Consider the following 72,089-nt stretch of genomic DNA (forward strand, 5'->3'; position numbering starts at 1 on the left):
GCACACTCCATGTGAGTGTCAACTCTTCTATTGGCATGATAGGTTTTTGACCATACATCAATTCAACAGGTATATATCATGTAACGGCACTATTTGTTGTTCTATTAGTCCACAATGCATAAGGGAGCAGATGTGGTGGCCACTCTTTTACCTTCTCTCCACATGCTTTTGCCAATGCATTCACAATATGTGGATGACCTCTTTCACTTTTATCATTTCCTTTGGGTTATAAATGGAAGTTAAAGCAAGATTTATCCCCAACCGTGCAAAGAAATCATGAGCTTCATCTGCATCTAGTTTACTCCTATCTACAGTAAATTTTTCCATATTGCCATACCGACAAAAGATCTCTTCTAAGAGAAAAGTACACACGACATTTGTTGTCTTAGTACGTAGAGCTCTCCCTTCCACTTGATTAGTCAAGTATTCATGGGCAAGTACAAGATATCTCATTTTCCAAAGACCTGTAGGTATCGTGACTAAATCCACCACCCACTTAAAATGAAGAGACAATGGATATGTGGGATGCAATCCATCCTGATGTCTCATAGGTGAATACATTTGATATGTTGTATATATTTCCACAAAGTGAGTAGCATCCTTATACATACCCTGCCACCAATATATTTCTTTGATCTTTGAAAAATCTCCCTAAATACCTCTATGGCCAACCTAAAAGATTTCATAAAATTATTGCATAACATCTACTTGTGAAGATCTGTCACCCAAAACTTGCAATGGCATACCTTGTTTCTTTTTAGCATGTTTCCATAAGTATCCATCTTTTAAGAAAAACCCATAGGATTTTCTCTTGATCTTCTTAAACTCATCATCTGACCATTCATCTCTCTTTGTTAATGTACTCAGGTATTGACCAATTCTCAGCCACTCTCATGCATATTTGTCTTCCAAAAACACTTCCACACAAGATACAAAACATCTAAAGTGTCTTCTCTTTTTTTTCCAAGCTTCTGTTAATGTTGTAGCAACTCCTTGCATTACTAAATTCACTCTTACAACATCATTTTCAGCGACAAGAAAGTCATATTCTTCCCCCTCATCCATCATCCCATCTTCATTCTCATAGCATGCCCGAGATAACATGTCTGCCAGTGGGTTATCTCTTCCTGCAATATGTTGAAATTCAGGGTTTAAAGATTGGATGTATGAAATCCACTGGAGCATAGCAATGTCCAGGGTAGCAGAACTAGATATCATATTCAATACTGGCAAACAATCGGTCTCATTTACTACACGAGCACCCATAAAATACTCCTTATTACATTTCAGTGCTGTCAGAATTCCCCATAATTCTCTTTCTACCTATGGATACCTTGTCTATCGTTCAATCAATACTTTAGCACCAAACTGAATTGCATATATTTTTCCTTCCTCATCATCTTCCCCAATTTCCCATCCAATCTTGATTGGTGGGCTTGTATCAATAGTAATAATGATAGGCTTTCCATGTGCATAATCAGCCTTTCTCAATGTAGGAGCAGATTTCAAGAGGTGCTTCAATTTCTTCATTGCTTTCTGATGCTTCCTTTCCCAATGAAACCTTTGACCTTTCCTCAAGAGCTGATATAGAGTATCAGCTACATGTGCAAACTGAGGAATCCATATCAAATAGAACACACATGAACCCAATAATATACACACCTCTGATATATTCATGCATACATCTTGCATTCTATCAATCCCATCTATTTTTGTTGGTGATGGTCTTAGCCCATAGGGCCCACACATATGCCAAACAATCAAAATCTCTTCAACCCCAAAGACAGACTTTGTCCCAGAAAGGTTTAAATACACCTCTTCTAGATGCATCAAAATCCTCTCACAATCCACAATATGGTATGCAACAAACTGTTTGCACCCATGAGCATCCACCTCTTCATTCTTTTCATCCACTGCACACCCTTTGATTGGAACATCATCCAAGAAGGGCATTTTCAATTGTGGTATAAAATCCCTGATTACCCTATTCATAGCATTTATCATGTGTGCCATTGAGTTTTTTGCACCCTGTGGGAGAGTATACATTTGTACTAACCCCAAGGGAGTCTTCATGGTTGTGATATCCCTACTTTCAACTGCAAGCTGAAATTGATCATACCCCGAGTAAAGATCACCCAAAGAATAGATCGCTCTACCTGCAAAAGCCTTTGCAAATTCATCAACCACAAGACTTGCACCCACATTTCTTATTGTCACTTTATTGAGTGGTTGCATATCTTGAATAAATCTCAAAGCCCCATTTTTTTTGGGCATAGTAAACCAACAATTTGAGTACAAGGATGAAGAGGGCTCCAAGATCTTCATGCAAAACTTTCCATTTGGCAAATCCATTAGCTTTGGCAAGTAAGCTTTAGGTACTAGAATAGGCCTCAAGTTCCATGGTACTTGTGGCACAGTAAATATTACCATAGGAGAGACAACATTTGTATCCACACAACCTATTTTAGTTGGCTGAAATGGAAATGCCTTTCCATGCCTAGCAAGCATCTGTATAAAATAGTCTCTTTGAGCAGGCAAAAGAAACCCTTCTACACCAACTTCTAGTTCCTATAATGTTTCAGATGTAAACTGATGATCTATATCTTTAGGATCTTGTAACCTTGGTTGCCTTAACACTTTTTCATACACACTCTCACTTTCTAGTAGAAGCAGCAAAACAATTGGTTTCACCTTTTTTTCAACTGTCTTATACTTTCTGTCCACAAGTGCTTCATCCCATTCTAATCCTTCGTGCTAAGCAAGCAAACAATGCTATAACATCATACATGTCCAAAGAACATATTGACAACACTATGTTTTCAATCTAATTTTCTACATGTATAGTCCAAAGAACATATTGACAACACTATGTTTTCAATCTAATTTTCTACACGTATAGTTGCTGAAATTTCAATCATATTGTCTTTAATATACAGCCCATAAAAAATGTGTGAAATGCCTTTAGTTTCAGCTAACAGTCCCAATGCTTTCAGTTCCTTATTAGTCTACTTCATAGATATACGTTCAATCTTGCACACATAGCTTCCATAGGCTTAAACCAACATGAATTATTTGATGCAAGCTAAGGATAACTAATAGCAAATACATGCTTCATTCCATTAAGAGGTGAGTACATCCTCTAAATAGCACTATTGCAGCCTGGTATTACAACAATACTTAATGAGAATCCAGGTCTTTGAATTCCCTTGCATTTGGAGGCAAAGGTAACTCTTGCGATTCCTAGGATGATTACTTTCCTCCCATCCTTTCTTCTGACTCTTGCATAAGTAGAATCATCATCAAACACAGTTGTTTCCATACACACTCCTGTAATATAGGGCTATCCCAAAATCACTGCATATAAGGAATTATCTTGCACCAAGAAGTGTTGCTCTTCTTGTACATCACCAATCGTCACTTTTACATTAGGACATGCATCATAGATCTCCCCTAAAGAATTATTTGCAGCCCTCATATGCCAACCATGATTATGCCAACCATGATCACTGTCCACAAGCCATGCACCATTTTCATACAATCCACGCTCAATGACATTAATCTCAAACCTATGGTCAAGCAAAGAAACACAAGGAGTTTCACACTCCCCTATTTTCACTATTGTTTAGTGGTAGTCCTAGCCCAATAATTTTTTGTGTAATGACTTCGAGGAATAAATCCTAGAGTCTCTTTCCCATATTGTTGCATCTGCCTTACTCCACCATGCATATTGCTACAAGACAATGCATTTTTAACCACTTTCTTCTCTTTTCCACATGCTGTCCACTGATTAGTAGCATCTTGCATAGATAATCTAGCCCTTACTTCATGCTCATATTTAGCGTGAATATCCAACAAACTAGTTTCCTTTTCAAATTGCACTAATGCACTAGTGGTATCACCAAGAAATTGATAGTTCCTCTTAATTATGTCAATGATCTCATCATGAAATTCTCGCTTGCAAATGCCAAGCACCTCTCCCAAGGTGAATTCCACCCGACTGTTTAAGATCCATTCTTCAAGTACCTTCTTATGATCTGTGGTTGTCTCAGTTCCAGACTGCAACTTATATCCTAGCTGTTTGCCCTTCTTTTTTCCCTCTTGTTTGCTATCCTATTTTTTCTCCTGATGAGATTGACCTTTTCCATAACATGCTCGGGAGGTGGTTGATTTGTAGCTTTAGGCTGATCCACACTTCTTCTTGTCACTCTTTTAGATGTCCTTGCATTATCTTTATCTCTCTTTCATTTCTCTTCCACAAGTACATCCATGTTTTGTATCTTTGCTAAATATGCATACACTAAATATGCATGTACCAGTGATTCCTAACCAGTTAGGTCACGATTGTCTTGCCTTGCATGAGTCATTTCACTATCAATAACTTTTTACTTTTCAGCTGTATGCAAAGCAAGTGTCTATATTACAGCCTTTGGACCAACCATCACTTGGTCATGCATTCTATTCAACAGTAGACCAAAAGTAGAAACATGTACAACCGCATAAGCATTTTAAACATCCAAGTCTTTCAACAACTTATGCATACCTCCCTTTCCAAAATTCAAAGAAAGAGGCAATCCCGTTTCTTGTGCATGGATCTTGCTATCTTTCCAAAAGATGAGCTTTCCTGCCAAGGCCTCGTGATAGGCAGGAGAATCCTCTCTCATGCTACAAACTATCACACCACATACATCTTTTTCCTAGCTTAGGGGTTCCTCTTGTCCTTTTTCATCTAATTTTGTGACCTTCAATTGAAGATCCCGCATGCCTAATACATCCTCCCTAACACTGGGAAAAATAGTAGGTACAAACATAGGGTTAGCCACAGAAGTGTGTGGCTTACTAGATACATCAACTATTTTGCCTGTAACAGTGGGCATATAAGTAGATTACAATGAATGTTTAAAGGTTCAAGAGTTACTTCACAGTCAATCATAAGGGTTTGAGAGAAAAGAATGTATTGGGTTAAAGAGCTTAGACTCTGGAGATGATAGAGATAAGAGAAGGGTTGAAGGTTTCAAGCCAAGTTCTTGAAGATATTAATAGAGCTTCCAACTGCATGTTCTTAGCAAAGATCACAAGAGTATTATCCCAAATCAAGCTTGTTTTCTTGACTGTAAGAGCAATCGCAAATTATAAAATCAAGTACAGTATGCTATCATGTATCATAAACAACTCTGCATCCCATCAGTCATACATGATGCCATAACATGAATCAACTTTGCATGATTACATTCAATGTAGACTATTAGGGACAAAATCTTATGAGTCAATTACGAGGCTTGTAGGGCAAAGAGACTTGCTTCAAGAGAGCTTCAAATTAAGTTCCTGATAAGGATAAGTTACCATAGCCAAGAAATAAGAGAAAAAAGCTCCTCTTAATTCAACTCAAAGCATCTATGAATTATCTACAAACATTGCTTTGCCATAGGGGCACATAATACTTGCATATTTTGACAAGATGTCTTCTGTAGAGTAAGAAATGAATTAAAAGAACAATGTTATAGCTCATTCTCTGAATATCGCTAAATATATAAGCCCAAATCAGCCCAAATATCTTCCGAAATTCACCTCTCATGATAGCATAAACTTCCCCTAACACGGTGTCGATGCGTTTGGTGTCGAAAGTCCACCACACGGGTAAGAGACAACATGGTGAAGGTAGATTCAGGGAGAGGAGTAGACAAAAAAGAAGGGGTTTAAATAAATAGAAGATGTAGAAGAATACTCCTAGAAAGAAATAGAAAATGAAGGAGAATACTAATAGAGATGAAACCTGTCAGTTTATTTCAGCATTATGAAAAGATAAAACTCTAATAGACAAAAACGTGTATAAAATAATACCTTCCTCTATGCTGCTCAGATTGCCAATCTGTTGCTTCCAATAGCTCCCAAAGGGGGTAAAATACTAGGACAACTGGCCAGAATTCAACTAGATCACTCCTTCTTTATTGCCCACTTTGGAGTGTTGTTCACTGCCTGAGAACAGCGATCGCGCATTGCACGATTTTTCCAATCTCTCTTTTTACATAAAATCCTCTCAAATTAGCTGAAAGCTACATGCTTTCTTTTACATGTTATCATAATCTAGAAGTTGTCTATAGTTTTATGGATTTTTATAAGAGATAATATCTAAAATATCATAAATTGACTAAACTTGTCCAAAAATCTAATATTTTAAACCATGGACACTAACACTAATGTCTAAAATGGCATTGACTCTCTAAATCAATAAGAAAGTCACACTATATTTTTTTAACATGATGTGCGCGTAGCGGCACGAAAACACTTTCAATTCATGTACAATGATCCAAACAAAATACTAGCTCCATGCAAGTTGAGCCACCCCAAAGAATTTAATCTTTTGAGTATAGGTATATACATATGCAGATACATTCCTGCCATTGGACAACTTCATCTCACGCTCAACTACTTCTAGAGCATTCATCACAATACTTTCTATTTGAGTAGAAGCCTGCATGGGATCAAAGATAGAAGGAAGTAGAGATAGGAGATGAAAGAGAAAAAAAAGAATAGACAAGAAGTAAATACAATAAAGACAAAGCACAAAGAATCAAATCAATATCCTTGACAGAACCTGAAATCCCTTGTCTAGCACTACTCAGAAGCAATCTCCAAGAATTAGATCTCCTGGAGCTCCCTCATAGACCAAAAACATACATCAAACAATAGCTTTCTCTTTGCTCCTCAGAACCCAAATCTGATGGCTCTGTTGGCTCCAAAAGGGGGGGTAAAACTTCAACACACCTGCCTAGAATCTTTCAATTCACTCCTTTTTCTTCAAAGTGTTGTTTTCTACCTATCCACTGTGATTGCGACGGGTGCGATTTCATCCATCTTTCTTTTCTATGAAAAATCCAAAATTGGCTGAAAAAGTAACTTGTTTTTTGCATGCCATCCTAATCTAGAAGCTTTCCTAAAATTTTAGGATTTTTAAAATAAATAATATAAGAATAGGCTAAAATTATCCAAAAATCTAGTATTTTTGGACTATCCCTACCACAGACACTAGCATTAATGACTCAAATCACATTGACTCTCTACATCAATAAGAAAGTTGGATGATGATGCACTCCAAATTTTTTGACATTGTGCCCGCTTTGTGGCACAACAACATTGAGGTGGACTTTTGTAAAAGGGAAACTAACACTAATCAAGCCACCAAAAGGATTGTGAGGCTAATTACTGATGTTGCCACTTGGAATAAACTCTCTGAGTCTAATACTCAAGTCTAGAAGCCCTAGCTCAGCAACACACTATCTCCTAGAAGTATTCTCCATACACACATTCTATTTCAATCTCTGAAGCCATTACTATTTTGGTTTTAGTCCCAAGGTATATTTGACCAAGCTATAATACAAATGCACTTACCTTCCAACTCAATCACTATGCCTCTACACAACCATGGCAATTGTATCTTATGTTTAATCCCCTACTCTTTTAGGTATAGATAATCTCTTTTTACCTAGTACCTAAGTTCATTGATCTCTCTTCCAATTTCATTTTATATTCATTACCATGCCCTTGAGTAGATTATTCACAATCTTCCTCATTCTCATTGATTCTTCAAATATATTTTAAATCTTAATGTCATTAGTCTTAGAGCCACCCATTCAAATTTCACTTTAGTATTAATTTTCTACAAGAATCCGCTAAACTAAAATACTATTGCTTGTTGAAAGTAATCATAAGGTATTTTGAATATTTTTACACTAATAAAAATTGCCTTGGGACATTATATATATAGTTAATCTCATCACTTTATTGGCATTAGCCTTATTTAGTTCTAGACTAATAGCTTATGCAAATTATGAACCATATCTTAGACTTCCATTTGCTTTGATACACAAGTTTCTTGCCTCTCAAGATGCTTCTTTGCTTCAAGTTGTTGCTTCAATCCCACTTTTTGTAATCTTACTTTAGAATTCTAAGTCATTCCTTAATTCATCTTACAAACTAATGGATAGTTTATCACCCTATCTCCATGCATGGATCATTGTGAATTGCTACTAATGTCTCTAAGAAGTTGAGAATGTTGATCTCTTCCACTACTGATTCCCCCCTTATGCATCTGAAGAACCAATAAATGCTCTTATTTGGAGTAATAGACCTACTCCATTTATTACGCTAGCTATTTTTTTAGACCCACCACCCTACTTTTAGCCAACCAAACTTCTCCTTAGATCTTCTGCTAACCATGTATTGATTATTTCCCAATATGGTTTATGCACTCTCAATCCTTTGATATCTCATGGCCTCTCATAGTGCAAGCATTCATGCCATGTCTATTTTTATTGGCTAAACTATCCACAGAGGTTTTCTATGGATGTTCTAATTGCATTGCTTGCCTAGTCTATCATTTCGATGATTCATACGAGCTTGTAAGATTTATTGATGTCATTGGATGATAACTCCATAATCCCACCTTTAGAAGCTCCTGCATGAATAGTTAACTCCTTAGTTTACATTCTCCAACCTCAAAAGTAAGCATCTCTCTCTCTCTCTCTCTCTCTCTCTCTCTCTCTCTCTCTCTCTCTCTCTCTCTCTCTCTCTCTCTCTCTCTCTCTCTCTCTCTCTCTCTCTCTCTCTCCATATTTTCAAAACTTATTTTATTTTTTCTCCATCTCTGTCTTTTATTCTCTTTGTCTACCTCTATTGATAAAAATTTATTAATTTCCTCCCACTTTTATTCCATCTTTCTCTTCTTATCTCTCTTTCCCTCTCCCTTCCCCTCTTTTACTTCTTCGAAAGCCCTCTCCTCTCATAAAATTTCTCTTCATCTCTATTTTCTTTTCCTTTATTCACACACACACACACACACACACACACATACTCTCTCTCTCTCTCTCTCTCTCTCTCTCTCTCTCTCTCCTTTTTCAATTAACAAAACTTAATTATTTTCTCTCTACATCTCCATCTTCTTTTTCCTTTATATTTCTCTACCTCCATTCATCTCATTTATTATCCCTATCTTGGTTTCTCTTATACTCTCTTTCCCTCTTCTCCACCTTTCATTCTCTCCCTATCTCTTTATAATGCCCAAAAATATAATATTTTTCTCTCCATATCCATCTAATTTTTCATCTCTATATTTTTCTCTCCTCATTTTATTTTGTTTTTATATTCAATTTTTTATATATTTATATATTTATGTTTTTAAATTAAAAAATCAATAATTTTCTCTCTCCGTCTCCATTTTCTCTCTCTCTCTCTCTCTCTTTCTCTTTTTTAATCTCTTCTTTGTCTTTCAGATCTTCCTCTCTTCTTTAAGTGGCATTCTATTTTTATTTTCTCTTTTTTAATTCAAAAATATAATAGTTTTTCCTCCTCCTCAATCTTCATGACTGTCTTTTTCTCTCTCCTATGCCTTTCATTATATTCCCATCTCCCCTTTTATGTCCCTCTCCTTCTCTCTCTCTACCCCTCTCCCTCCCTCTTTTTAAATTCCCAATTTCAAAACTCTATTTCTCTCTCTCTATCTTTATTTCTCTCTCCAGCTCCATTTCCTTGCCCCTTATTTCTTTCTCTATATCTTTGACATGTACGATGCACAAAGAAAACAAAGAAAACAAAGAAAGAAGAAAAAAATAGTGTAGCTCTTCTTTACCCTTTTCATGACTTCCATAGCTCTCTTTCTTTGTCCATCTCTATATTGTTTTCTCTCTTTCACTACACAGGTATATGAGAATAACAATGGCCATTTTTGACACAAATAGCGATGGTACTCAGATGAAAAAAGGGGACCAAAACCCGAGCACGGCATTTTGCGTGAAATAACGAAAGAGGGAGTGAAAGAGAGAGCAAACTGCATCGTGTGTTTGAGAGGGAGAGGGAGAGAAAGAGAAAAAGAGGGAGAAGGAGAGCTTCTCGCCGCCACCGCCGCCGTTTGTGAAGAAAAGGAGGAAGTGCAAAAAGGGCAAAGAGGAACCGTCATCACGAAGAGGAGCTGCCGAATCCATCCTCGAACCTTTGCGGTGAGTGCATTGCTCCCTCTTGGTTTGTTTTTGCTTTTTCTCGTTTTCTTTCGCTTGTTTTTGTTAACAATGATGTATACTAAGAGAAAAAAAGAAGAAATGAGAGAGGGAGAGGAAGAGAGAAAAAAAATGAATGAATGAGAGAGAGATGGAATAAACATGAAACATAATAAAGAAAGAGAGAAAGAGAGAAAGAGTGAAAGAGGGAGGAAGAGAGGAGAGTGAATGGATAAAAACAGAGGGTAATATCTTGTTCTTTAATTTTTTCTTTTCTTGTTTGTAGTAGTAGTAGTAGTAGTAGTAGTAGTAGTTCTTTATTTTCTTCTTTTCTTGTTTGTAGTGGTAGTAGTAGTGGTGGTAGTGCTGGTGGTGGCGGTGGTGGTGGTGGTGGTACTGGTGGTGGTGGTGGTGGTGGTGGTAGTAGTAGTAGTAGTAGTTCTTTAATTTCTTATTTTCTTGTTTGCAGTAGTAGCAGTTGTTGTTGTTGTTTAATTTCTTTTTTTCTGGTTTTCCTTTTTTTTTTGTAGTAGTAGAAGAGAGAGAGAGAGAGAGAGGTGGTTGTAGTATTAGTAGTAGAGAGAGCTATATATATAAATATATATAGTTAAGGGTGTATCTTACGTGTGTTTGATGCTTCGAAAAGGTACGAAAGGCTTGTGTATCCCGGCCTGATAAAGCAAAAGAGAGATTGGACTTGGAGGTGAACGAATAGTTTTATTGACATGCTTTGCATTACCTCTTCCTACGCTCTACAAATCGAGTTGTACACAAATGAAAAAAGGTGGCAAGGTCCGGTGCAATACCATGGGACAGGAAACACTCTGGACATAGGGTAGCTACTCCGTCGTCCCCATGCATAGCATATTAGACTTTACATATTGTAGACTCGGTCCATAGGTAGGTGGAGACTTTACATATATTAATTCTATTGAGTTACAAGAGAAGAAATCCCTTCTCAAACAATTTAAGAGAAAAAAAGAATGATAATAAAAACAAATTGTTTGTCATAACATAGACAAAATGAAAAACAATGAAGGCCGTGATGTTCAAGATCGCGAGGCATATCTTAATCAGTGTATCCCATGTCCTTAGTCTCAATGTAAGTTGGCAATTAGACAAAAACAACGATTGCCTATGGAACACGTACGACTCTTCGGCGAGTTTTAATCATAGATCATTGATCATGCGATCTCAGATTTTGAGAAAATGGTAAGAAGAGTGTATATCAATCGTACATTGTATTTGCAAACTAATTGAATATCATATGCAAAAAAATTGGATGTGGTTGTAAAATTTATTACAAGGAGATGACGTCTCATCCCAAGGAGGAGAGCACCCTTTGCGGCCAATTAGAAGAGTTTGTGGGCATGCAATGGATGGAGTGCTAGAGCCAATCCACCACTTGGAAGGTACTACTACCCAATCTATACCATCAATACCGGAGGAGATAGGCAGCCTTCCATACTTTCCTATAATCTTGGAGCTTGAGATGGAGGCAATGATTGATGCATTGATGCCCATGGATGTTGAGACATCTGATTCGCTTAGAGAGGAAGCATCCATACCATTATATGATGGGTGCCGAGAACCTTGCCTGAAGACGCTTCTTGGACTCCTAACTGTGCAAGCAAAATAGGGGTGGAGCAATACGAATGTGACCGAGTTAGGTACCTTCTATGTACTCTTCGTTGATTTCTTGCACCATCATAAAAAACAATTGTGTTTTTTCAAGGTGTTTTATGATTTTTTTTAAGGTTACTAAAGTATCATATATTACCACATACAAATACCATGCCTAAGTCTCGTGATGATGCGCAACATGTTTTATGAAAGCTTGGCATGGACTACAATAGCATCCATGCATGTATCAACGATTGCGTACTGTTTTGAGGAGAATACGAGACTATGGAGACATATCCAAAGTGTGATGCTCACAGGTATCGACAAGACTTGCAAGGGCAAACCATCCCTCAAAAGGTTCTTAGACACTTTCCACTTATTGCCTGTATACATCATATGTTTCGTACATCCAAGCGAGCTTGACAACCAGGCATGCGCAGAATAGATCCACAGATGGAGTCCAACGAATATCAGCAGATTTACACATATGGAGCCACATTGACTCTACCTTTGTAGGCTTTATGTGAGAGCCAAGGAAACTTTGACTCAGTCTTGCTATGGATAGTGTGAACCCATTCGATTGCACTCAACTTCTTACAATGTGCCGCCTGTAGTCCTTGTTGACTACAACATCCCTCCATGGCTTTCTATGAAGAAATGATACCTCATCCTTAGCTTGCTCTCATTCCTAGATGCTACAAAGTCAAGAATATGGACGTCTATCTTCATCCATTAGTTGATCATCTTAAGATTTTGTGGGAGGAGGGGGTCACCGTGGAAGATATGAGCAAGTGCGATAGTCGATGGTCAGCCAATATTCGAGCCATTCTCATGTGGATCATGCATGACTTTCCAGGATTCATGGAGTGTTCAGGTAAGTAGGCTTCCATTCTTGTAGGTAATATCTATCAGAGCTCGTTCGAGTTTGTATTTACTGGATAGAGGTGTTAGGACATGTCTAGTTACCTCAGGTTATCATGCATGTTCATTGTGTGGGCCACAGTTAGACTCCCAAAGGTCACGAACCATGAAGAAGATGGTATATCAACAAGGACACGTCGCTTTCTTTCCGGAGGGTCATGAAATGAGGAAAGTTTTTCTTGGACAACCTCTAGCACGAACGAACACCCAAATGTGGTATGAGCAAAAAATGATCCACACGAAGTCACATCCAAATGAAATATAATGGTTCTTAGTTTTCTACAAGTTGCCATATTGGACCCACTTATAGATCAAACTTGTTGGATCCCATGCATATTTTTAAGAATGTGGACAACTTACTATGGGACCACATCACAAGAAAGAGAGACACTGCAAGGGCACAAATGGATTTGAAGGAGGTAGGCAAGATGGAGGCGCTTTCGTCATAGTCTCGTGCTGATGGTCGCTTGCAGCTACCTCACACTCATTGGGTTTTGTCCACTAAAGAAGAGTGCCTTGTGAAGCAAATTATCAAGTCTATTGGCGCTCCGATGGATATGATGCGTTCTCTCAGGTCCGTGTTTTCTAAAGATGATGAATTATCAAGGCTAAAATCCCATGATTGGCATAAGATATGTCAATTTTGTACTCCGAATGGATTGTAAGTGTCCTGCATATTTTGCTATTTGGAGTGTAGTCCTTTGTAATGCTTCTTCATTTGTGGTAGTTTATACTACCAATCGCAATCGTAGGATTACTTACTCCAGAAATACGCGGGACGATTTACACGTTAAATTTAGTGCAATGGATCTCACATAAGGAGATCAAAACATCCTCTATTGAATCTACAAGATGGAAAGCAATGTATATGGTCTATCTCTTTGAGAAATACCTATCCACTAGCATGCTCACAATACAAACCCACCTTCTGATGCATCTTGTAGATGAAATTAAGATTGCTTGACATGTCCATATGCAATCCATGTTCTTCTAGGAGCGCTTAATGAAAACTCTAAAAGGATTCATGCAACAACAAACTCGGCAAGAAGGTAGCATGGCTAAAGGTTGGTTGGTGTCTGAGGCATCAGTGCATAGTTCACAGTTGCTACCAGCGGTAGATTCACACAACAGTATGATATGGGCTCAAGGTGAATGATAGACTGACTAGAGATGTGGTGGTTGGAAATGGGGTGGAAAAAAGAATGGATGCTGCAATGGATGAGAAAGTGAATCGTTTTTTTATGTTGTAGCATGCCTCCATGGAGACGTGGCTCACTATGTACGCAGCAAGCCACCAGGAAAGATCAGGAAGAAGCATGATCTAAATTTTGATGTAGTATGCTGTCGAAGGGTTTGTGAAAGCAATGTCGCAACCACAGAGGACCTTGATTAATTTCAAGATGGAAGATCAATCAAGTGAATGAATACAAATCTGCAACAGCAACTTCAACATAATGTGCATTGAGCAAAAGAATATTTTCATCAATCATGCCCAGCAACACTTAGTTTCAGTTCAGGCCTGATATGACTGCAATTCCCTCCTGTGATATTGATCAGTTGTAAAGATACAACTCTTAGAAACCATCTGTTTTGTGACAGGTATTGAAGAACAATATAGTGACAATGAACGTGATTTCATAGATTGTTTAAAGGATACCCAATGTTGTGTGTATGGAATCACATGAACCTGGTTGTTTCACATCTTACTTGCTTGCTTTTGTAAGCATGTATTAAACCTCTTGTACTTGGAGTTGGAGTATATTGTTGGTGAAGAACCCCCTCTAAAAAAAATGACTTCAATTTAGCCTCAATAGGCCTATGTTAGCCTCAATAGACCTTTGTTGTGTGTACAATAAGCTTCAGCAAAACATCAAACCGCTTCTTCTCATAAGGCTTGCAAGGCTTTTTGAAGGTCTTTCCATGGTGCATGTATATTGAAACTGATCCAACCATATTTCCCATCTCTGTTCCTCCACTACAGTTTGTTGGTCGTTCTTGAGCTCAACCATTTGCTACAATGCTTCTGCATTTCAAGATTTGCTTCTGGCAGCAGACTTTTGGTCAAAAGTCACTTTACTCTGTGGTCATCCAGATTGGGTACTCGAAAAATGCATCAAGGTTCACCCAACTCACTGTCTTCCAATCGCTGGCATGGAACCAGCACAAGTCTGAGTGGAGAGGAAAACTCAGTTCGCACAGGCTCTCTGAACATGCATCCGTTGTGAAACTCAATAGCCGCATCAGAATTCTATGATCATCTATGGTGCGAAAATGTTCAGAAGCAAGAAGAACAAGAAGGGTTCCACAATGAAGGTTATGAGGCGAGAGATCACACAGCCATCAATGTGCCTTGTAATGTTGCTTAAGTCCTGTACGAGGATGGCAAGGGAAACGACACTGCAGTTCCTGATTCTCCCCTTCCGCAGAGAAGGCTGATAAAAGTTTCAAGCTTAACATGTTTCTTCCCTCGCGCAACAGAGAAGGCCAAATTGGATTGGCTCTCTCAGCCACGAATTAGGTTTCCCTAGCTTGGTTGATGGTGGTTTCAATCTGCCTTACTTCCTCTTCTCCGAACAACCAGGTTTATCTCTGTCGTCGCAAGAGTTGTCAAGTCAATGGCCCCTCATCACAGTGTTGAGGAAATTTCCTGTTCTCGTAAAAGCTCCTCCCTTCAAAATTGAATCGTTCTTTGTCCTCCTTGAAAGGATTTGAATGTAACGCCTAATCTCATCATCTCTGCCCAATTACAGGATCTAGATGACCTCCTCGCTGCTGATTTTAAGATCACGCCACAGGGAAACGGATGACTTGAACAACTTTGACGGTTTGCAATCCACTACGAAGTTTGATGCTGAAAGTAATGGCGTTTTTTAGAAGAGCACCCATCACAGTAGCTTCCGCGTTATCATTTCTGATGTGGTCATTTCAACTCCCCTGTTCTCCTCTCTGATTTCCCCCAGCATCCTTTCGTTCCTTCTTGCTCCCCAAAAGCCCAGTTTTTCTGGTCTAGTCCTTTTCTTCTTGATCGCTCTCCTCCCAATATGGCTCTTCTGCATCAACATGCCATTTCCATACAGAAAAGTGGCCTCTCACAATAGCAGCCGATTTCTGACTCCCACGCGGCATGTCATCAAAATACTAATTTGCGTGCTTGAAATCCTCCACACTGGCGTAGCCTGCCATTGCACTCCAAGCAATCACTGAATATTCGACTTGCTTTCCCCATAATTCATCGAAAAAAAACTCTCCCTTTTCCAACTTTAGCCCCCTTTTCCCTCTATAAACAGGACTTCCCGTATTATCTCTGCTTTTCCCTCCTTCTTCTCTGATCACCATGTTCTCTCTCTCCTCCTAAAAAAAAACTTCACCTTTTCAAAAAGAACAACGACCTTCCCTCCGCTATGTTTTTCTGCACTCCTCTCCATTAAGCCCTTTCAAAAATAGTCCTCTTCATTTCTAGTGTAAGTAATGCTTTCCATCATTGTTGCATCAATTATCACAAAAACCATCTTAAACAATCAACTTTCTTTTCTACGAGAAGACCCTTATATAAACCAAACCCTTTCCAAATTCCTTGCTGTTGACGATATTGATTACACGCTTATTATTTGTGAAAACATTGTAGTATTTGCTATTCACAGCAATAGGATTGACCGTGTACAGATGTCCAGGCACCATGATATTCTTTCCAATGACTCCACTGATTGGCATGTGAAACCGATGGTAATCCTGTGTGAGCATCTACATGTAATGCTGGGAAAATTCCCCAAGAAACTTTTCTTAGCTCCCCATCCTTGCTCATAACATCTTCCTTCTCAATGAGGGCACCGCTTGCATGAAATGTGATCTTAAATGTCTACTAATTTGAGAAAATGCCTTCCTCTTGCATCTGTTTGTATAGTTGTAATGTCTTCTCTCCTTGACCCTGTTCAACATAGACTGAAAGCAACCCTTCATGCTCGCCACTATACTCATACGCAGAAAATAAATGTAAACACAACAACTAAGTATGTACAAAGTATCAAATCACACACACAACTTTCGGGTGGTTTTCACACCTCGAATGCGTAGCAATACGACAACGCACCATCAACGGATTCAATATCCCAAGTGCATGGAGGAAATGCAATGGTTTATGTCTATGCAATGGGTGCATGCAGCTTTGACCGCAGCGTCTTGTAAAGGGGCGGAGGTCTTAACTGAGAAGTATGAATTCTCAAGGGGATATAGTCCAAAGGTGATGATGTGTTTAGGGTTTGTCATATCTAGATTTTATATGCGACAACTAATTGACTGTTTCAAATGTATATTACAAAATATACAGTGCGGCATGGTCACGCAGATGGCATTTTTGCATAGGGCATATCAACAAAATGCGCTCCACAACATATTGTAGTATCATGGCAAAGTTCAAGTAAGAGAACCAACAATTTGCAATGGATCCAAACACCTTCATAGATGAGATGGAGTATTTTGGAAACTTGCAAAGTATTATCACGGTGGATTACCATAGCTTCTCCATGATCCTATTCTATGTGCATGGGTTCAAAGTGGTACTTGAAGAAGCTCGGGCAATAGTTCGACAAGGTCCATCTAGATTTGTTAAAATAGATTCCAAAAAAAGATAGATGGATTTGCACGACACATTTGTATTGCCTGCCCATTCTAAACAGGTGCATGAACTCATGTTTTTTTTAATATGTCACAAAAGTTAAATCTCTGTTGTACTTGATTTTGAATAGGTAATTCTGTATCCAAACCCTCGACAACCTCGATGGTGGTATGTTGTACCTTCAGCTCCCCGAAGTGCAATAGTATCCGATCAAAGAAATGTTCTGAGGCATAGATGAGGACAGTATGCAAATAGAGGGGTCGATATTGCAAGGGGTGGAGGCCGTTGAAAGCTTGGATCATTTAGAGGAGCCAAAATCGGGTAGCAATGATGGAAATACAAGAGTCCAAGAACTCTTTGAGAATGAGGTCGACTCATCCTTTTGTTGTGGTGACCTTTCTATTGACCTTCCAATGTATGCGGAGTTGTGTCAAGAGATTGACATGGGACCATAGGGTACTTTATACTTGGAGCATCCACCTACTCAATTTGTTGATGAATTGATTATAAGAGTACATAAGATATGTGTTTTATGTAAGATCATTTTTTGTGTATTATCCTGCTTTGCTTGATATATATTGATTATGCTAATATCAATTTTGGTATGTGCATGTGACCTTTTTGGATATTTGGATTTGCACGATGAGTCGAGGGATGAGCAAGGAGGAGCTATAGGAGATCTTCACACATATTTCTCTAGACCAAATGACTTGATTCAGATATATGGCGAATGAGGAGCTGTCTCGAACAACATCAGGCCGTTCTGTTAGATCTTCTTTGGTGTGCTATGATGCTTCAGTTTCTAGTATACGAGGTCAATGCTCCAGACTTAGGCGGACGGAGGGAGTGGTTCTAGGGGATCCTGCGGAGACATGGATGCAATGAGCCTGTAGTTGGCTTGGGATACAAGTGCTACTCCTCGCTCTCATGCAGGTTTGAGAGAGCATGGCTCAGGGGTTGTTGTGAAGGTACCGTCAAAGTGTCTCCGTGTCATCATTCTGCTAGAGTTGCATCACCTATGGGATTTTTCACACATGTGGGGACGTCTACTCCAGCCACTCCAACTTTTGCTCCCAGATTTTTCTCAGTCATCCGCAAGTGATATCCCTATAGCACCCATAGGGGTGCCACCTGGTGATTGCTCTCAGCTCTTGCTCAGTGGTCCGCAAGTGGCACCCCTATAGTGCCCATAGGGGTGCCATCTGCAAACGACTAAGAAAAAGCTGAAGTGGCTGGAGTAGATATCCCCATAGGTGTGACAAATCCCATAGGTAACAGAGCACTATGAGATGGAGACACTGCATTTGTACCCCCACAACAACCACTTGAGTCACGCTGTCTTGAACATTCATGAGAGTGAGAAGTAGCACATGTATCGCAAGCCGACCCTGGGCTCACTGCATTCACGTTTCTGGAGCATCCCCCAGAACCACTCCCTCCGCTCCACCCAAGTCTAGAGTGTTAACCTCGTCTACTGGAAACTGAAACATCATAGCACACCAAAGTAGATCTAACAGAATGACCTAATGGTGTCCGAGACACAGCTCTTCATCCGCCATATCTCTGAAATGATCCATCTGATCTAGAGACATACGTGTAAAGATCTCATGTAGCTCCTTGTCACTCATCCCTCAACTCATTGTACGGATCCAAATATCTACAAAGGTCACTTTCACAGACAAAAATTGATGTTAGCATAATCAATATAAATCAAGCAAAGAATGATAATATAAATCTTCAAAAAATGATCTTACTTAAAACACATATCTTATCTATCCTTATAAGAAATTTTTTAATGAATTAAGTAGGTGGATAGTCCAAGTATGAAGTACCATATGGTCCCATGTCAATCTCCTGACACAACTTCGCATACACTAGAAACTCAATAGACAAGTCATCACAAAAGGATGAGTCGACCTTGTTTTCAAATATTTCTTCGACTCCTGTATTTTCATGATTGCTACCTAATTTTGGCTCCTCTACATGCTCCAAAATTTTGACGGCCTTTACCCCTTGCAATATCAACCCCTCTATTTGCATATTGTTCTCATCTAAACTAGGAACATTGCTTTGATTATATACTCTCACACTTCGGGAAGCTGAAGGTATAGCATATCACCATCAAGGTTTTCGGGGGGTTTGGATAGAAAACTACATATTCAAAATCAAGTGCAAGAGAGATTTAACTTTTGTGATATATACCATGTCGTAATAAAATTTAAAAAAACATGAGTTCATGCACATGTTCACAATTGGCCGACAATACAAACATATCGCACAAATCTGTCTATCTTTCTTTGGAATCTATTTTGAGAAATCTAGATGGACCTCGTTGAACTGTTGCCCTAGCTCCTTCAAATACCACTTTGAACCACTGCACATTGAATAGGATCATGGACAAGCTATAGTAATCCACCGTGATAATACTTTGCAAGTTTCCAAAATACTCCATCTCATCTATAATGGTATTTGGATACGTTGCTCGTCCTCGGATCTCTTTCTTAAACTTTGCCATGATACCACAATCTATTGTGGAGTGCATTTTGTCGATACGCTCCACGCAAAAATGCCATCCACGTGACCACGCCGTACTATATATTTTGTACAATACATTGAAATAGTCAATTAGTTGTTACATATAAAATCTAGATACGAAAAACCCTAAACACATTGTCACCTTTAGACTACATTCCCTTGACAATTCCCACTTCTCAGTAGTTGAGACCTTTGCCTCTTCATGAAATGTTGTGCTCAAAGCTCCATGCAACCATCGAGTTGACATAAACTGTGGCATCTCCTCCATGCCCTCGGGATATCAAATTGGTTGATGGTGCATACTATATCTAAATTCAGATTATGATTCTTCCCAATCTTTCATGGCTTGCTCCTACCTAGCGAGCCACGTCTCCATGGGAGGCATGGTGCAACATACAAAAACGATTCACTTTCTCCTCCATTGCAGTATCCATTCTTTTTCCACCACATCTCCGGTCACTCTATTGTCATCCTTCAGCAAGCATAACATACTATTGTCTGAATCCACCATTGATAGCCACTATGAGATATACACTAACGCCTCAAACACCAACCAACCTTCAGCCATGCTACTTCTAGCGGAGCTCGTTGTTACACAAAGCATTTCAGGGTTTTCATGAAGCGCTCCAAGAAAAACATCCATCGCGTATGGATAGGTTGAGCAATCTCCACTTCATCCACAAGATGCACCAGAAGGTGGGTTTGTATCGTGAGCATGCTAGTGGGTAGGTACTTCTCAAAGAGACAAATTTTCTCCACTTCTCCCCGCAGGTCGAATCCACAGGGGATCAGAGGTAGAAGGAAGTAGAGATAGGAGATGAAAAAATAAAAAGAGAATAGACAAGAGGTAAACATGACAAAGAAAAAGCACAATGAATTGAATCAGTATATATTGAAAGAACTTGGAATCCTTGCATTACTCAGAAGTAATCTCTAGGCATTACATCTCCTAGAGCTTCTTTGTAGAACAAAACGTACATCAAAATTACAGCTCATTCTCTATTTCTCAGATCCCAAATCTAATGGTTCCATTGGCTCCGAAAGGGGGGTAAAACCTCAAGAAACCTGGTCACGGATCTCCCTGATCACTTCCTCTTCCTCTTCCAATTCAAACTACAGTTTTCAGCCTATTTACAATGATCGCGTTGCTTTTTTATGAAAATCCCATAGCTAGCTCAAAAAGAAACTTGCTTTTTGCATGTCGTCCTAATATAGAAGTTTTCCTAACTTTTTCAAATTTTTACAATAAATAATATCAAAAATCGGCTAAAATTATCCAAAAATCTAGTATTCTTGGATAATCCATGCAACTCACACTAGTTTTAGTGACTCAGATCCCATTGACTCTCTAGATCAATAAAGAAGTTGGATGATAATGCATTTCACGCTTTTTCACACTCTGTCCGCATAACATCCTGACATCCACCCCCTCTGAACCTGCACATCCTTCGATATGTGCCCAAATCCTAGTTGTCACTGGATTCTAAGACCTCGTCATCCTCTGCAACCATATCCTTTGCTTCTTCATCTTTCATATCTTCCTAGCTAGCCCCTGTATCATGGCCACTATTTTCTTCCAATTCTGGCAACTCATAGGCAGTAGATTCCCGCCTCTTCAATAATTTGATTTTTCTCCCTGCTACCGGAAGTTTTATGGTTGTCCCATCCAGCTCATTAAATGCATAAGTAGCATTATCAAATACCTCTCTTACCACATAGGTTCCAAACCATCTTTTGGAAACCAATACCCAATCCCCATCTTGTATGGTTCTTGGTCTCAATCTATGTCTTTTGTAAAATTGTTTCTTGTTCTGTATCCTTACAGCCCTTAACTTTGCAATTGTTGTCTCTATGTCTTCTGACTTTCTTTCCAACTATCTAATGCGTAAGGCCAATAACTCCTCTCGATTCAACTCCTCCTCTAGCACACTCCATATGACTGTCATATCTTCTATTGGCATGATAGGTTTTTGACCATATATAAATTCTACAAGCATATATCCTCTAACGGCACTATGAGTTGTTCTGTCAGTCCACAAAGCATAAGGGAGCAATCGTGGCACTCTTTTACCTTCTCTCCATATGCTTTTGCCAATGCCTTCACAATAGGTGGATGAGCTCTTTCACTATTACCATTTCCTTCAGGGTAATAGGGTGAAGTTAAAGCACCCTTTATCCCCAACCATGCAAAGAAATCATGAGCTTCTTCTGCATCCATCTCACCTCTATCTGCAGTAATTTTTCCCACACAGCCATACCGATAAAAGATCTCTTCTAAGAGAAAAGTACACACGGAATTTGTTGTATCTTTGCAAAAGTACCCCAAACACCTCTATGACCAGCCCATAAGATTTCATGAAATTCTTGCATAAAATATACTTATGAAGCTTTGTCACCCAAAACTCGCAATGGCATACCCTGTTTCTTTTTAGCATGTTTCCATAAGTATCCATATTTTAAGAAAAACCCATAGGCTTTCCTCTTAGTATTTTTAAACTCCTCATCTAACCATTCATCTCTCTTTGTTAATGTACTGAGGTATTGACCAATTCTCAGCCACTCTCCTGCATATTTGTCTTCTAGAAACACTTCTACACAAGATGCAAAACATCTAAGGTGTCTTCTCTTTGTTGTCCAAGCTTTTGTTAATGCTGTAGAAACACCTTGCATTGGTCAATTCACTCTTGCAACATCATTTTTAGCTGCAAGAGAGCCATCTTTTTCCTCCTCATCCATAATCCCATCTACCTTCTCATAGCATGCTCAAGATAACATGTCTACCACTCGGTTATCTCTTCCTGCAATATGCTAAAATTTAGGGTTCAAAGATTTAATGTATGCAATCCACCGAAGCATAGCAATGTCTGGGGTAGCACAACTAGTAATCATACCCAATACTGGTTAACAATCGGTCTCAATGACTACATGAGCACCCATAAAATATTCCTTAACACATTAAAGGCCAGCACAATTCCCCATAATTCTCTTTTAACTTGTGGATACCTTCTCTATCGTTCAGTCAATACTTTAGCACCAAAGTGTATTGCATATATTTTTCCTTCCTCATCATCTTGCCCAATTTTCCATCCAATCCCGATTGGGCTTGTATCAATAGTAATAATGATAGGATTTCCATGTGAATAGTCAGCCTTTCTCAATGTAAGAGCAGATTTTAAGAGATGCTTCAATTTCTTCATTGCTTTCTGATGCTTCCTTTCCCAATGAAATTTCTGACCTTTCCTCAGAAGGCTGATATCCAAACTTGAACAAGCGATGATAGATATTACCAACGAGAATGGAAGCCTATTTTCTTGAGCACTCCCCAAATCCCACAAAGTCATACATGGTCCACATGAGAATGGCTCAAATATTGGCAGACCGTCGGCCATCGCGCTTGCTCATATCTTCTATGGCAACCCCCTCCTCTCACAAAATCTTAAGCTCATCGACTAATGGACAAAGATACATGTCCATAGACTTTGTAGCGGCCAAGAATGCGCAACCTAAGGATGAGGTGTCCTTTCTTTGTAGAAAGCCGTGGAGGGATGTTGTAGTTAACAAGAACTACATGCCACACACTATAAGAAGTTGAGTGCAGACCGAATGGGTTCACACCATCCATAGCAAAACCAAGCCAAAGATTCCTTAGCTCTCGAACAAAGCCTGGAAGAGTAGAGTCAATGTAACTCCCTGCACGTGAATCCACTGATATTTATTGGACTCCATCTGTGGATCTATTCTACGCATGGCACATTGTCAAGCTCGCCAAGTTGGATGTATGAAACATGTGATATATACAAGGGATAAGCAGAAAGTGTCTAAGAACTTTTTGAGGGATGGTTTTCCCTTGCAAGTCCTATTGATACCTATGAGCACCACACTTTGGACATGTCTCCATAGTCTCGTATTCTTCTCGAAACAGTACGCAATCATTGACACATGCATGGATGATATTGTAGTCCAGGTCAAGCTTTCGTAAAATATGTCGTGTATCATCATGAGATGACTCAGGCATGGTATTTGCAAGTGGTAATATATGATACTTTCGTAACCTGAAAATTTTTTATAAAACACCTTGAAAAAGCCCAATTGTTTTTTATGATGGTTCCAAAAAGAAATCAACGAAGCGTACATAGAAGTTACTTGAACAACTCGGTCACACTCGCATCGCTCCACCCATATTTTGGTTGCACACTTAGGAGTGCAAGCAGTGTCTTTAGGCGAGATACTCGGCATCCATCATATAATGGCATCCATTAAAAAACTACTACTACTACCACCACTACTACTACAAAAAAAACAAGAAAATAAGAAATTAAAGAACAAGATCTTACCATCTCTTTGTTTTTTATCTATTCATTCTTCTCTCTCCCTTCCTCTCTCTCTCTTTCTCTCTTTCTTTATTATGTTTCATGTTTATTCCCTCTCTCTCTCTCGTTCCTTCTTTCTTTCTCTCTCTTCCTCTCCCTCTCCCATTTTCTCTCTTTCTCTCTCAGTACACATCATTTTTAACAAAAATAAGGAAAAGAAAAAGAGAAAAAACAAAAACAAACCAAGAGGGAGTAATGCACTCATCGCAAAGGTCTGAGGATGGATTCGGTGGCTCCTCTTTGCGATGATGGCTCCTCTTCACCCTTCTTCACTTCCTCCTCTTCTTCACAAACAACGACAGTGGTGGTGAGAAGCTCCTCTTCTCCCTCTTTCTCTCTCTCTCCCTCTCCCTCTCAAACGCACGATGCAGTTCGCTCTCTCTTTCACTCCCTCTTTTGCTCTTTTGCGAAAAATGTTGCGCTCGGATTTCAACCTGCTTTTTTTTTGCCTAAGTACCGTCGCAATTTGCGACACAATAGCGACGGGGCTAATTTGTGTCAGAAATGGCCATCACTATTCTCCTATATCCTTGTAGTGTTTTCCTAAAAAATTGTCGACCTTGGCATTCAAGGCCTTTACACTATGTAATTTTACCATTGTTCTTTTATCACTTATGGAAAAATGAAAAGGCAAAAAAACCAATCTCATTCATATTGCTAAACTTATTTATTACATTTATTTGTAGTATTTTCTTTCTTGACTAGAAAAGGCGTGTGGAATGTTTGTATTTCTTATGTGAAAAATGTATGTGTAATGGTATCTACAAATACAAATGTGCAAGTTAAACTAATGGCTCTTTCACATAGATGCATATCATTCTTTATTCTCTGTTTATATATAAAACCATATTCTTCTCTCATTGGGACCTAAGAACATAAACAGAGAGTAACTAGAGATAATATGAGGCAAAGAATTTTTTTGATCATGTGAATATAAAGCAAAGTAAGCAATGTAAATAGTAATACACATTTTTATCATCAAAATAGAAGTTAGATAAAGTAGAAAGTTGGATTTTTTCATTGTGTATGTCCATCCTCAAATCGTCATAATGTGCACATTGACTCTAGCTTTATAATAATCAAAAGATCATCATACAACCAAACATCAATATCTTGTATTGAGTTTTTGGAAAACTCACTCATGTCTTGGTCTAATGACACTAAATTTCCAAAAATATGGTGCTATCATCTATTCAAAAATGTCATGATGAATTTTTGAGTAGTAATCATATACTTGCAAAAAATAGAACCTAATTGTACCTTGCACATGATTCCATCTTGTACCTTTGTATCCAAGCATGCACCCACAAACTCTAAGATACTATTTGAATCTAGGTACTTCACTAGGAACACAGTTTGTGAGGTCCAAACTTTAGTGCTATATAAAGAGCCTATTGTTGTGGGCAAATACTCAATGACAGGACGTTGGATACCCTCTTATTGATTCAAGAGGTTTGAATACAATGCACATTGACTAGATCTCACATAGTCTCATACACATAGAAAGAACACCAAAACCATCATACTGAGCTCCCTTGGCCCTCCCCTTCAAGAATGTAGGTAGCTCTTGTCCTCCTTCTAGTCAAGTATGAGTCACACGACACTCATTGTAGTTACAATAGTATATGGCTTGCAAATTGTGTGGAGATGGTCACTTCAAGAGTCTTGGTGAAGGGGATGGTTGGATGGTAATGTTGGAACTTGGCTAGGGTGGAGACAAGAAGGGAAGTTATTGTTGTAGTTGGAGGAGGTTGGATGGTAATGGTGGAACTTGGTTAGCGTGGAGACAAGAAGGGAAGTTATTGTTGTAGTTGGAGGAGGTTGTAGTAAGAAGAGGTGTGAGCCACTAATTGTTGATGGGTCTTTAATAGCTACAAATGCAACTCAAGAAAAAGGGGATGTGTACATAACATAAATATTTTGTCCACCATATCTTTAATTATCTCAATAAAATAAAGAGTTCTAAAATAAAGCCATATCATTTTCCACTTGATCAACCCCTATAGTCATTTCAAGAAATAATGGCAAAATTCACTTCTCATATGGTGTGATGGTTTGTTAGAGTAATGTAAAATGAGAGGCAAAGATAGTTTCATGTCATGGTAAAAGAAGGATTTGGTCAGTTATTTGTGAATCTTCTAATGAAAAGGGTAAAATATGGGATGAGGTCAAAGGGGGCTAGAATAGGTAGGCTTTTTTTTGTCGTTGGCTCTTACCCATGGAATTTTGAGAAAATTATACCTTTTGTATTCTCCTTCCTTTTATTTAGTGCCATGTTAGTGAGGGTAGGGGTAATGGAATGGGTTTACCTTTGCTATGTTGCTTGAGTAAAAAAAGGCATGTGATGCCATTTTGGCATGTTCTAGGATGGGATATCTCCATTTCAATTTTCATGGCTAGCCTTCCCATAGTTTCATGCTAAGGTATCTTCTTTTCCTACTCATGGCATGCCAAGATTCCTTAAAGGGTTCTATATCAAGTTGCCCTACCCAGTTTTCTACTATGTTTTTGGTAGCTCAAATGATTACTTGCGCTTTGTGTGGGAGTAAATGCTCCTTGAACCTATTCCCTTCATCCACTTTGAAGTAAAAAATTAGTGCATTGCTTGATTCTTCTTATGCCTTATATTTTTGTACTGCCTCTTCAAGGCTTAGTTACTCTTCTTCAACTAGGAGTTCAAATGGGAGGGAAAAATCCACGACCTTCTACTGTTGTGCTCTCAATTTCCCAATCATGGTTTCATAAGGCTTTTTTTCTTATGGGGTGTACTCTTTCAGTTCTTCCATTGATTCTCCAAAATCAAAGTCTGGCATGTTGGGCTGATTCATGAATGTGTCACGATGGCTCATGGATCGAGAACAATGGGAGGCTCTAAGGGACTCATTTTTTGTTGTAAGAGACCTATTCCTTTTGACTCTCTCTTTTCTTACTCTTTCTATTTTAGATGATAGATAAAATCTTCCTTGGTTGTAGCCAATAGGTCCATTCTTTCAATATGCTTGAATCCTTGTAAGGTGCCAATCACCCTGCCTAGTGGGCTTTGAGTTCTTCAATGTTTGCTATTTGTGGAATGTGAGCCAACAAGGTAGCTTCTCTAAATACTTCTTTTTGCTTTGTTATAGCATCCCCCTATTCCTCCACTTTCACTTTATATTGGCTTTTTCTCTACAATGCTATGGCCAAGTTACTAGACATCTTCACGAGGGTTTCTTGATAAAGCCTTTGAGTATGATTTTCCATTGAACCCATAGCTTGAGTTAGTCACGTGGCTATATATTCTTTGAGCATGCACATACAAGCTTTCATTGTCCTTGCATTTGTTGATGTTCATGTTTTTCTCTTTCTCGCAATGTTGTTTTCACTATCTCATATGATAGTTGGAGCATAGGATTTGAGTTAGTAGTTTATCTCATGTAATTGTTGTGGCAATTTCATCATCTCTGTGTTTTTATCCTGAAGCATGGAAATACTCTATTGGAGTTGATTTTGGAGGTGTTGTACTCATTCTTCCAACTGAATGATGAACTTCCTATAAGTTTCCTATATCTCATTTAACTACTTCTAAAGCTAATGATGGCTCGTAACTAGAGCTTCTAGTTTCTCTTTCATGAGCTCCTCCTTGTGGAGTTTTTATGGAGATTCAAGACATCCTTTTGTTCTCACTTCTGCAATCTAGTTGTATTTTTCTTAAAGCTCCTCTTTGTGAGCTTCTCAGGAGTCCCTTCCATGTAATTTATCCTGGCCAAGTATATGATCTCAGTTTGTAGTCCTTCTATGGCTACTATGAGGTTCTGTGGTGTTGTTACTTTGATATTTTGTGAGCCTTTGCCAACCTTCTCCTTGCTCTTTTCTAACCCTATTCCTTATAACTCTTTTTTTATTAGGAGCTCTTTGAATGGATTGCACTATTATCTTCTCCATGGGCTTGAGCATGCTTGAGCTAGCAGCTAGGATCGTGGAGCTACCGGAGTGTGAAAGAGAGGAGGCAACTCATATCGGCATCAAGGTAAGCTCACTACACTCGTAGGATCGATGGCACGTCAGCTATCTGAGGGGTAGCCATTAGAGCTCGCTTGGAATGCTTGAAACAATAAGCAGTCCATGGGTCTTGGCGGTTGAGCGAAAGCTCCCACACCTTAACTCCCTTACATGAACAAGATAGTGCTAGGGATGAGTTGGAGAGCATGTGTAGTATGTGTATAATTATGTGCATGAGAGCATGCCCTATTATGTACTAATTATATGTGGTTGTGTATGTAGTACATATGTACATGTATCCACAATAATTGTTTAATGTTATGTGCATTAATTGTGTGCACGTGTGTGCAAGGGTGTGAGTGTGTGCATGTGTGTGTTGTATTGAGGTACATATTAGGAGTGTGTATGTGCATATATATGTGTATGGTGTGGTGTGCAAGTATTGTGAATTTAATGTGTTGTGCACATGGAGTGCATGTATAGTATATGTGGGTTTAGTGAGTGTGTGTAGGGTGATGTTCATGTGGGATGTGAGTTATATGAATGGTATATGTAGTGCATATCTTACTACTATATTATTCTCGTTGTAGGTTCAAAAAGCCCTAAACCTCTAGAGGGCTTTCCATACCTACCCCCTTTATCAAACCTCCCTTTTTCAATCAAAACCCCCTTCTCTCCCCTCTTTCTCACATGTAATCTCTCATTTTCTCTTCCTCCTACCCTTTTTGATTGAAAGCCCCTTCCCTCCCCCCCCCTCTCTCACTTATAATCTCTCTTTTTCTTTTCCGCCTCCCCTTTTTAATTAATTGCTTGCCCCCTCCCCCCTCCCTCTCTCATGTTTAGGGCTTAGATTCTCTCTCTCTCTCTCTCTCTCTCTCTCTCTCTCTCTCTCATAATGTCTCTTTTTCCCCTTCCATTTTCAATTAAATTCCTATCCCCTCCCCCTCTCTCTCTCATGTATAGGATCCAAGTTCTCTCTCTCTCTCTCTCTCTCTCTCTCTCTCTTCTGATTAAACTTTTTGATTTAAATTTTTCTTTTAATTAAATATTTTAAATATTTGTTAAATTTAAAGTTTTTCGACCAGAGTTTTTCACACCTTTTGAGAGAGAGAGAGAGAGAAGAAGAAGAAGAACAACAACAACAATAACAACAACAACAATAATAATAATAATAATTAAATATAAATAAAAAAATAAAAGGAAAGAGAGAGGAAAAAGAGAAAAGAGAATAGTCTTTTTTAAAATAAATATTTTTTTCTCCCCCTCCCCCCTCTCTTTCTCATGTATAGGGCCTAAGTTTTCTTTGTGTGTGTATGTGTGTATACGTGTGTGTGTGTGTTAGATTAAAATTTTTAATTTAAAATTAATTTTTAATTTAACATTTTAAAAATATTTTTTCCCTGTGTCTCATTTATAATCTCTCTCTCTCTTTTTTCACTCTCCTTTTTAATTAAATTCTACGGCCTCCCCCCTCTCTCTCTCATGTGTAGGGCCTATGTTCTCTCTCTCTCTCTCTCTCTCTCTCTCTCTCTCTCTCTCTCTCTCTCTCTCTTTATTAGATTGAACTTTTCTCTTGATTAAATATTTTTTAAAGCTATTTTTAAACTTACTTTTTTTTAAACATAAGTATTCACACACTTTGAGATTAAACTTTTCTTTTAATTAAATATTTTTAAAAGCTATTTTAAAATCTAAATTTTTTCGAACATAGATTTTCACACACTTTGAGAGAGAGAGAGAAGAAGAAGAAGGAGGAGGAGGAGGAGGACGAGGACGAGGATGATGAAAAAAGATGGAGAAGGGGAGAAAGAGGAAAGAGAATAGTTTTTTTAAATTAAACATTTTTCTTCTCCCCCTCCCCCCTCTCTCTCTCATGTATAGGGCCTAGGTTTCCCCCCTCTCTCTCTCTCTCTCTATCTCTCTCTCTCTCAATTAGATTAAACTTTTTAATTTAATTTTTTAAAAAGTAAATACTTTTAAAAAATTTAATAATTAAAATTTTTTGAACATAGTTTTTCAACACTTTGAGAAGAAGAAGAAGAAGAAAAAGAAGAAAGATTTTAAAAAAAGGAAATAGAAAAAGATAGATAGAGGGGGAAAGAGAAAAGTGAAAAGTATTTTTCAAATAAAACATTTTTTAATATAGTTTTTGAATTAGAGAGAGATAAATAGAGAGAAAATATGTAATTTGAAAGAGAGAGAAAATAGGGGAGAAAAACGGAAAGAGAAAAGAGAAAAATAGAGAGAGAAGAAAAAATATATAGAGAGAAAAGAGAATGAGAGAAAAAAACTTGAAAGAGAGAGAGGAAAGGAAAAATAAGGAGAGAGAGAGAGAGAGAGAGAGAGAGAGAGAGAGATACAAATAGCAAAAAAGAAAGAATATGAAAGGAGGGAGTGAGAGGCGAAATAGAGAGAAAGAGAATTATAGAGAGAGAAAATATAAAATTTAAGAGAGAGAAAAGAAGGAAAAGAGAGAAGAGGGGAGGGAGAATAAAATAGGGGAGAGAGATCTTGGGTAAGTTACTCATGAATATATGTGTGCATCACGTGGGTTTAAAATAAGAAATTTTTAAAATACCATTTTTCTAAATTTTTTACATATAAAAGGGTGTAATCTAAAGGAGTTATTTATACGTTGAATAGAAAGGGTTATGTTTTATTCAAGAAAAAATCCTATATAATGCTATTTATATAAATAGGCCTTGATTGCACGTGATGTAGAGGATATACATATAGTAACTTCCCCGAGAGAGAGAGAGAGAGAGAGAGAGAGAGAGAGAGAGAGAGAGAGAGAAAGCAAGAAGAGAAGAAAATGAGTGAGAAAAGAAAAATAATTTGAACATAGAGAGAGAGAATTATGAAGAGAGGAAAGATAAAATTTAAATGAAAGAGAAAAGAAAAAAATTAAAGAGAGAAGTCTAAAAAAGTGATAGCAAGAGGCATATTCCATGATGGATTCTGTGAGGTTTTGCGGTGGATTCCATAAAATTAAATTTATTTGCCGAGGCTCGTACACAAGGTGGATTTCTTATGCGAGAAGTTAATGGGGACGCTTATCATTTTCGGGCGTCATGTTAAATTAATGTGCATGTGGGTGACTCCACATCGGGTGATTCCGTAAAATACATATTTAAATTAATGGACATTTATGAGTTTAGAGTGCACTCATATTAAAATAAGGTTAGGACAGAGTTCCAACCTATTTATTTATTTTATAGCTAAAGACTGCTAGTTATTCATTATTGTTTGTTTATTTTATTTATAAACAACTATGAATGCTTCTGTTGATGTGTAGAGCAGGCACTAGTGGCTTTGGGTAGCATTGGGCGTTAGCGTAAGTCCAAGCGTAAATTTTATTATTAAAATTATTACTCTATTACGCTTGGACTTAGTTACAAATAGAGTAATAATTTTGTTATTAAAATTATTACTCTATTATGCTTGAACTTAGTTATAACTTACAAATAGAGTAATAATTTTAATAATGAAATTTATGCTTGGACTTACACTAATACTGAGTGCTACCCAAAGCCACTGCTGCCTGCTCTACGGATTTACTGAAGCATTCACAATTGTTTATAAATAAAATAAACAAACAATAGTGAATACCTAGCAGTTTTCAGCTACAAAATAAATAAATAGGTTGAAACTTTGTCTTAACCTTAATTTAATATGAGTGCACTCTAAACTCATAAACATCCATTAATTTAAATATGTATTTTATAGAATCACTAGTTGTGGAGTCACCCACGCCCGGGGTATGATGCTAGGAGGCATATTCCATGGTGGATTCCATGAGGTTTTCCAGTGGATAAAATTATATTTATTTTTGAGGGCTCATACACAAGGTGGATTCCTTGTGCGAGAAGTTAATGGGGATGCCTATCCTTTTCGGGTGTCATGTTAATTTAATGTGCATGTGGGTGACTCCACAACGGGTGATTCCCTAAAATACATATTTAAATTAATGAAAATTTATGAGTTTAGAGTGCATACATATTAAATTATGGTTAGGACAGAGTTCCAATCTATTTATTTATTTTGTAGTTGAAGACTGCTAGGTATACGCTATTGTTTGTTTATTTTATTCATAAACAACTGTAAATGCTTCAGTTGATGTGTAAAGTAGGCAGTAGTAGCTTTGGGTAGCACTGGGCATTAGCGTAAGTCCAAGCATAAATTTCATTATTAAAATTATTACTATATTTGTAAGTTATAATTTTAGACTTCTTTAGTAATAATTAGATCATTATCATTAGTACTAGTAATTTATTTATTTTTAAATGCAGATTGTAAGAGAGGGGGATTTAATAATGGGAAAATACTAGCTACACTGGCTAGTATATAAGGTGTTAGGGACTTGATTTTTCATTATCAGATTTTAATACAATTCTCCTTTCATCTTCATCTCCTTCTCCAAGTTCTCATGGCTTCTTTCTCTCTCTTTCTGTCTTTCTCTCTTTTTCTAGTCTTTCTCTCTCCTCGCCACTCTCTTTCTCTCTCTTTCTACAATATTTCTCTCTCTTCTACACCCACACACTCTCTCTTCTTCTTCTCTCTCTCCTGTCACCTTCATTACAAGTGGTATCAGAGCTTGTTCTAATCCATTTAGTTACTTTACATGCTCAGTTACCATCATTTTCAATTTTAAAATTCAAGAAGCTTTAGGTACACAGTGATAGGCACAAAAATGGAGGAGCACTGAAGAGCCACAGGTCAAGGACCAAGAGGGCAGCAGTCAGGAGCATTAATGGAGTCCTTAGACCAAGATTGGAGGCTAGAACACCACATTTAGTAGGTCGTGGATCATTTTGGGTCAAATTTGAAGGTAAAATTTTAGGAATAGTGGTCACAAGAAGTAGGGAAGAGTTAGTCTTGGTTACTTTTCATATGCAGTCATCTCTTTCTTCATTCTCAAGCTCTTGCCAAGCTTCCATGGATGAGAACAACAGCAGAGATCTTCTTCCTCCCATCCCCAGTGATCAAATGCCTTCTACCACAGCTTCCAGGGGGCCATATGCTTCATTTCAAATACCTATCTGAGTGACTGAGCTGCCTCCTTCCTTCCTGTGCACAGCCCGTAATTTGCGGCACAAATTTCGGGTAGCTACTTGAGAAAAATTAGCAGCATACCAGGTCTCTCCTTTATCTTGGCCTTCTTTCTCAGCATCTGGCAGTTGATTCTTGCAAGATTGAAGCCACCATTTCACCCTCTTAAACATCCTTCAGCCTCTGAAACCCTAGCAGGTGCAGGCCATGGACAGCCATGGATTGTTCTTCAGCATTCACACTGATTCTTGAGGGCTTTTTCCTTCCTTGGTCCCAGGAACTTGTACCTATAGGAATCCTTGAAGAAGCAAGCATCTAGAGGCCCATACTTGAAGATGGAATCAAGATTGCAAGCTGGACATTTGGGGCAGCCGTAGCCATGCACAACGACCTTCCCTTCAAGATTGGGTCCCATAGCTTCAAGATTGGACTCTTTACCGTCAAAGGAGCTTGCTTACTCAATGGGAAGAGCTATGGAGCACGTGAAGGCATTATGGGGTGAGATTTTGGGGCATTTTTCTTCTATGATCTTCAAGGCATGATGAGAACTAGTGGAGTTCAACCTTTCATTTCCCCATTGAAGAATCAAGCTTGAAGACTTAATTCTTGGTTGAAATTGTCATCATGGAGCTAATGGGAGTATTGGAGACCAACCATGGGGACATTGGCTACTGATTCTTAGCCAGCTTCAGCAATTTAAGAGGTAATTGACTCTTGAGTTCTCTTCTAATTTCATCCTCTTGCTGAGCCTAATAAGCCTATTATTGGAAGAGATTCAAGTAGTCAATCATGCATTTCCTTTCAGATTTCAATGCCTACATGTTGTCAACTTAATTTCAGTCATTCTCTTAGGCTTCCTTGCATTTAAGATGATCCATTCCATGATGGAAATTCTTATTACTATTCACTAATTGCCTCACCCTAACCTTTTGACTTGTGATGATTGCTTGAGAAAATATTAATCCCTGAAAATCCATTGTAAATGAGGTGAGTTAGCAGTGAGTCACTGCTTGGTAAGCCCTCTCCTTATTCCCAATTCAATTCCATGCACCTCATGAAAATAATTATTTCCAAGCCACCCTGCATAGCATGCTGATTGCTTAAATAATAAATGTCTGCCATGTATAATCTGGGTGAGGAAAAAGCCTGATCCCAAGCGAGGTGGCAAGACAAAAGAGGGGTGACCCCCCCTTGCCACTAAAGATCCTCAAGGGGTGCACAACCTGGCCCGGGGGGAACTTTGCCCACCTCCCGGTGATCCGGAGCCCAAGTTGCTTGCAGGTGCAGGTACTCACTTGTAGAACTAAGATATTGACTTGGCACTGATGTATGGAAGTATTACTGGCTGCAAATGTATGGAAATTCTATTGAGGATGTATTTGCAGACATGGGAATACATATGCAGTCAATGGCAGTGAATGCAATGCTTTGGATGTATGAGAGATGGCTATGCATGGAAAAATGGTGCTAAGAGATGCTTATGACATGCTCAGTTCTAGAATAAGGCTACAAACAATGAAATTGGATGATTGGGAAATGCATTATGCCATGTGGGATGACCCCTCAGTCATGCATTGACAAGATAATCCATTGTAACCCCTTTTCTTAACCCTCACAGGGTGCTATAAGCAGTTTTTGCATTTATAGGGGTAAACCTACTCTCAAGAACTGAGGTGCAGGTCTTGCAGAGTGCCCACAGGTCCTACTAAGGGCTTGGATCAGTTTTGGAACTCTATTGGGACTTCACAAAATACTTACAAGTCAAAACAGGTCTCCTACAGGTGTAGACAGGCTGTTGGACTGCACAGTACAACAGTACTTTTCCTATTACAGAATTTTCTATATAAAATCAGGGAATGCAGCCTTATGCTCAGTTCAAAGAGGCATCCTTGGCTCCGGTTTGAACAAAAAAGTAGGTCAATTCGAGATTCTAGCTCAAGTTACGACCAAAACAATGATGGGTGGTCTAATGGGACTGCATCTAACAATGGCAGGGAATAAGGAAAAAACTAAGGCAAATGATGACCTGCAACAATAAATAAGGGATGCATGCACCTCGAGGGATGAAACTAACCATGAGGTGGAAGATGAAGATTATTCTCATGGCATGGACAGCCTTAGTGCACTCACTAATACCCTCAGTTCGCATGAGACACGGCATGCCAAGAGACATAGAGAATTGATGGAAGGCATTGGTCAAATCAAGACCACTATGGACACCCTTGCTGCCCAGATTACTAAGTGGATGGAATTTCATAGACAAGAGAGCCCATGAACAATGCAATGAGGGGAAATTTTCAGTCATTACAAGGCCCCATGCCATCTATACAAGCTCAACCATCTTTTGGTAGAAATTTCTCTAACAATGGTTCATTTTTGGGTAGCCACATGGATCAGCCTCAGTTTGGATATGTGGGACAGTCACCTAATCATGAAAGAGAGCTGAGAGACAAGATTGTCTTCTCAAAATTCAATGGTCAATCGTCATCCCCAGCTGAACTTGAAGAGTGGCTCTCCAAGCTTGAGGAATATTTTGACATCCTACCTCGTAATGATGACCAAAAGATCCATTTTGCAACGATCCACTTGGAAGGATTTGCACATACATGGTGGAGGTACATTAAAAGAGAAAATCAGCAAGTAAACTCAGGGGAAGAATTCAGGCTACTCATGGTGCAAGTATTTGTCTCATCGGTGGAGAAAGAAAATCTTGCTCGCCAATGGTATGGCCTTGAACATCGTGGTCTTACTGTTAGACAATATACAAATCAGTTTCTCAACCTTACCATGTAAGTTGAGTCGATTAGTGATGATGCCAAGTTACACAAGTATGTGTATGGGCTGGATCCCCAACTCTCGGATGATGTTTCACCTCAAGACCCATCGAATTTGTTCAAAGCTATTGAATTGGCTGAAAGGTACTCTCGCAAGTATCGTCGGGATGCTTCATTTCAGTATGGACAGCAAAGAGGGGCATCTTAGTCAGTGTTTGGGCAGCAAAGAGGACACATGCAGTCATATTCTAGACAGCAAAGAGGTGCTGTAAGGCCAGGGTAGTTTGGGACCAGTTATGATGGTGGTAACATGTCATTCAACACTCCAAAAATCCCCACATACCCTACTTTTAATGCTTCAAGACCACAAGGCAATTTAAGAACAGCAAACAGCCCAAGAATGGATAATAGGCAAGGGGACAACAGAAATAAAAATGCTTCAACCTTTGGTAGTCCAAGATCCATTCCCATGGATTTGTTTAAAGAAAGAAAAGAAAAGGGGCTTTGTTGTAAGTGTGGCGAGAAGTATACAGCTGATCATGCTTCAAAATGTTCTTTTAGAATTACTAAGGCACGGGTTCACAGCATGTTGGTATTTGAGGACTCACAGGAGGACCCTGAAGATACACATGCTTTCATGATGACTACTGAAACAGATGATGTTGATGAAGAGTTTGTTCAAGAAGAATTCTTTGACCCTGCTGATTCGTTTCCTTTTGACCCCGGTGGCCATTTATCACAAAGTATGGGTAAAAAGATTGAACCACATGCTGAAACACATGCTGCCACTACTTATACCATATCAATGGATGCTTGGACAGGATCCAAAAGCCCTAATACATTGCATATTAAGGGCCAAATTCATGGGAAGGATGTGTTTATACTCATGGACAGTGGTAGCACTCATAATTTCATTAACAGAGCAGTCATGGACAGGAGGCTGAAGTGTTTTTCCACTGATTTATAACAACCATTAAAGGTGCAAGTTGCCAATGGGGATGAAGAAATTAGCACACAAGTATGCCTTGCTGTTCATATTTAGTTTGCTAAAAATTTTGGCCCTATAGACATTGTCTTTGGTTGTGATTGGCTGAAAACTTTGGGCACTATAACCATGGAATTTTACTTGCTGTATATGGTGTTTGTCAGTGCGGGACAACTCATTCACTTGTAGGGAATTCAAAATGATAGTGAATTTCAGCTCATTACCAGCAAACAACTCAAGGAGTTCAAGAAACGGTCCCAAATCTTTGTATTGCAGTTCGAAAAACATCTATGTACTTGTGGACAGACTCACCAAGGTAGCCCATTTCATTCCTACAAAGATTCAATATAGTGCTTCTCAAGTAGCTAGCCAATTCATGGAACATGTTTTCAAATTACATGGCTTACCACAGGTCATTGTGCATGACCGGGACGCTAAATTCATGAGCAATTTTTGGTAGGCAGTTTTCAGCTCTATGGGCACTCAGTTAGCTCCTTCCACTGCTTATCATCCACAAATTGATGGCCAAACAGAGAGGGTTAACAAGTGGCTGGAAACTTACTTGAGGCATTTCTGTTATGATGTGCAAAACACTTGGGACTAGTGGTTGCATCTGGCTGAGTTTGCCTATAACAACTCTATACACTCTAGCATTGACGTTTCACCATTCAAGGCATTGTATGGATATAAGGTACCTCTCCCCACAGTTATCTTCAATGATAAAATAAACCCACAAAGCAAGGAGGAATTGGATAAAATGCAGGCCTTACTTCAGCAGTGCAAAGTCAACTTGAAGAAAGCTCAGGATCAAATGAAGCTTTATGTTCATGACAAAAGAAGGGATGTTGAATTCCAAGAAGGGGATTTGGTGCTCTTGAAGGTGCCCAAGTCGAGATATGCCACCCTTAAGGATGGATCTAGCAATAAGTTGGTACGCAGGTTCTATGGGCCATATCGAATTATCAAAAGAGTGGGAGACTTGGCATATCAGTTGGAACTACCACCATCCACGAAAATTCATTATGTCTTCCATGTGAGCCAATTGAATCCCTTCATTGGATCATCAGTGAATTATGTTGAGGAGCTACCACCGATAAATGAAGAAGGCATCATTCAATACATACCCGAGCAAATCATTGGACAAATGGAAAGGAAGCTTCGCTATCGTTTCATCATGGAATACTTGATTAAGTGGCAAGGTTTACCACTTGAGGAAGCTTCTTGGAGGCGAGCTTCAGTTTTGGAAGAGTTCCCATATCTATTAGAAGCAGATTTGGCTGAATCTAGCTAACTATGGCCCTGTTTTTCTCCCAGAATGATTGTAGACAGCTCTTTGTTTCAAAACAGATTTTACCCTACACTATGCATAGCACCAGACATCATACATGCGCTGAAAGTACTCTTCGAGAGCTCCGTTTTGATTAATGGCCCACCCCAATCGGAGTCTCCTACAAAAAGTTATGACAGATTTACTACAACAGGGTCCTGTTGTAAATAGCTTGCTGTCCACTGTCTGCAATTCAAATTCACTCAAGATACTTGGGTCAATATAATTTCCCAATAAGACCCATGTAACATACACACCCCAGTGACCCGAGATACGTAATAATACCTCGTCATTCATTTGTAAACCCCTTAAATAATGCAACAGAGTAGTACTCTTATCTGCTCCTACCCAGTTAGCATAAGTGCCGAAATTATTTTTGAGGGAAAAAACCTTCGGGTGGGGATGGAATGTAAGAGAGGGGGATTTAATAATGGGGAAATACTAGCTACACTGGCTAGTATATAAGGTGTTAGGGACTTGATTTTTCATTATCAGATTTTAATACAAGTCTCCCTTCATCTTCATCTCCTTCTCCAAGCTCTCATGGCTTCTTTCTCTCTCTTTCTGTCTTTCTCTCTCTTTTTCTAGTCTTTCTCTCTCCTCGTCACTCTCTTTCTCACTCTTCCTGTAGTCTTTCTCTCTCTTTTGCACTCTCTCTCTCTTTCTTCTTCTTCTCTCTCTCTTGTCTCCTTCATTATATAGATTATTTTAGAATATAAGATTTAAGCTATGTTTTTATTGAAATAAGCTTTCCTTATGGAATACTTGTTATTTTCTTAATGTGGTTAAGTTTAGAAGGCTTTTCTAGCTTTCTTTATAAAAGCAACAGGATCATGCGCAAAACAAGAGAACACTGTGAAAACTTAGGTTTTTCGTTTCTCCCTCATCCAAAATTGGAGTTCAGAGCTTCAAGAGTCGTTTTAGGAGTCCTGGCACCCTCCGGATGCGATGGTGATATCAAAACGTCAAGATTCAGGGCACAGAAATAACATGCTGGAGCAACTGCAGCGTGTTACAGGATACCTCTTGACTCTTAAACTCTGTATTTCAATTGATATTTGTACTTTATTTATAATTATATGTAAGATATGTATGCAAATATCCATGTAAAACTATAATATATAATTAAGGATGGCAAACCATGGCTTTTGCCATGGGGGAGGTTGGGCCCCAATCATGTGTTTTTCTCTTGTCTTTCTTAATCTATTGATTCAAATCCTCTTATGTATTATAATGTTGTTTGTATTTAATAGTTGAGATGTTTGATTTATTAGATTTTTTCACTAAATTGTTTGTTTATGATTGAGATTTGATTTGCTAGATTTATCACATGTTCCACTTTGCAGCAAAAAGAAAAAAAAAGAATGGAGAAGGAAGAAAGAGAGAGAAAGAGAGAGAATAATAATAATAATAATAATAAGAGAGAGACGGGAAAAAAGAAAAAATACATTTTTAAATTTAAATATTTTTTGAGAGAGGAAAAAGGGAGAGAGAAGGAGAGACGGGGGAGGAGAAAGAGAGAGAAAAAAAATAAAATTTAAAAGAGAGGAGAGAAGAAAAAATGAAAATTAGGAGAAAGGAGAGGAGAAGAAATGGGGGCATAGAGAGAGAGAGAGAGAATAAAAGGAGAGAGAGAGGAGAAGTGAGAAAATATGAACATAAAGAGAGAGAATTATATATAGAAAAAATATAAAATTTACATACTTTGAGAAAGACTCAAGGGGAAAATAAAGTGAAAGAAGAAGAAGAAAAAGAAAAAGAATGAGAGAGAGAGAACATGGAGAGAGAATTATTGAGTGAGGAAAGATACAATTTAAAAGGGAGAGAGGGAGAGAAGTGAAAAAGGAAAACTAGGAGAAATGGGAGAAGAAGAAAAGGAGAGAGAGAGAGAGACACTGAGAGAGGAGACTGAGAGAGAATATAAACATAAAGAGAGAAATATATATATAGGGAAAAGAAAAAAATTACATACTTTAAGAGAGATTAAGGGGGAGAAAGAAAGTGAAAGGAGGAGAGAGAGAGAGAGAGAAGGGGGAGAGAATATGTAGAGAGAATTATAGGGAGAGAAAAGATAACTTTTAAAAAGAGAGAAAATTGAAAATAGAGAGTGAGTGAGAAGGAAAAGAGAGAAGAGAGAGAGAGAGAGAAGAAAAAGAGAGAGAGAGAGAAAGAAAAGAAAAATTTTAAAAAGAGAATTAAGAGAGAGAGAGAGAGAGAGAGAAGAAAAAGAAGAAGAAAAAGAGAAATGAAAAAAGAGGAGAGGGAGAGAGAAGGAAAAGAGAGGAAAGAGGGGAGAGAGAGAGAGAGAGAGAGGAAAAGCGGGGAGAAAAAAAAGGAAAGATACAAAGAAAACCAAGAGAGGAGAAAAAATAAACTAAAATAGAAGGTAGAGAGACAAAGAGAGAGAATTAGACATAGGGAATTTGGGGGGAGAGAAAGAGAGAGGGTAAAGAAGAAAAATAGAAATAGAGAGGGAAAAGACGAGAGAGAAATATGAGAAATGGATTGTTGAGTGATCGCATAGTGTCGTGGTATTGCATGTCCAAAAATGGAAAAACTGCAGAATCTCTACAGGATTTACAAGAAGTAGGACTGGTTTACTAGAATAGTCTGAAATATCTAATATCATGTTTAGATTACTTCATTTCCACTTTAGATGGATCCAAACATATACTATGACTTCTTTTGAAGGGAATAAGTCGTCCAAGATAAAAGATAGAGAAAAATAATGGTGATTTACAAAAATCTATATTTTCTCCTATTTTTGATGGGTTTTTACCATTCTACCCGCGCTAGCTTGTTAAACAACATTTTGATTGTTTTGAGTACTCGAACAACTATATTCAGAGTTTATATGACGAAGTTATGATCCAAACAAGTTGTAGACAAACATAGGGCAAAAAAAAAACAAAAATATTTAAAAGTAGCAAAAAAGCATAAGCTACAAAGCTAAATGCCTTAAGCTTTTATAAGTGAAAGGGAGTGAAGAAAATCTATAAAAGGGAGGACAGGGAGAGAAGGAGGGGGACTATCATCAAATCAAGGGAGAGAGGCTAGAGGTTGAGCGTGTATCCCTCGCCTACTTCGAATATCGTCATCAAATTTTGGAGAGAAGGCTTGAGGAGGAGCTTTAAGCCCCTTGCCTACATCAAAGTTTTCATCATCACGAGTCACTATGAAGCTTGGTGCTCCTTATCTTCCTCGATTCACCTTCTTCTCTTCTTTCTCAAATTGATTTTGATCATATTTGAAAAGTTTTTTGAACATGTATCTTTCCTATATCTTAGTTCAAGAATTTGTTTTTCTCATTTGACTTGAAACTAAACTCTTCTAGATAATTATTTTATGTTGAGTTCTCCCATCTCAAAGCGTCCCTACAGTGAGTGACTTTCATGAACCACCACTTGCACGAACTCGGTGCGACATCTGGTGAACCTGATGTGAAAGCGTCACTTCTGATTGTCGAGATGGGAGACTTTTCAAATAGTCCACCCACTTCATTCACTGCTTCTTCGTTCTCAACCAATGAGATGAAGAATTTATTGCAAATTCTTTCTTTAGCCATTATGATGCAGAATGAATAGATATAGTTATCTATGCAGTAGTAACAGCAATTACATCAACAACAATTGGATCAACAACGAATGTTGCATCAAGAACAAAAGCATACGCATGGTGCGACCAAGGGGATCGAGGCTGCAATTAGTGAGCACAAATTATTTGATGGCCAGAACGTTTCAGTGCATCTTAAAGCCTTTGAAATCCAAATGTGTTTCTTCAGAGTTCCGTCCAAGTGGAGCAACTATTTCCTATGACTTGTCACGCCTGCTTTGTGGGTTAGAGTGACCGATTTTTTTATGCAAGACTCTAACTGGAATATTTTTATGAAATCACTCGAAAATGAATATTTTCTGGAGGATTATGGTATTGCTACATGGAAAACATTCAAAGAGTGGGTCTATCAGCCCAACAAAGGACTTGCTGCTTCTCCCGAGTTGTTGCGAGAGTTTGAAGAGCGATACAACCAGTTGGATGCATTAGAGCAAAGAGCTCTGAACTCAGAGAACGTGGAGTTATTCTTGCAAGTGACTAATCTTGCACTTCATGAATATTTGGGAGAGCTTCTTGAAGACCGTATGCAACCTATGGGATTGAAGACGAATGGTCAGGATGCTATCGATGCGGTCTCTACAATGATAAAGATGTAGAGATGGAAGGCTCACTTGCAGAATTGCATACAATCACCTCCAGCAATGTTTTCTCCTACCTCGACCTCTCCTACTTCTTTTGTAACTCCATCCACTTCTCCTATTTCTTACTCTATGTATATGCCTACTTCTATGCCTATGTCTATTCCTACTACGCTTGTCAGACCATCTGCAAACCCGATTGTTGAATATATGATAGAGGAGATTTTAAAGAACTTAAAAGACCTACAAAACAAGATGACTAGAAGGGAGCAGCAGCCAACTCCAGTTTCAGTCCCAACTTTATCTACCCCTGCAAATTCTTCCAAGATGGTGAAATCTCAAGGAGTCGAAATGCTTGTTGAGGAGAAGAAAAAAAGAGATGATGAACAGTCTGAAGGTTCAAATAGTATGATTAGAAGGAGTGATCTAGTTTCTTAGCCTTCTTATTCAGAACCAGAGCAGATTATGGCTAAAGTTTAGAAGCCGAAGGTACAAGAAGATCAAAAATCCCCGAAGATAAAGGATCCGAAGCTGGAAAAGCAACTTGATTCAAGCTGCTTTCCGACATTGAGATGACTACAAACTTGAAGAAGAGTGAGGAGATTGATTTTGATGAGGAGGTTACTGATGGTCTCTATGATGGGCTGTTATGCTCGGACACTATGGAGAATCTTTCAACATTGCTGAAAACTGAAAATCAAGAGTTGTCATATGTCTTACAGATCAATCCTTTGGTGAAGAATTGTGAAGTTGCTAATTTCATACTATAAGAAAATTTGGGTGCTCAGAATTCTCAACAAAAAGTGTTATTTGTTAAAATACTTCAGCAAAAGAATTTACAGAGTGCCGATTTACAGTAGGCAAACATGACTTATAGCTGAAGTAAGCTGTGAGCCTCACTGTTAGGCTGTTCATATGTAATCTGAAAAATATATAGCTGATTTTTCTCATTTAAAATAGTTGTGTGCTATTTATATACAACAAATTTTTTGTTTACCAAGGTATTTACAACAAAAGCTAAAATTTGCAGATTGTAACAAAGAAGCTAGAGTATAGAGACAATATAAGTTAGTTGACGAAAAGTGCGATTTACGTTTAGACAGTATTGATGATTTGCCAATGAGGGATATAGATAAGATTGGAGTCATGGGATTTTTTGAAGATCAACCAGCCAAAGAATATCTAGATGTTGTGATGATCTACGACAAGCCAGTGGATGCAGAGATGATCTACGAAAACATATCTACTTTGATTCTTTTATATGATCCAGGAGGATGCTGTGATAACCCATGACAACTTACCTACATGTCATATTACCCATATGATTTTCCATATGATCCTTGTGGGAACAATGTTGTAAGTGGTAACAATTTGGCACATGATGGAGGATGTGCAAGTTTGGAGGGGGTGGATGTCCTAGTATTGCATGTCCACACATGGAAAAACTGTAGAATCTCTACAGGATTTACAAGAAGTAAGATTGGTTTACTAGAATAGTCTGAAATATCTAGTATCATGTTTAGATGACTTAATTTCCACTTTAGATGGATCCAAACATATACTGTGACTTATTTTGAAGGGAATAAGTTATCCAAGACAAAAGATAGAGAAAAATAATGTGATTCACAAAAATCCATATTTTCTCCTATTTTTGATGGATTTTGGCAATTCTGTCCGTGCTAGCTTGTTAAACAAGTGCATTTGAATCGTTTTGAGTACTTGGATAACTATATTCAAGGTTTATATGACAAAGTTATGATGCAAACAAGTTATAGAGGAACATAGGGGGAAAAAAATGAAAATAGTAAAACACAATAAAAAAGCATAAGCTTTAAAGCTAAATGCCTGAAGCTTTTATGAGTGTAAGGGAGTGGAGAAAAACTATAAAAGGGAGGACAAGGAGAGGAGGGGGACCATCATCAAATCAAGGGAGAGAGGCTAGAGGTTGAGCTTGTATCCCTCGCCTTCTTTGAAGACCGTCATTGAATTTTCAAGAGAAGGCTTGAGGACGAGCTTTAAACCCCTCGCCTACATCGAAGTTTCCATCATCACGAGAATCGTTATGAAGCTTGGTGCTCCTTATCTTCCTCGATTCCACCTTCTTCTCTTCTTTCTCAAATTGATTTTGATCATATTCAAAAAGTCTTTTGAACATGTATCTTGCATATATCTTAATTCAAGAAATTATTATTCTCATTCGACTTGAAACTAAAATCCTTTGGATAATTATTTTGTGTTGAGTTCTCCCATCTTAAAGTGTCCCTGTGGTGGCGAGCGACTTTCACGAGATTTCACGCGTGTAGAATGCTAGTATATATATTAATGTGAGTGAGGAAAAGGGATATACATATGGTGTCTTTAATCCGTGTGGAGATGTGTATAGATGAAGTGTTTTTTAAACTTATAATGGATGTGTATGGTGGTTTTGTGATAGTGGTGTTTGAGTGCGTGGTAGTATAGGGAAGTTAAAGGTGATGATAGCCACTTGAGGCAATTTGTAGGTGGTCTAGCATGCAAGTAGGGACAAATCATTTGGTGGCTTGATGGAAGAAGTAGCCGGGATGAGGATGGAAGGCCATGGTAGCCACTTGAGCTAGCTCATAAGCAGTCTAGCCTAGCTACAAGTGATGGATCAAACTAGGGGTGCTAGTGGTAAGAGTTGGGTGAAGACATGGAAGAGAAATGTTGAGAGATTAGAGTAGAAGACAACACTTTGAGGATAGAGGGGAAAAATAGTGGGTCAACAAGCAAAAGGGTGGCTATGGTGTCTGAGCATTTGGGGTCGAAAGTCTATGATGGGGGTAAGAGACAATAAGGTGAAGGGAGATTCATGGAGAGAAGTAGACGGAAGAGAAGGGGTTCAAAGAAATAGAAGATGTAGAAGAATACTTATAGAGGTGAAGCTTGACAATTTATTTTTGCACCCGGAGAAGATAAATCTCTTATAGACCAAAAACGTGCATAAAATAATAGCTTCCTCTCTGTTGCTAGACTACCAATATGATGCTTCTATTTTCTTTGAAAAGGGGGTAAAATACCACGACAGTTCAGAGCGATGTTTGATGTCTGAACTGCGATCACACATTGATCGATTTCACCAATCCTTCTTTTTGCATAAAATCCCCCAAAAATGGCTAAAAGCCACTTGATTTGGTTTTTACATGTCATCCTGTTCTAGAGGTTGTCTACAACTTTTGGATATTTACAAGAAATAATATCTAAAATGTAAAAAATAGGCAAAACTTGTTCAAAGATTTAGTACTTTTGAACCATCCACACTATGAAAACTAACACTAATGACTAATATGGAATTGAATCTCTAGATCAATAAGAAAGCTGAATGACGATGCACTCTAGAGTTTTCCATATTGTGTTTGCATACTGGCACGACATCCACCCCCTCTTAACATACACATCCTCCGACATGTGCCAAAATCATGGATCTGCAGTGTCAGAAGAAGCATCTTCTGCCATATCAATGTCTTCATCTTCTAGCTCTTCTTCTTTCATATTCTCATGTTCATGCTCAATATCCAACTCCTTCGACTCATATGCTGAAGACTCCCTACGTTTAAAGAGCTTGATACATTTTCCAGCCATTGGAATCCTTAGAGCTATCCCATCCATCTCATTTAATGCATAGGTAGCATTGTACAAAACAAACCTTACCACATATGGACCAAAACATCACTTTGCCATCTTCCAACTTGCACTATGCTAATTTTTCAAGCTATTGTCATAAACTACAACCTAGTCCCCTTCTTGTATAGCTCTGGGTCAAAGTTTGTGTCGCTTATCAAACCTCTTCTTGTTCTTGATCCTTGTAGTCTTCAGATTTTTCATGGCTATCTAAATGTCTTCATGCCTTTTTTCTAACTATCCACCAATGCATAGGACCAACAAGTCTTCTCTATTCAAACTCTCTTCCCATGATAGATTACTACAAGTAGAAATAGTCTCCTCAATAGGTATGATTGGTTGTTGTCCATACATTAATTCAGTATGCATACAGCCTGTAACTACACTATGAGTGGTTCTATCAACCCATAAAGAAAAGGGTAATATTCTTGACAACTCTTTTATCCTGTCCTTCCATGACTTTGCTAATGCCTTAATGATAGGCTGATAACCTCTTTCACTTTTTCTATTTGCTTCAGGATTGTAGACTGAAGTTAAAGCCATCTTGATACCCAATCACGAAAATAAGTCAGAGCCGCATCTGCATCCAACTCTCCTTTATCTAGAATCACTTTGCCAACACAACCATACCTGTAAAAGACTTCTTCCAATAAGAATCTGCAAACTGCTTGAGTAGTCTTTGTACTAAGAGCTCAACCTTCCACTTGATTTGTCAAGTCTTCTCGTACAACCACAAGATATCTCATATTTCATAGACTTTTAGGCATAGTAACCAAATCAACTACACATTTGTAATGCATATAAAATGGATAAGTCAATTGCAATTCATCCCTATGCTTTACCGTGAAATACATCTAATAGACAATACTCCTCTATGTCTACTCCATAAACTTGAATGAAACTCTTCCATCACTTGTGGTTGAGAAGCTCTATCTCCAAATACACATACTAGAGCTCCTTTTTTTTTCTTAACATGCTTCCATAAATATCCATCTCTCAAGAAAAAAACCATAAGATTTTCTTTTAATCCTTTTGAATCCAGCTTCAAACCACTCAGCCTTCTTTGTCATGAGGCTAAGATATTGGCCTATTTTTAGTAAATCATCCCATAAAACTCTTCCAAAAATTGTGTTCTCACTAAAGCATAACACTGATGATGCTTTCTCTCTACTACCCATCTCTTCTCCACGGTTGTAAGTTCTTTTCTTATTGTTGAAATCCCTATTACAACATTTGTATCTATAGTAAAAGCAACTGCATACTCATTCCCTACTATCTTAAAGTCATTTTTAGAATCTATCACATCGTCCTCTTCATCTTCCAAACTTGTTCATGAAAGCATGTTAGTCATAGGGTTTTCTCTACCTCTAATATGCTGAAAATTAGGATTCGATGACTTTATATATGCAATCCACCATATCATGGCAATATCAAGATTTGACCAATTTACTATCATGCCCAATAGTGGTAGACAATCAGTTTCTACTACTACATGAGCTCTCATAAAATACTCCCTATTACACTTAAGGGTTGTCACTACACCCCAAAGCTCTCTTTTGACTTCAAAATACCACCATTTCCATTCATTCAGGACATTTGCTTCAAACTAAATGGCATACCTATTCCCATCAGCATCATCCCGAGGACCCACTGCCCAAACAATGCCAATTGGGCTTGTATCCATGGTGAGAATAATAGGGTGCCCATTCTCATAATTTTCTCTCTTTAGTATTGGGGTTGAAATCAATAAGCTCTTTAACTTCTAAACTATCTTCATATGCTATTTACCCCACCAAAAATTTTGCCCTTTTCTCAAGAGCTGATATAAACTTTCAACCACATGAGTAAAATGTGGAATCCACATCAAGTAAAAGACACATGCACCCAAAAATCTTTACTGGTAAGGGCTTTCTTTCCTATGGTCCACAAATGTACCCCAACAATTAATACTTTCTCCACTCCAAAGATGGACTTTTCTCCTAATAGAGTCAAATGCAATTCTTCAAGACGGCTTAAAATCTTGTCACAATAAATAATATGATCAACCACAAACCTTATACATCCTTGCTCATTCAGCTCTTCATTCTTCTCAACACGGACTTCACAGCCTTTTATCGGCACATCATCAAGAAAGAGTAAGTTCAACTGAGGGATATACTCCCTCAAGACTTTTATGCATAGCATTCATCGTATGTGCCATTGCATTGGTTACTCCCTATGGAAGCGTACACATCCTGACTAATCCAAGTGGTGCCTTCATGGTAGTGATTTTTGGGATTTCTAATGCAAGGTGAAATTGATCATATCCTAAATATAAATGTCCCATAGAGTAAATTGCCTTGCATGTAAATGCTTTTACACATTCATCCACTATCAAGCCTAATCCATTATTCCTTATGGTGACCTTATTAACTAGTTGTAAATATTGTATAAACCTCAAAGAACTATTCTTATTTGGAATAGTAAACCACTAATTTGAATATGGAGCTAAAGAGGGCTCCAAAATCTGCATCCTGATCTTCTCGTTTAAAAGCTCTAGCAGCCTAGGCAAATATGCCCAAGGTACTAGAATAGGCTTTAAATTCCATGGTACATGAGGTACTGTAAAGGTCACCATAGGTGTAACTATGGTCAAATCAACACATCTAATTTAATCTGACTAAAATGCAAAGGATTTTCCATGCCTTGCCAGCATCTACAAGAAACAAGCTCTTTTTACAGGAAAAAGAAATATTCTATCACCAATTTTCATCTTTTATAAAGTTTCAATTGTAAGTTTATTTCCTACTCCATGTGGATCCCATAAACTAGACTGTTGAGTCACTTTTTCAACCAACCCATCACTTTCAGGCAGTAAAGGCAAAGCCATAGGCTTGACCTTCTTTGCAATTATTTTGTACTTTATATCCATCCTTGCTTCAACCTTGTTACACAGGCTATATTGTAGCCCATAACATTCATGCTCAACAAACTCTTGAATGACTTCATACATCTCTAAAGTGTCAACATAAATAACCTCTTTTTTTGCCATGTTTTTAGCATAAATTGCTGCAAAAATTTCAGCCACTATATCAACATCAACTAACCCTAAAAACAACCCTGAAATACCTTCATTTACATCCATTAAACCATATACTTCAGCTCTTTTTTAACTCATCCTACAAATTTCTTTTCAATCCTATACATGCTAAAATATTCTTAAAAGTGACAATACCACATGTTGTTCATTTCTCTGATCTAGACACAAAGATAGTTTCCCCCTTTCTTGAAGGCATAATTATCGTCCTAGAGGCACTGCCATAGCCTCCACTTACAATAGTGTTGTCTAAAAACCCTTAAACTCTTGTGCGTTACGTGGCATGGGATTATCCCATAGCCTATCCTAATTGCGGGGATGATTTACACAAACCGTGAGAAATTTAAATGCCTTTGTATTGTCTTTACTCTGAACCCAAGCATATGAAGAACCTTCATCCAAGGCTTTTGTTTCTAGCCTTGATTCTGAAATATAGGGCTTCCCCAAAATCATCGGATAACTATATGAATCTTGCACAAAAAAATGATAATCATCCCTAACATCTCCAATAGTCATGAGTATATTGGGAGAAGCCACATAAAGATCCCTTGATGAATTGTTTGTTGCCCAGATATGCATCTTGGATCTACATCGATCGACCAACCTTCATTCTCATACAAGCTGTGTGCCATAACACTGATTCAAGAACCATGATCCAAGAGAGCTATGCAAGGCATCTCTCTTTCTTCCACTTTAACAATTGTCTCTTGTTGTAGCATGAGCCCAATGTGTTTGTGAATAATGACTGCTCGGAATAAAATGTGTATTTTTTTCTTCATGTACTTGTTGGTGAACATCCCCATTATACATAGCCTTCTCTCTATTCTTACTACTACTCATAAGACCAATTTTAGCCATAGGTTTGTTGTCTATACTCCCATTTAAACCATTTTCAACATCAACCTACTCCAAATAAACATTATATGCATCATTATATTCCCTTTGAAGTTTTTTCTCTATGTCTTTATCAACTTACATCAATGCTTGCAAAACTTCACCATCAAACTATCTTTTTTCGTTTCTGTAATATTCTGATTTTCCAAAAACACGCATGAATTGCCTCTATAAGTCGTGAGGATAATCAAATGATTAATGGAAAATTTTTTTAATCCCTCTCTCCTCCAGCTGACTGTCGTGCTGGAGAAGAAGGGAATAGCAAGGGGTGAGCAAGCTCCTTGCTCGAGCTTGCTGAAGAAAGAAGCATGCGAGATGCCGTGTGGGGAAGGGAGGATCCCCTCCCCTCACCTATTTAAGTTGAGGATGGTGGGAAGATTTTGGTGTGTCGCCACTGCCATAGAGCGAGAGGTAGGAATCCAAAGACTGCTTAATCATGCCGTGGAGGAAGCGTGTGTGAGAGAGAGGGAGTCACCGCCAGCTGCTGCAACAGTGCCCTGCCACCACCAACCATCTGCCAGCTGCTGCAAGAAATGCGCCATCAGCCCAACTGCCATTCGCCATCTGCCGCCCTTTCTATCGCCACGTGGGGCTTCCACATTAGTTCAGAAGTTTTAGAAGCTTCTTAAGAAGCTTCTAAAAGCCTCCTAAGAAGCCCCCCTTCATGTGGCATCCTTAAGCCCATTTTTTCCCCCCACACAAAATTCCTCCTTAGGTCTCTTTCATACCCCTTTTTCCCCGACACAAAATCCACTCTTCAAGGTCTTCTACACCCTTTTCCCCCCTTTCCTGAGGGTCTTTAGAAAGCCTTAGCTAAGTGGTTTGGTACCCCCTTCCCCTCGGATTCAAAAAAAGTCCCGTTCCCGTGACTTTACTAAGCCTTACCCTCAAAAGGTTTTAGAAAAGCCCCCCTTCCTAGGATTTAAACCTTTTCCCATGGGTTTCTTTTCCCACCTCCATAGAGATATCCCTTTTTAAGGACTTTAATACCCTTTGGCCCTTTTTCAATCCATTAAAAGTCCATTTAGTATCCCCTTTCCCATGGGTCCTATCCGAGGCCTTTAAAAAGGCTCATTAAGCTTTTTCCCTTCGATTTTCTTCAATCTCTCAATTAGGCCGAGTGCTAAATCCCTTTCTGTGTATACAATTTGCACCGGAGCTTCTACGAGAAAAATTCATAAAGGATGGTGGAATTACAAACGGAGTTTCACAAAGCCGCATCCAAGACGGAAAGGCTGCATTCGCGATGGCTCCTAAGAAAGCACAAGGCGCAACGCCAGGGGGATCGTCTCCTAACATCCATGTGGAAATTTCACCACAAGTCCAAGTTTTTTCTAATTTTTGATTTACGTCATTATAATCCAATTGTGCATGGATCGTTTTTGGAGATAGGATGCATCTTTCGTTTTAAATAGTTTGACTAATTTAAAAGAAATAGTCACGACAAAAGAATTCAGTCATTAGTATTTTCAATAAAACAAACAAAATAAAGTGAGCAAAAGATTGCTATGCATTTCTAGCAAGTAGTTTTATGCATTGCAATGAATTGAAATTAGATTAATGTCCATTTTTACAAAACGGAATTATGATAGTACACGTCGATTAAGCATGGAAGAAATAAACTGCATATTGCATTATTGAACATCTTTTTCAAAATGATTCCTAAAGAAAGTTGCTAGCAACCGTAGGAAATTGCTAGGGATGCATGAAGAAGATTTAACTCTAGGCAAGTGGCCTAAAAACTTAAAACAACGAAAGGGTGTGTAAGTTCAGCATATGACAAATTCATTTGGAAAAGAAAGTAGAAAAAGGCTGCATGTTTTAAGCATGAATCTTGTTTGCATGATGATCAATTGGAATTAGGCTATAACTAAAACTATGCTTTAACCTTAAACCAAAAAGTTAGGGGTTGTAAATCAACTTACACATAGACAATGAATCATGTGGTGATGGAAATAATAGTGTAATTATCTTCAAACATAGACAAGTTAAATTGGTTTAAACCTAAACACCTAAAACTACGAAGTACTCGTTTAGAAAGGGTTAATTCAATGCAACGTATCCCAAAGAGCTAACTAGGGTTAGCACATTGAAGACATTTACTTAGTCGCTCGTATTGCCAAACCTGAGACTCCTATACCCTAAATACTTGCCCACATTCACCGAATGTAGGGACAGTAGGACATACTTGCGAGAAAAGATCTAGGGTTTTCCTAAGAATCTCTCCCTAAAAAAGATGAAACTCACAACCCTAGGACTGACAATGTAGGCCTAATGCAATCAGAAATGCATTGTCATACCTAATCATGATACCGTGATTAGAAGACACCATTGATGGGTAGAATAGTCCCATAGTTTAATGCGACACTTATGCAACAAGTTGTAGAGTCGCATGATCTTGTGATTGGATCACAAGGGAATGGCCAATTCCTCGAAATGAGGTTGGCATATTCTTACGCAAGTTATCTTGCAAGAGGATGAATAATCGTCCTAATATAGTATCTTTCTTGGGTAAAGTGATCAAGATACGGGGACTAGATTTTTGCTTGGAAGCAAAGGACCAATCAGTAAATTGAAATAACATATTTACTGCTAATAGAACTTAAGATATTGATTAAGTCAAGTTAATAGGGTGCGGCCCTAACCCAGGATATAGGGGATCTTGCCAAGTCGCAATTGATCCTGGATCGAGTGCTGGATGCATTCAGAAAGAAGGATTCACTCCTTAGCAGTTGGCAAAAAATAACAACCAATGGAAATGATTGTGCTTGTAACAGTTTTAAGAGCAATGTTTTGCTTTGTTTGCTCAAAGAATTAAAGGATAAATGGATATCTAATGCTTGAGGTTGAAGGCCTGAAGGGAGAGGCAGCTTCAGTTACCCCCAACTGCCTGCCTGACCCTAACTAAGGGGGTTGTTAACCGCACCGGGAAGGTGGACCAAACCCACCGCGAGAGGTCTCTCCATTGAGTAGTACTTGGAGCAGGAGGACGCTTGGGTGCCAGAGGGGGCTCTGGCCGTAAATCCCTCACCTTTTGGGCCCTGCACAAGAGACCAACATGACTCGGGATTGGATCTCGGGATTGTATTGGTAATCCCTATGGATTGCTGGATAGCCTTCGGGCAAATTATGGATAAGCCTACGGGCTGGACTTATGTATTTCAAATATAAATATGATAATGTGTTGAAAAGGAACTTATTTCACATTGCTTTTCTATGTCAAGTGCTATGATTACGTGAAGAAACCTGTGGCTAATGGACTAATTAGGGAAGTTGATTGATACATGTCCAACTAAATGTGTTAGGTAATTAAATAACTAAAACAACCTGAGGAAAGTGCGGTTGATGTGGCCATAGGTCCGTTCTACGGATGGGTGGTCCCGGTTGGCTCGGAACTTTTCTCAATGATGATGGATAGCGAGAAGATCGTTTCAAAGAACACGAACAACAAGAGCGTTGGCCTGGAGTTATAAATGATCCCAATTTACGTTGTTTTAGGGGAACGGAATGGGACTATGCCTTATGGCAGAGAGGTTGAGCTTCGCATCCCTCTCGTTTCCCATTCTCCTTGAACCAAGTGCAGTGTGAATCCGCTTCGGACTTGGCGTTTCTACGTAAAGTAGTTCACTCGGGTTCGACGCTAGTTGTTGTAAGGAAATGACCAATAGAGAAAACCCTAATTCAAGTCGGTCCTAAGTGGAAACGGTCGGAATACTTTCCCTACGTGACAGACACGGAAAGCCCTAGATCGCAAACTCCGTAACATTCCATGGGAGTGCCGGGCGGAGGTTTCTAGACATCCTTTCCGATGGACTACTAAGACGTGTCCTGAAGATAACAGGTGGACATGTTACAGTTGGTATCAGAGCAAACCAACGAAGGATTTGTTTTTTTAATGAAATCTTAATAAGATGAAGTAAAGCAAATGTTGTTGTTCCAAACATTTCCTTACTTTCAATGTTGTCTTGCACAATTACGAAGCATGGAACAAGTTCATAGTGTTCCGAGTCAATGCATTCCCCGGATTATCAACAAAGGGTTGGGATGATGAATATCCTAGAGCGTATTTATAATCCATCACCTTTGTACATGGAACGAAGATGGACAGGTGCCTCAGGAATGTACTATAGAGCTACCCACCAGTTTGCATACCTTCAGACCAACCTAAAGTGGATCAAGTGGTTGGAAGACCTTAAAGTTGTGAAGCTGTTCATTTTTGTGGAGGCTCACGTAAATTCAACTTTACATATTCGAGGTCGGAGGGTTGAGCTGAACTCATATGTATATGAGAAAGTAACCCGTGTAATCCCTGCCGACAGGATTAAAGTGTTGGGGCACCATGAGAAGAATGGGTTCCAAAGGAAAGGATACCCTGATCTTCCAATGACTTATCGATTCCTGAAGATCCATGACCTGAAACCATACTATTATCCTATTCCTGTAGATAAATGTAATACAACATTATTCTCCCCAAACTAAATGTAAACAATTAGCTTATCATCCCAAGAAATGTTATATTCCGAAAGGGCTATGCCCATATAAATACAATAAGACTTCTTTTTATCAAATTTCTGTTTGTTCATGAGAATTGATAAGAAGTTAAGTGGTTAGATTTCTTGGTTGATAGCTGAAATGGAGACAAAATATAAATCGTAACGATTGACGAGTAATAACATTAAGAAACCTTTATGCAACCACAACCCCAGGTACAAATCCCCAGTTCGCCTCCTACATCAAGTACTACTGTAATCCAAGAGAAGAAGTTTCTTCTCAAGCAGATTAAGCCGCCCGAATTTAACGAGAGAGGTAGGTCCGTCCAAGCAAATGCTGAAATTTGGATTGAATCCATGGAGGATTACTTTGAAGTAGCCAGTACTACACCCGCCAATCATGCTATGCTTGCCAAGCTGAAGCTCACTGGCGAAGCCAGGCTTTGGTGGAAGCAATGGTGCTGAGATCAAGGGACCACGGAAGGATCCGTTACCTGGGAGAAGCTAAAGTAAGCCGTGCAGGGAAGATACTTACCACCTGCACATCGCACGCAAAAAATAAATGAGTTCTACGAGCTAACATAGCTAAGACTCACTCTTGATGCATACTATTCTAAATTCATCTCACTTCTTAAGTATGCGCCACAGATGGACATGACACAGCAGGTGTCAAAATTTTGTGCTGGCTTAAATCCACGAGTGAATACCCATCTTGAATCTATGCGGCCATCAAATCTACAGGACGCACTCATTCGAGCTGTCCCTATAATTCAGGAGGTGCAGGCTAGACCAAGAGGTAACAAAACTTGGTCTTATAATGACCCAAAAAAATGAGCATTTAGGCCTCAAATGAAGAGAGTTCAAGGTCAAAATCAGGGACGAAGAAAGAAAGCAAGGAGTAATAATGTCAACAACTTTGTCCCTACTCAAAGAAATGGCTGAAACCTCTGCTCTTTCCATTGCAACGAGCCTGGTCATTTCAAGAGGCAATGTCCCAAGCTTGGAGGAGGACATCGCCAAGCACCTTTCCAAGGAACTGGCCATGGACAAAGAGCTGCTACCAGAGGCAGAGGAAGAACCGCCTGCGTTGCCAATAGGCAAATGTGCGAAGAAGAAGAAGATCCGACCATGGAAGCAGAGTTTGAAAGGGCGATAGTCCATGCCGCTCTTCACAAGAAAGGTCTAAATTGCCAGTTCTCGGTGATTCAAGCACCATTTGACTATCAAGGTAAAGGTTTCAAGACCTTGATTGATTGTGGCAGTACAAATTCCTTTATCTCACCAACTTGTGCAAAAAGATTAGGAATAGACATAGTAGAAGAACCTATCTTGCTTGTGGAATTGGCAAATGGTCGTGAGGTTACTTGTACCAGGAAAACTGCTAAGGTGGAATTCTTTCTGGGAGGAAAGACAACTTCGGTCAAATTCAGAGTCATGAGCCTAGGTATCCATGAGTGTCTACATGGAATGGATTGGCTTAAACCTAATGACGTCCACATTCATTGTGGAAAGGGCCAAGTTTCCTTTCAAAACTCTGAAAGGGAATTAGTCACAACTCAAGGAGAGGCTGGAAATCCAAAAATTGAATTGGCCAAGGCATCTCGGATTATAAAGGGAGTCAAAAAGGGACTACATGTCTACTTGATTAAGCTCAACAAGTTAGATCAGAAGTAAGAGTCTAATGAAGGACCTTCATGGCTAAAGGAATACACGGATGTATTTCCTGAAGAGTTGAAAAAACTCCCGTCTCAAAGAGAAGTGGATCATGAGATCAAGCTAGTACCAGGAGCTACGCCAATTGCAAAGAGACCTTATAGAATGTCCATACCGAAAGCAATTGAGCTGAAGGAACAACTCAAGCAACTGCTAGATCAGGGCTACATATGTCCTAGCAGTTCACCATGGGGAGCTCCAGTACTGTTCCAGAAAAAGAAAGATGGAACACTTCGACTATGTATTGATTACAGAGGGTTGAATCAATCAACTGTCAAGAACAAGTACCTTATTCCTAGAATAGATGAGCTTCTTGATCATCTTCAGGGTGCGAAGATCTTCTCCAAGATTGATCTCAAGTTTGGTCACTATCAGATAAGAATCAAGGATGAAGATATTCCAAAGACAGCCTTCAACACAAGATATAGACACTTTGAGTTCCTAGTTATGTCATTCGGGCTTACGAATGCGCATGCTATAACATGTTAATGCAGGATATCTTTAGGCCATGTCTTGATGACTTCGTGCTCATCTTCTTTGACGACACTTTAGTCTATTCCAAACAGGAGAAAGATGAAGAAATGCACATTCTTCAAACGTTAGATTGAATATCTAGGATTCATCGTATCAGCGGAAGGAATCTCATTAGACCCAGCCAAAGTCAGAGATGTGCTAGAATGGCCAATACCAGCAAAAATTATTAAAGAAATACGCAGTTTTCTTGGATTGACAGGATGGTATAGGGTCTTCATAAAAAACTATGCTTTAATTGCAACACCTTTGACGAACTTACTAAAGAAGCAAACATCCATTGCATGGTCAACTCCCGAACAAACTAGCTTTGATAGATTGAAGCAAATTTTGGTATCAGCACCTATCCTAAAACTTCCAGACCTCAGCAAGAAGTTTGCGGTAGTAACTGATGCTAGCACACTTACCTTAGGATGTGTGCTAATGCAGGAAGGTCATCCTATAGCATACTCTTCAAGGAAACTGAAGAGTCATGAGAAGAATTATACTATCCATGATCTAGAATTGTTAGCTATCATCCATGCTCTAAAGCTTTGGAGACACTACCTATTGGGTAACAAGTTTACACTAGTAACTCACCATAAGAGTCTCAAGTGGATCTTTACCTAGAAACATGAGGCAATGTCGGTGGATTGAAGTGCTGGAGGAGTATGACTTTCAAATCAAGTACCGACTAGGAAAAGAGAATGTAGTTGCCGATGCACTTAGTCGCAAGGCATTCCTTAACTCATTAATCTTGCAAAATCCATCAACAGCTAGATCTCTAGCTACAAAGGTATCTATGCCAAACAATCCAATACTTGGGTTAGCTAGAGAGGAAGCATGCCATGATCCAGCCTATCAAAGGATGCTAAGGGAGATCTCTATCAAGGATCAGGACCAAAAGCTGCAGATCAATAGTGGACTTGTCTACTATAGAACGAGGCTATGTATACCAACAAGCCAGTCACTTAAGAATAAGATATTGTGGGAAGCTCATGATTCCCCTTTCTCAGGACATCCTGGCTATGCCAAGACTCTCAATGCAGTTAGGAAGAGCTACCATTGGGAGAGGCTTAAAGGTGACATTATCAAATATGTCACCAAGTGTTTGTCTTGTCAACATATCAAAGCCGAACATGTCAAAATGCTAGGGAAGTTCCTGAGAATCTAAAAGTTCACAATTTATTCCATATCAGCCTATTGAAAAAGTATGTACCCAATTCTAACCATGTACTTGATGACCAATGAGTTGTAATGCCAAGTCAAGGAGTCCTTGAACTAAGGCTTGACAGGATCTTAGATGTTAGGGAGAGACAACTCAGATCCAGAACCTTGAGAGAATGCCTCGTCCAGTGGAAAGATTATCCCGAGGAGGATGCCACTTGGATAGATGAAAGATCTCTCAACCATCAATATCCCCAGTTTATTTCGAGATGAGGACATCTCGATTCCTCCAAGGGGGAGAGAATGTAAGATTATGATTTTCCAAAAACACGCATGAACTGCCTCTATAAGTCGTGAGGATAATTAAATGATTAATGGAAAAAAACATTAATCCCTCTCTTCTCCATCTGAGTGTCGTGTTGGAGGAGAAGGGAATAGCAAGGGGTGAGCAAGCTCCTTGTTGGAGCTTGCTGAAGGAAGAAGCATGCGAGATACTGCGTGGGGGAGGGAGGATCCCCTCCCCTCACCTATTTAAGTTGAGGATGGTGGGAGGATTTTGGTGTGTCGCCAGTGCCATAGAGCGAGAGGTAGGAAGCCAAATACTGCTTAATCGCGTCGTGGAGGAAGCGTGTGTGAGAGAGAGGGAGTCGCCGCCAGCTGCTGCAACAGTGCCCTGCCACCAACCATCCGCCAGCTGCTGCAAGAAACACGCCATCAGCCCAACTGCCATTCGCCATCTGCCGCCCTTTTTCTCGCCACGTGGGGCTTCCATGTTAGTTCAAAAGTTTCAGAAGCTTCTTAGGAAGCTTCTAAAAGCCTCCTAAGAAGCCCCCCTTCATGTGGCATCCTTAAGCCCCTTTTTTTCCCCCACACAAAATTCCTCCTAAGGGCTCTTTCATACCCCTTTTTACCCCACACAAAATCCACTCTTAAAGGTCTTCTACACCCTTTTCCCCCCTTTCTTGATGGTCTTTAGAAATCCTTAGCTAAGTGGTTTGGTACCCCCTCCCCCTCGAGATTCAAGAAAATCCCCCTTCTCGTGGCTTTACTAAGCCTTACCCTCGAAAGGTTTTAGAAAAGTCCCCCCTTCCCAGGATTTAAACCTTTTCCCATAGGTTTCTTTTCCCCCCTCCACGGAGATATCCCTTTTTAAGGAATTTTATACCCTTTGGCCATTTTTCAATCCGTTAAAAGTCCATTTAGTACCCCCTTTCCCATGGGTCCTATCCGAGGCCTTTAAAAAGGCTCATTAAGCTTTTTCCCTTGGATTTTCTTCCATCTCCCAATAAGGCCGAGTGCTAAATCCCTTTCTGTATATACAATTTGCATCGGAGCTTCTACGATAAAAATTCATAAAGGATGGTGGAATTACAAAGGGAGTTTCACAAAGCCGCATCCAAGATGGAAAGGCCGCATTCACGATGGCTCCTAAGAAAGCACAAGGCGCAACTGCAGGGGGATCGTTTCCTGACATCCATGTGGAAATTTCACCGCAAGTCCAAGTTTTTTCTAATTTTTGATTTACGTCATTATAATCCAATCGTGCATGGATCGTTTTTGGAGATAGGATGCATCTTTTGTTTTAAATAATTTGACTAATTTAAAAGAAATAGCTCATGACGAAAGAATTCAGTCATTAGTATTTTCAATAAAACGAACAAAATAAAGTGAGCAAAAGATTGCTATGCATTTCTAGCAAGTAGTTTTATGCATTGCAATGAATTGAAATTAGATTAATGTCCATTTTTACAAAACGGAATTATGATAGTACACGTCGATTAAGCATGGAAGAAATAAATCGCATATTGCATTATTGAACATCTTTTTCAAAATGATTCCTAAAGAAAGGTGCTAGCAACCGTAGGAAATTGCTAGGGATGCATGAAGAAGATTTAACTCTAGGCAAGTGGCCTAAAACCTTAAAACAACGAAAGGGTGTGTAAGTTCAACATACGACAAATTCATTCGGAAAGGAAAGTAGAAAAAGGCTGCATGTTTTAAGCATGAAACTTGTTTGCATGATGATCAATTGGAATTAGGCTATAACTAAAACTATGCTTTGACCTTAAACCGAAAAATTAGGGGTTGTAAATCAACTTACACGTAGACAATGAATCATGTGGTGACGGAAATGATAGCGTAATTATCTTCAAACATAGACAAATTAAATTGGTTTAAACCTAAACACCTAAAACCGTGAAGTACTCGTTTAGAAAGGGTTAATTCAATGCAACGTATCCCAAAGAGCTGACTAGGGTTAGCACGTTGAAGACATTTACCTAGTCGCTCGTATTGCCAAAACTGAGACTCCTATACCCTAAATACTTGGCCACATTCACGGAATGTAGGGACAGTAGGACATACTTGAGAGAAAAGGTCTAGGGTTTTCCTAATAATCTCTCCCTAAAAAAGATGAAACTCGGAACCCTAGGACCGACAATGTTGACCTAATGCAATCAGGAACGGATTGTTATATATAATCATGATACCGTGATTAGAAGACACCATTGATGAGTAGAATAGTCCCATAGTTTGATGCGACACTTGTGCAAAAAGTTGTAGAGTCGCATGATCTTGTGATTGGATCACAAGGGAATGGCCAATTCCTCGAAATGATGTTGGCAGATTCTTACGCAAGTTATCTTGCAAGAGGATGAATAATCGTCCTAATATAGTATCTTTCTAGGGTAAAGTGACCAAGATACAGGGACTAGATTTTTTCTTGGAAGCAAAGGACCAATCAGTAAATTGAAATAACATATTTACTGCTAATAGAACTTAAGGTATTGATTAAGTCAAGTTAATAGGGTACGGCCCTAACCCAATATATAGGGGATCTTGCCAAGTTGCAATTGATCCTGGATCGAGTGCTGGATGCATTCGGAAAGAAGGATTCACTCCTTAGCAGTTGGCCAAAAATAACGACCAATGGAAATGATTGTGCTTGTAATAGTTTTAAGAGCACTGTTTTGCTTTGTTTGCTCAAAGAATTAAAGGATAAATGGATATCTAATGCTTCAGGTTGAAGGCCTAAAGGGAGAAGCAGCTTCAGTTACCCTCAACTGCCTGCCTAACCCTAAGCAAGGGGGTTGTTAACCACCAAGGGAAGGTTGACCGAACCCGCCGTGAGAGGTCTCTCCGTTGACCGCTACTTGGAGCAAGAGGACGCTTGGGTGCCAGACGGGGCTCTGGCCATAAATCCCTTGCCTTCCGGGCCCTGCACAAGAGGCCAACGGGACTCGGGATTGGATCTCGAGGCCCGCATACTAGTCTACGGGCGGAATCTTGGATTGATAATCCCTGTGGATTGTTGGATACCCTTCGTGCGAATTATGGATAAGCCTACGAGCTGGACTTATGTATTTCAAAGATAAATATGATAACATGTTGAAAAGGAACTTGTTTCAGATTGCTTTTCTATGTCAAGTGCTATGATTACGTGAAGAAACTAATGCCTAACGGGCTAATTAAGGAAGCTGATTGATACATGTCTAACTAAATGTGTTAGGTAATTAAATAACTAAAACAACTTGAGAAAAGTGTGGTGGATGTGGCTATAGGTCCGTCCTACGGATGGGTGGTCCCGGTTGGCCGGGAACTTTTCTCAATCATGATGGACAGCGATGAGATTGTTTCAAAGAACACGAACAATAAGAGCATTGGCCTAGAGTTATAAATGATCCCGATTTACGCTATTTTAGGGGAACGGAATGGGACTATGCCTTATGGCAAAGAGGTTGAGCTTCGCATCCCTCTCGTTTCCCATTCTCCTTTAACCAAGTGCAGCGTGAATCCACTTCGAACTTGGCGTTTCTGCGTAAAGTAGTTCTCTCGGGTTCGATGCTAGTTGCCGTAAGGAAATGACCAATAGAGAAAACCCTAATTCAGGTCGGTCCTAAGTGGGAATGGCCGGAATACTTGCGCTACGTGGCAGACATAGAAAGTCCTAGATCGCAAACCCTGTAACATTCCATGGGAGTGCTGGGTGGAGCTTTCTAGACATCCTTTTGGATGGACTGCTAAGACATGTCTTGAAGATAACAGGTGGACACGTTACAGTTTCAGCATATCAATGATTGCATCATGAAATTCACACTTCACAATTTCAAGAATTTTGCCAAGTGTGAATTCCACTCTACTTCCAACAAGTTTGCAATCTTCCAAGACCTTTTAGAGGTTTGAGGAAGTCTCAAGATCCAATTGTAACATGTAACGAAGCGACTTGTCCGTTTTTGTCCCTCCTTGTCTTTTCTCTCGAGATTCATCCTCCATAACATGCTCAGGTATGACTTTTTCAGCCTCTTTGTGCTACTCCATTTTACTTCGTGTTATGCATTTAGATGGGCCTAAAGAGGAAGGACTAGGAGTGTCCTCATCTCTTCTTCTCTTTTCTTCCACAAGAGCTTCTTGATTATGAACCTTAGCCAAATAAGTATAGACTGAAAACGAATCCACTAGTGCACTCCATTTTGTTCTCCCTCATATACTCTGACTTGCATCAGCCAATTCAGATTTTGTTGTTTTGCCTTTTTCCATGCAATCTAATGTTTGTATCCAAATGCAAGATTTTGCTTTAGCCATGCCTCCTTTACGATCTTCTTTAGTCCTTTCAACTCTCAAGCCATATGTGGCTACATATATGGTAACAAATGTTATTTTTGTTGCCATATCTTCCAACCTCTTTTGCATGCCACCATTTCCAAATTTTGGCTCTATTGGAAGACAAATTTCTATTGCACGTATTTTTTCATATTTTCAAAATATAACATTTTCACTTCCACTTCACAGTAGGCTATACAGTCTCGCTTTTCATATTATAAACTGTCACACCAAATGTATCTCCTGTTGTATCCTTCTTTGTATAGTCTTTGGCCTATTGCCCGGCCTATTGCCCGACCCTTCTCTTCTACCTTAACATCCAACTTTTCAACCTTTGCATATATTTCTGTCAAATTTAGCCTCAAATCACACACGCCTTTGATTAATTCATCCATGGCATCATCTTTAAGAGCCTAATCAACAAGTATAGTTGGTTGTTCTACCATAGCCACAGGCGCCTTGGCTGGAATTTCAACCCCCTTTTGCGTACTAGCAGGTGTGGTGCATATACCTTATCTTAACTTCATCCTCTCTTTCTTTACCAACATATGCACTACCTCACTTACATTATCCCAATCTTATTTCAGCCCCGTTTCAGAAGAGATATCTTCTAAACGATTAGTCAGCTTCTCTTACAAGACTAGATCTATAGCCTTCAAAAATAAATCAATTTTCGGACTCTCTAATGATTGTTGCTCATCGACATCCAATTTCACATTTAAACTTTCAAATTCATGGAGCAAAGCCATAGTAGCCAACCCTTTATTGGGCTTTTCAAACCAATCTCTAAATTCCTCTAATGACAAGGGCTATGCTCCTACCTTCATTTTACATGGCCATTATGTAAGATATAAATGATAGCCACATCACCAAGTGTGGCCATCCCTTTCTATAAACAACACCTCTAAATGTACATATTAATATAAAAGGCTACTTACAAATTGGACCACTTCTTACCAACTCACTTAGGCCCCCTCCTAATGTAGCCCCTAAAGAGCTTAGGGATGATGCCTAGCATACTTTCTCCCCATGTATTAAGTGTCAAAAAAAAAGAGAAAAAACAAAAGAAAACAAAAGAAAAGAGAAAAAGAAAAGAGAAAAGGAAAATAAAAGATAGAGAAGAAGCATAAGAAAAGGGCAAAATGGAATTCGTATGTACCATTAGAGTGCCACGGACATTGCACCTAGGGACAATCATATCCCTAGCCCCTTCCCCACTTCACAGTTAGGGCACATCAAGGGTAGGACACACCTAAGGAGTTTGTGCTCAACTACATTGGACCTGTCTTCCTAAATCACACCCACAACACCTACCCTCATAGACAAATTGGATGCAAGTATGGGACAACACCATAGGCTTCCCTACAATTCAATCCAACTCCTAGTCTCACTACCACTGGACACCATGCATTGCACAGTGAGGTAGGGCACATCAAGGGTAGGACACACCTAAGGAGTTTGTGCTCAACTGCATTAGACTTGTCTTCCTAAATCACACCCACAACACCTACCCTCATAGACAAATTGGATGCAAGTACAGGACAACACCATAGGCTCCCCTACAATTCAATCCAACTTTTAGTCTCACTACCACTGGACACCATGCATTGCACAGTGAGGTAGACACACCCCCAGGTAGTGCACTTTCTTTTTATTTTTTAGGTACACTCAACAACTACGATCGACCACCGACATTAGAGGCCTTCATTACCAACTCAAATCTATCCTTGACCTCTGTAATCTTTCATCCAATTTTGTGATGCTTCTTCTCCTCGTCCAATCTCTATGAAAACCCATCATTGACTCACATGGCAATCCTTGAACCACCCAAGCCCTCATCAACAATTACCTACAATTGCCATGGGATTCACACTCAGCTAGGAAGGGCGGTAACATTAACCCCAATGCAAAGAAAGAAAAAATAAAATTAAAAAGATATAAGGCAAAGCGAAAAAAGGAGGCCAAGCTAAAGCAATAGGAGAAAAAAAGACCAAAAGTGCAAGGACAACCTTAAAAGTTTAGGGCAAGCATAAATGAGGAAATGCACATTTTTAATATAAAAATGCACTCTAAATCCTTGTAAAGTAGCACTAGGCTCCCTTGTATGTAATTTGTAAATGTAGATGAGCATGGGTAAATACACAATGCAAATAGGAAGGGAATAGAAAAAGAGGACTTAGGCGTTAAAATGGTCGTGCTTCTTCAAAAGGTCCTTGACTTCAACAATCCCACTATCACTATTACCCACAATAATTGAGTCATCCATATAGATGACTATGATTACCAAAAACTTGTCTCTTTCTTTCTCACATAAAGTAAGCAATCAACATCAAAAACCTAAAAGCCAATGTCAACAAGATATTCTCCAATCATGTTATATCATAGTCTAGGTGCTTACTTTAGCCTATAAAGTGCCTTTTTTAATATGCACACATATATGGGATGCTCTAAATCCTCATAACTATTGGTTCCTCCATATACATCTCTTCTTGCAATTCACCATGCAATAAGGCATCCTTTACATCCATTTGCTACAAACTTCAACCTTTGGCTACTGCAATGCAATCATATATCTAACCATTTCCATCCTAGCAACTAGGCTAAATATATCTTTATATAGCCTTTTGCAACCAACCTAGCCTTATACTTACTAAAATAACCATCTTCGTTGTGCTTAATTTTATAGACCTAGTTAAAGCCAATAATTTTCTTACCCTTAGATAACGATACTATGTAACGTGTCCACCTGTTATCTTCAGGATACATCTTAGCAGTCCATCAGAAAGGATGTCTAGAAAGCTTTGCCCAGCACTCCCATGGAATATCATGGGGTTTGCGATCTAGGACTTTCCGCGTCTACCACGTAGCGGAAGTATTCTGGCCGTTCCCACTTAGGACCGACCTGAATCAGGGTTTTTCCTAATGGTCATTTCCTAAACGGCAACTAGCGTCGAGCCCCAAGAGAACTACTTTACGCAGAAATGCCAGGGCCGAAGTGGATTCACGCTGCACTTCGTTCAAGGAGAATGGGAAATGAGAGAGATGCAAAGCTCAACCTCTCTGCCATAAGGCATAGTCCCATTTCGTTCCCCTAAAACATTGTAAATCAGGATTATTATAACTTAGAATCTAGGTCAGCACCCTTTTTGTTGTTCATGTCCTTTGAAACAATCTTATTGCTGTCCTTCAAGATTGAGAAAAGTTCCCAGCCAACCGAGACCACCCATCCGTAGGACGGCACATCCACCGCACTTTCCTCAGGTTGTTTTAGTTATCTAATTACCTACCACATTTAGTTGGACATGCATCAAACAACTTCCTTAATTAGTCAATTAGGCACCGATTCCTTCACGTAATCATAGCACTTGACATAGAAAAACAGTGTCAAGTTCCTTTTCAACAGGTTATCATATTTATCTTTGGAATACATTTATAAAGTCCAGCTCGTAGGCTCATCCATAATCCGCCCAAAGGCTATCCAGCAATCCACAGGGATTACTTATCCAAGATCTTGCCCATAGACTAGTATGCCGGCCTCGAGATCCAATCTCGAGTCACCTTGGCCTCTTGTGCAGGGCTTGGAAGGCAAGGGATTTACATCCAGAGCCCCCCTGGCACCCAACCATCCTCCTGCTCGAAGTAGCGCTCAACGGAGAGACCTCTCATGGCGGGTTCGGTCCACCTTCCTGGTGCGGTTAACAACCCCCTTGGTTAGGGTGAGGTAGGCATTCGGGGGTAACTGAAGCTGCCTCTCCCTTCAGGCCTTCAACCTGAAGCATTAGATATCTTTTCATCCTTTAATTCCTTGAGCAAACAAAGCAAACAGTGCTCTATACAACTGTTACAAGCACAATCATTTCCAGTGGTCGTTATTTTGCCAACTACTAAGGAGTGAATTCTTCTTTTCGAATGCATTCAGCATTCAATCCGGGATCAATTGCGACTTGGAAAGATTCCCAAGGATTTGTTTGTTAACCCCATGTCCTTGGGTTAGGGTTGTACCCTATTAACCCAACTTAACCAATACCTTAGGTTCTATTAAAAACAAGTCTATTGCTCCAAATTATTGCTTCCAATAAAATATCTAATTCCCTTATCTTGGTCACTTTTTCCCAAGAAAGGTGCTATGTCAGGATGACTACTCATCCTCTTGCAAGAAAAACTTGCGCAGGAATCTGCCAATCTCATTCAAAGGAATTGGTCACTCCCTTGTGATCAAATCACAAGATCATGCCACTCTGCAACTTGTTGCACAAGCGTCGCATCAAAAACCATGGGACTATTTTACCCATCGAATGGCATCTTCTAATCACGAAATCATGATTAGATAGGAGAAAGGGTTAGGGTGTCTTCATAACAATCTGTTCCTGATTGCACGAGGCCGACATTATTGGTCCTAGGGTTTCAAATTCAAATCGAGTTTCATACTTTTAGCGAGCGATCCTTAGGGTAAAAACCCTAGATCGTTTCTCGCAAGTATGTCCTATTGTCCCTACATTCCGTGAATGAGGGCAAGTCTTTAGGGTATAAGAGTTTTAGCTTTGGCAATAAGAGCGATTAGGTCACATCCTGAATGTGCTAAACCCTAGTTAGCTCTTTGGGATATGTTGCATTGATTTAACCCTTCTTGAACGAGTCCCTCGCGGTTTAGGTGTTTTTAGGGTAAACCAATTTACTTGTCTATTCTTGAAGATATTTATGATACCCTTTTCGTAACCACATGATTTATTGCCTACATATGAGTAAATTAACACTCCCTAACTTTTCTGGTTAAGGTCAAAGCGTAAGTTAAGTTATGGCATAATTCCTATTGATCCTTCTGTAACATGCAATCAATATTCATGCTACTAAGTTTTAGGGTTTTATGATTGAACCATACAGCCTTTTCTAACAACTATGTAGTTGAAACGAGATTTATGCCAATTGCCTAGAGTTTAATCTTCTTCATGCAGCACTAGAGTCATTTCCATGCCTAGCAATTTCCTACAGTTGTTAGCAACCTTCTTTAAAGAATCATTTCGAAGAAAAGATGTTCAATAATGCGACATGCGATTTATTCCTTCCATGGATAATCAAAGTGTACTATCATTATTTCGACTTGTAAAGATGGGCACTAGTCTAAGTTCGTTACTTTGCAATGCATAAAAACCACTTGCTAGGAATGCATAGAGATCATATGCTCTTTTTTCATTCATTTAATACAAATGACCGATTCTTTGATCGAAGTTATTTTCTTTAATTTAGCCAAGGTATTTCAATCAAAAAAGTGCATCCAATGATCCATGCATAATTGAAATATTACGACGTTAATCAAAATTAGGAAGAAAAACTTGAAATTGTGGTGAAATGTCCACATGGATGCTAGAAGATGATCCTCCTATGGTTGTGCCTTGTGCCTTCTTAGGAGCCATCAAGATTTCGATCTTCTCGACTTGGTCACAGACCTATGATCTTGTTTCGTCTCCTTCGCACGTGAAAACTCCCTTTTGAGATTCGACTTTCTTGACCAATTTCACAATCTTTTGGAACCGGCCTTCACAAATGGAACTTATGAGTTTTCCCTTCCTTTCGTAGAAACTCCGGGGATACAATTTGTCTACATAGAAAGGGGAAAAATAAAATAGCTTTGTGGTATGCAAAGGGGGAAAAGTGGCTTAAATTTTGGGTTATAAAGACCCCTTTGGAAAGGGTTTATAAAAGTCCTTAGGAAGGGCTTTTAAGGTAACTTGTGAGGGGGGAAATCATCAGGAATCGCTAAAATGGCTATTTGTGTGGGAAGGATTTAAAAGGAACCGGGGGTTAAATAGCCTTGTGGAAATACTATGAAAGGGCTTAAAAACGGCTAGGGGAGGGAAAAATCCACGAGAAGGGATTTGAGGACTTGTGTGGGAAGGCTAGGGAAAGGCCTTTAAAATCTGACTAGTGTGGCTTATAGGGGATGCAAGGAGAAAAGGACCAATTTCTGGGGATATAAGTGACTACTTGGGAAGGCCAATAGAAAGGGAGTTCTAAAGGACCCCGAGGTTAAAATAAACCTTTGTGGGACTTGAATATGAAAGGGGGCTTAGGGAGCCCCCTTAGAAGCTTCCAAGAAGCTTCTTGGAAGCTTCTGTGGCTCTTAGAAATCACATGGGGGGAGAGGGGATGACTATATTTGACGGCGGCTATTGGCGGGTAGGAGATGAAATATGGTAGCAGTGGATCTTCAGGCAATTCCTCCTCCCTCTCGGCCAGTAGAGCCGCGCAACTCTCTTCTCCCCTTCTCTCGTCCGGTGGCGTCCCGACTCTCCACACCCTCTTCCTTTCCTCGTAGCTCTCCTCCCTCATGGCCAGCAGCGTTACACTCCTCCTTTCTCACTCCCAGTAGTGTTACGCTCTCCTCCTTCCTTACTCCCATGGTGATGGTTTTTATAGGGAGAGGGAGAAGTACCTCCTCTCTCCCACGCGGCCAACGGCATGGCCATTGCGCTCCCTATGTCCTCCAGCTAGGTGCTTAGTCATAAGCGCCCCTCTCCCTCTCCTCCAGCATGACTGTCGGCTGGGGGAAAGAGGGGATAATTTAAAATAATTTACCATTATTGCAATATTATCCTTTTGGCCTCCTATCAAGAGGAGGTTCTTATGAAGAACGCGGGGTTTTATTAAAACTTAGTTCTAAGTCTCGATTGGCTCGTGGAGAGTGTACCATTTAAAGACCGAATCATTCACAACCACAATGCCGGCATTGTCTTTTGCCCAAAACTTCACACGTGTACGTAATAATTTTCCACAGGAATATTACATTCTCTCCCCCTTGGAGGAATTGAGATGTCCTCATCTCGAGATAAACTAGGGATATTGATGGTTGAGAGTGCTTTCATCTACCCAAGTGGCATCCTCCTCGGGATAATCTTTCCACTAGACGAGGCATTCTCTCAAGGTTTTGGATCTCAGTTGTCTTTCCCTAACATCTAAGATCTTGTTAGGCTGTAGTTCAAGGACTCCTTGACTAGGCATTACAACTTGTTGGTCATCAAGTACATGGTTAGGATTAGGTGCATACTTCTTCAATAGGCTAATATGGAATACATTATGAACCTTTAGGTTCTTAGGGTGTTGCAGTCTATAAGCATTAGGTCCTAGGCACTTGAGGATCTTGTATGGTCCACAATACATTGGACTTAGCTGTTGAGATATCAAGCTCCACTCGTGATATGCCAAGGTGACCATTGTGCATTTATGTCACCAACTTGTCAGTTGCAGATGTGGTTGGTACACCGCACATGAATAATAGCTAGATGACAGCTATCCTTATCTACTCTAGTTCGTGGCTCAGTTAGTATGCCATCTTAGTTAGTTGAGTTTGGTTTGAGACCCATATATAGGGTTCTTCTATTTCTTTGTATGAGAGTTCTTTTTGGCTTCCACAATTAAGAAGAGGAAAACTGTTTTCAGCCTCCACCTGTGTGTGTATTCCCCCATTGTGCAAGCAAGAAAGCTACAAGTGAGACTCCTTTCTTCTCTCCCACAATCTTGACATGGTATCAAAGCCTTGTTTGTGGTAAGGAGCTCAAGAAAGCAAGCCAAGTTTGCGGTGTTCTGGTAAGAGGACCAGTGTTGCTTTCATTTTTCTGTTTTGGGAGCAAGTCTCTGTAGGTAGCACAGCCGGAAAGTGCAAGAGTGCATTGTCTCAGGTTGAGACACCCTTCACGGTGAAGCAAGAGGACATTATATGCTGCGGGATAGGGCTTTAGCACTTGGTGACCCTGTTTTTTGGATTTGAGGCCATTTCGGGGCCTGTTTTGGAGGTGGAAGTTTTCTGCACGCACTCAGGAAAAGGCCCAATTTTATGCTGTGCGACTACTGGTCTACAGGTCGGTGAAAAGTTAATGTAGAAATTGCATCGTATGCCTGTGCGCAGAGACATTGGGAGTTATAGAATCGTCCTTGTTGCCTATTGATGCAAAATCGTCACTAGGAAGTGACTGTGTGGTCAAATACCACTTTCGTCAGTTTTGCAGATTTGCCCTTATGAGGCTGAAGATGTGTTCTTTGCAGTGACAAAATTTTTTGCAGTGTTCTGTATTGGCGTCTGATTCTCTTTCACAGATTGTCACTGGAAATCTTGACAAGAACAACTTCCAAGCATGGAAGTTCAGAATGACAAATTTCCTTATGGGAAAAGGATATTGGAAATTTGTTGTAGGAAATGAAGAAGAACCAGTTCTTCCTGATGTTCCCAATCAACAGCAAATGCAGGCATTTAAAGCATGGCATGAGAGAGCTAGGAAAGTTATGTACTGGCTGTCTATCAGCATTTCAGACTCTATGATTGTGCATATTCAGGATGCAAGTAGGCCAAAGGAGGCATGGGATACTTTGTCAAAAATGTATAGCACAAATACGCAAGCCAGGAAAATGCAGCTCAAGCAAGAGTTGCATAATGTGCAAAGAGAAAATATGAGCATCAATGACTACCACATGAAGGTGAAGAAGATTGTAGATGCACCTGCTTCCATTGGGTCGCCAGTGGAAGATAATGATTTAGTCTCTGTGACCTTGAATGGTCTAGGAAAGGATTATGCACAGTTCTGAACATCCATTTCCGTCCGTGAAAGATTTTCTGATTTTGAGGAGTTGATTGCTCTTCTAATTTCTGAGGAGCAGAGAAATGGTGGTGCATCTTCTTCAGGAGGAACTTCAAAAGAAGCTATCTTCTACTCAAATGCTGGAAGAGGTAGAGGTAGAGGCAGAGGTAGAGGAGGCCGATCTAGAGGCCGTGGTAGAAATCAGAATATGCAACAAACTCAAGAAAACTAGTCCTATGGAGGAGGACGTGGTAACTCTAGAGGCAGGGGCAGCCAAAGAGGTCATGGTGGATGGCAAAGAGGCCAAAATGCAAACAGCAATGTTGAATGCTACTACTGTGGTAAAATGGGTCATATGGCTAAAGACTGCTATAAAAAGCAGAATGACATCATGAATGGAAAATTGCAACAAGGGAATTATGCATCTTCTAGTAGACAGGGTGATGACAGAAATGAGCATTTGTTTATGGTGCAGCACATGAACAATTCTGTGACAAGTGCAGAAGAAAGCAACGATGTATGGTATGTTGACTCAGGTGCATCAAACCACATGACAGGTCATGCAGAAAGGATGGAGGATGCAAGGAAAATGGAAAAACCAGGATTTGTGGAGACTGGTGATGATACTGCACATCCTATTGTGCAGATTGGAAAATTTCCTTTGTCTATGCAGGATGGGGAAAAGAAATACCTGTCCGATGTATTTCATGTCCCGAATATCACCAAGAATTTGGTTTCTGTTGGTCAAATGGTTGAGCAGGGCTTGTAGGTCAGATTTAATCCTCATGGATGCTTTGTTGAGGATATGAAAAATAAAGGTCGCTTGATAGCAAAAGGAAAGAAAAAGGGCAAAATGTTTACGTTGGATGTAGACATGCCTAAATTGAGTGTAGCAATGTTTGCACATGGGACCGGTGTAGTTGCAGATATTGATATCTGGCATAAATGCATTGGTCATGTTAATGTACAGCGACTTAAATCAATGCAGGCCCAAAATATTGTTGCAGGATTGCCTAAATTCAAGGTTGCAGAAATGTGTAAGGTATGTGAAACCTGTCAGTTTGGAAAACAGGCAAGGAAACCA

This window comes from Lygodium microphyllum, chromosome 6, assembly GCF_053477565.2.
Source record: "Lygodium microphyllum isolate KBCC chromosome 6, Lygodium_microphyllum_v1.1.10, whole genome shotgun sequence".
NCBI classification, from domain to species: Eukaryota; Viridiplantae; Streptophyta; class Polypodiopsida; order Schizaeales; family Lygodiaceae; genus Lygodium; species Lygodium microphyllum.